Source organism: Lucilia sericata, unplaced genomic scaffold, assembly GCF_015586225.1.
Source record: "Lucilia sericata isolate MDLA Ls3-8-SP2 unplaced genomic scaffold, ASM1558622v1 Contig000190F_arrow, whole genome shotgun sequence".
NCBI lineage: Eukaryota > Metazoa > Arthropoda > Insecta > Diptera > Calliphoridae > Lucilia > Lucilia sericata.
The window spans coordinates 453,729-525,817 of record NW_023994218.1 but is presented as its reverse complement, the minus strand read 5'-3'; the positions used below and the strand labels follow the sequence as shown (position 1 = coordinate 525,817).

At 31.4% G+C, this 72,089-nt stretch overlaps 3 protein-coding genes and 2 pseudogenes across 3 annotated transcripts; 4 read left to right on the top strand and 1 right to left on the bottom strand.

The window, feature by feature from the left end:
• LOC119601786 overlaps positions 1-319 on the top strand; it is a 1,394-nt pseudogene extending 1,075 nt beyond the window's left edge.
• A 24,036-nt stretch (positions 320-24,355) lies between these two features.
• On the top strand, positions 24,356-27,051 carry LOC119601785. The gene is made up of 3 exons (XM_037952926.1): positions 24,356-24,428; positions 26,793-26,923; positions 26,984-27,051. The coding sequence occupies exons 1-3, from the start codon at positions 24,364-24,366 to the stop codon at positions 27,049-27,051; spliced, it is 264 nt and encodes an 87-aa protein (XP_037808854.1). The 5' UTR covers positions 24,356-24,363.
• A 19,811-nt stretch (positions 27,052-46,862) lies between these two features.
• Positions 46,863-49,010, top strand: LOC119601784. Its single transcript, XM_037952925.1, has one exon. The coding sequence runs from the start codon at positions 46,863-46,865 to the stop codon at positions 49,008-49,010; it is 2,148 nt and encodes a 715-aa protein (XP_037808853.1).
• A 3,032-nt stretch (positions 49,011-52,042) lies between these two features.
• LOC119601783 (homeobox protein 3-like) lies at positions 52,043-53,434 on the top strand. The gene has a single exon (XM_037952924.1). The coding sequence runs from the start codon at positions 52,043-52,045 to the stop codon at positions 53,432-53,434; it is 1,392 nt and encodes a 463-aa protein (XP_037808852.1).
• Positions 53,435-69,004: 15,570 nt separating this feature from the next.
• On the bottom strand, positions 69,005-70,343 carry LOC119601782 (annotated as a pseudogene).
• Between the last annotated feature and the right edge of the window lie 1,746 nt (positions 70,344-72,089).

Sequence of the window (72,089 nt, the reverse complement as noted above, 5' to 3'; positions counted from 1 at the left end):
ATTAAAAAGTCAATTTGCTATTATATTTATTGGAGTAAATTTAACATTCTTCCCTCAACATTTCTTAGGATTAGCAGGAATACCACGACGATATTCAGACTACCCAGATGCTTACACAACTTGAAATGTAATTTCTACAATTGGGTCAACAATTTCTTTATTAGGAATTTTATTCTTCTTCTTTATTATTTGAGAAAGTATTGTATCTCAACGTCAAGTTTTATTCCCTGTTCAACTAAATTCATCAATTGAATGATTACAAAATACTCCACCAGCTGAACATAGTTATTCTGAATTACCTTTATTAACTAATTTCTAATATGGCAGATTAGTGTAATGGATTTAAGCTCCATATATAAAGTATTTTACTTTTATTAGAATAACAAATGTCAACATGAGCAAATTTAGGTTTACAAGATAGTTCTTCTCCTTTAATAGAATAATTAGGGGGTTATTTTGTAAATCCCTTCACCTCACTTCATTTTTAATATAAATTGTTTTTGTATTTTCAAAAATTTGTATGAAAATATTTTCAAGGCAAGGTGAAGTGTTTTACAAAATAAGGGGTTAATCTTTTTCCATGATCACGCACTTTTAATTTTAGTAATAATTACTGTACTTGTAGGATACTTAATGTTTATATTATTTTTTAACAAATATGTAAATCGATATTTATTACACGGACAAACTATTGAAATTATTTGAACAATTTTACCTGCAATTATTTTATTATTTATTGCTTTCCCTTCTCTTCGACTTTTATATTTACTTGATGAAATTAATGAACCTTCAATTACTTTAAAGGCAATTGTTCATCAATGATATTGAAGTTATGAATATTCAGATTTTGCAAATATTGAATTTGATTCATATATAATTCCTACTAACGAATTATCAATTGATAGCTTTCGTTTATTAGATGTAGATAATCGAGTAGTTTTACCAATAAATTCTCAAGTTCGAATTTTAGTAACTGCCGCTGATGTAATTCATTCTTGAATTATCCCAGCACTAGGAGTAAAGGTAGATGTAACTCCTGGTCGACTAAATCAAACAAATTTTTTAATTAACCGACTAAGTTTATTTTACGGACAATGTTCAGAAATTTGTGGAGCTAATCATAGTTTTATACCAATTGTAATTGAAAGAATTCCAGTAAATTACTTTATTAAATGAATTTCTAATAATATCAATTCTAAATTAGATGACTGAAAGCAAGTACTGGTCTCTTAAACCATTTTATAGTAAATTATCACTTACTTCTAATGAAAAAATTAGTTAAATATATAACATTAGTTTGTCAAACTAAAATTATCAATTTATTGATATTTTTAATTCCACAAATAGCACCTATTGGTTGATTAAGCTTATTTATTATTTTTTCAATTGCTTTTGTAATTTTTAATGTAATAAATTATTATTCATTTATTCCTTCTATACCTAAATCAAATTTAATTAATAAAACACAATCTACAAATTCATTGACCCTTCTTCTAGTATTTTTAATTTATCATTACATTGATTAAGAACATTTTTAGGAATTTTAATAATTCCTTCTAGATATTGATTAATACCTTATCGTTACCATATTTTTTGAAATAATATTTTATTAACCCTTCATAAGGAATTCAAAACTCTTTTAGGACCTACAGGAGCTAATGGATCAATTTTTATTTTCGTTTCATTATTTTCTATAATTCTTTTTAATAATTTTATAGGATTATTCCCTTACATCTTTACAAGTACAAGTCATTTAACTTTAACTCTTACTTTAGCTCTTCCTTTATGATTATGTTTTATATTATTTGGATGAGTTAATAATACACAACATATATTTTAATACCTTTTATGGTTTGCATTGAAACAATTAGTAATGTAATTCGACCAGGTACTTTAGCTGTTCGACTAACAGCTAATATAATTGCTGGACATTTATTATTAACTCTTTTAGGTAATACAGGTCCTTCTATATCAACAATTTTATTAAGACTTTTAATTATTAAACAAATTGCTTTATTAGTTCTTGAATCAGCTGTTGCTGTAATTCAATCTTATGTATTTGCTGTTCTTAGAACTTTATATTCTAGTGAAGTAAACTAATGTCAACTCACTCAAACCACCCATTTCACTTAGTAGATTATAGTCCGTTGGTGGCCAAACACTACCCCGGGGTAGTTATGTTATTCTCACTAATACATACGCAATACGAATACTGTGAGTAAAAACCAGTGTGACCATTTTGGCATTTTTGCAGCTAGATTTAGCATCTTTTATTTTGATTTAGCTGTAAAATTTTAATTTAGCATTTGGCATTTTATTTAGCATTTTTATAAAATATTTTTAGCATTTTTAGCTTTTTTGCAATTTTAGTATATAAAGAAAAAAGACAAATTTTTGCAAAAAAGATTTATATTGGAAATAGGTTTAACCGTAAAAAATCAGAATTTAATGTCTACCCAAACACAAGCAACAAGAAATATGAGAAATGTAATAATTTACACTCTAATTCAAAATAATGCAGAAAGATTCATATAGATAAATAACTTAAAATTACGCCAATACAAGTGAATGCTTTAAAATGTTGTATTCTAAAATATTTTTCTGGAACCCAATGCTTTTTTAAATTCGAGGTGATAGAAATAATTCAAGAGATTTCATATATTTTTACAAATACGTTCAGTACGCTATTTTACAAACTAATACTTTTTGATTGCTCACGGAATGAAACATATAATTTTGGAAAAGGCTATGTATGACGGTTAATTAACAAATTTTATTTTTTCCTATACGAAATAAAGAGGTTTTAATTTTTATCATCCTTCAGGAGTTCTTGTTAATTTATTGAAAATAAGTATTGAAAAAAATCAATAATATATAATTAAGACTTTCTCATCCTACTTTCTGTTCTTTTTATTTTTACCAAATTTTTAGTAATTTTGTTGTGACGTTTTTTTTTTTTAATTAAAAAAATATACATAAATTTCGAAAATATTATTGACAATTTATTCCAGAATTACAAACTTACGGATTTGAATATATCTCTCAATTCATTTTTCATTCTAATATATATTTTTCCGAAAAAATCTTGGAAGTATGAGTTATAAACCTGATATCTATTCACCGAGATTTAAAATTATTTCAACGGAATTTTCAATATTTTTGTGACATGAAAACCATTTTTAAAGTGTTTTGAGAAAGACAAATAAAATTGTTTATATAAAAAAAAGTAAAACTAGAAATATTATACTTTTCCTTCCGAAAACATATATAGATTTTATACCATGAGCAACTAGTGTAATTAATTGAGTTTTAATGTAATTTTTGCATTCAGAAATATTTTAAAGTTAGAGACATTACATATTGCTAAATTTACAAAAATTTTGAAATAATTTTTAGCATTTCTGTTTATCTTAATACCACGGAACTTAATTTTTTACCCTACTCCACTATACTACGTTTGAGTATACTAATCGGTTAAGAATCATTTTCATGCCATGTAAGTCTGACAGTCTGGTAGAGGTTGAAATTATCAAAACAATAAGCACGTATGCTTTTTGATCCAATGACAAAACCTTTTAATAATGGTTAAAGTCCGTCCTTTATTTTATCTAGCCCCCATACATATACAAATGTATAAAGCCTTTATTACGAAAAATAAATCAAATTTTATACTCATATGGTCAACCACGGCAGAATATACTTTCTTACTTGTTATAAATTACAATGAATTTCAGTTACAAATTAATATGAATTGTTCATAAAAACACTTAAAACATTTTAGCATTTTTTTTTTTTGGCATTTTAAAATCAATTTAGCATTTTTTCTAGCATTATTTTTGATGGGATTTAGCCGCAACATTTTTTGAGACCTGGTCACACTGGTAAAAACACAAAGTAAACACAAAACAAAAACAAGTTTATTCAGTTGCTTATCTGCATTCAACAAAGAAGGTCTATGTCGCTTGATGTTATGATACACGGCGAATATTTTTCAGTAGCCGTTACAAATAAATGTTTATTTCAGGTTTTACTATATTATAAAAAACTAAATATGTGGAATATTGAGTGGGAGAAGGATTTTTTATTCTGTTTAAATATATTTAAAGAAGCTGAGTGTATTGTATGTGGTCGAAAGTTAAAAAAAACCCATCCAAGTACACTTAAGCGTCATTATGACAGTTGTCATTCCAATTTACATGAAGTAGTCGGAATTGCGAGAAATCAATTGAATCTGATTTCGAAGCAAAGTACAATGGAATATTAAGCAATTATTATAATGAACATACATACATACATACATAGATACATACACACATACATACATCAATACATACTTACATGAACACATACCTCAATACATATATACATCAGTACGTACTTACATCAACCAATACATCATTACATACTTAAACACATATGGACATCAATATATTAACACATACATACATAAATACATGAACGCATGCATCAAGACATTCAATAATACTTAAATCATCGCATAAATACATACCTTCCGTTATTCATTAAAATACAAATATGTTATATGAATAACACAAAATAAATACAAACAAATAATTTGTTTCAGTGCATATCACACGTATTTTCATTTGTGTACTCTTTTATTTTTTCACTACAACATATGCGTTTTAAGCACTCTCTCGCTGGCCACCACTGTTATAGTCCATGACCATTAACAGCTTCAATTGGAGCTATAACAACTGTCGCTGGAATAGTAAAGTGATTTCATCAATATGATGTTTCATTATTCTTATTAGGTAATATTATTACTATCTTAACTGTTTACCAATGATGACGAGATGTTTCTCGAGAAGGAACTTTTCAAGGTCTTCATACTGACGCAGTAACTACAGGTTTACGATGAGGAATAATTTTGTTTATTTTATCAGAAGTTTTATTTTTTGTTTCATTCTTTAGAGCTTTTGTTCATAGTAGTCTTTCTCCATCAATTGAATTAGGAGCTATATGACCTCCTATAGGAATTACTCCATTTAATCCATTCCAAATTCCTTTATTAAATACAGTAATTTTATTAACTTCCGGGGAGCATGAAGCCCCCACATTAATTATAATGTGTACTATTGAAGCTGAATCTTCAAATTTTACATGAAGAACTTTGATATTCATGTGAACATTTAGAGAATAACGGGCGGACTTTCAATGGGGCGATTGGCACCACATATATGAATTAAATACAAATTTTTCATAGATAGATAGAAATTGGCGAACTTGCAATAATTTGCTTGACATCTCTCATATGTAATATATTGTTAATCTGGAAAACTATTGTAGTTAGAATTTTCAAAATCGTTAAGTGGGTTTTTTATTTAATCAGTTTAAACGGCTAAACTGATTTTCTTGAAATTTTGACAATATCTTCCTATATGTCTGGAAGGAGTTATAACTGCTTTTTATGTTGAAATTTCAAATGAGCGAGGTCCCACGTATAGAGTCCCCAAATTTTGTACATGTAACTTTACTTTAAATACAAATATTTTGGACAAAAATAGGTTCAGCAAAAGCGGGCGTGGCACCTCCCATATGAAGTAAATACAAAAATCTAATTATTAAAATCTGTATATCTAGAAAACTATAACAGCTAGAGTCCCCAATTTTGGTGCCTCTCACGTGAAGTAATTACAAAAAATTTTATATTCTTATTTTCTCTATCTATATATATAAAAATGAATGTGTGTTTGTTTGTATGTTTATATGTTTGTATGTTTGAACGTTATAGACTACTAACCGGCTGAACCGATTTTATTCAAATTCACAGCGTATTCCTGTATGTCTGGAATAGGTAATAGGCTACTTTTTATTTTGAAATTCCAAGTGGGCGAGGAGCCACGCCTATATTAAGAAAATATTAAATCCGTATATTTTAGATAATATAACAGTTAGAGTCCTCAAATTTTCGGAGCAACTTTAGTGTCAATATATTTATTTAGGACAAAAAGCAGGCGGACTATCATTAGGGGGCGTGGCACCTCCCATATAATTAAATACAAAAATACGTTTATCTGGGAAACTATTACAATTAGAATCTTCAAATTTTGCACGAAAAACTTTAACATCCATCTAAACATTTTGGGTAATACATTGGCAAACTACCCATGAGGGGAGCGGCACATCCCATATTAATTAAAGACAAAAATTTGTTTATCTGGAAAACTAAAGGAACTAAATTCTTCAAATTTCGCACGAAGAACTTAAATATTAATCTGAACATTTTGGAGGAAAAAAAAGCGGACTTTCATCTGGGGGGTCTTGAAGCACCCACATGAATCAAATAGAAAAATTCGTATATCTGAGAAACTTTTAGAGCTAGAATCTTCAAATTTTACATGGAGAACTTTGAAATTCATGTGAACATTTAGAGCATAACGGGCGGACTTTCAATGGGTGGCTTGGCACAACATGAATTAAATACAAAATTTCGTGCATCTTGGAAACTCTTATATTATTCAAATTTTTTATAGATAGATAGAAATTGGCGATAGATAGAAACTGGCGAACTTGCAATAATTTGCTTGACATCTTTCATATGTAACATATAATAAATCTGGTATTTATTTATACATATTCCTTTTAGGGTAGCAAAGCACACTGGGTATAGCTAGTTGATTTATAAATTTTGAAGTTAAATTAAATTATATTCTGTTGGCTTATTCTATTTTCTATTCTGCTGTTTTGTGAATCAATGTGTTTACATTCGGCCAAGAAACATCAAATATTGTATATATTATGTAGATTTTCATCCATACGCAGCATTCGTATTTTGTTCTAGGTAAGTTTTTTAATTGGTTCCAAATTGTGTAGAATACAAATTCAAAATCTTACATCTATTTTAGAAGAATTGTATTGGCAAACTTCTTACATTCAATATTGCTACAAACGAATACGTACGTTATTTTCCTACATTGCCGTAAGTGTAATTGTAAATATTGAGTTTCTTTATGTTAACTTATATTTATGAAATATTTTAGAAATATGTCGTCTTCTGATTCATCTTCTGATGATGCTCTCACCCTTAAAAGTAAATACAGAAAACAGCGTTTTTGTCCAATTTGGTTAAAAGATGAACGATTCAATGGGTGGTTGGAAGAGGTCAAAGATGACGGTTATAAATGTAAATGTACAGCTTGTGGTAAATATTTAAATTGTGGAAAATCCGATTTGATTAAACAAGCGGAAACAAAACAGCATAAGAAAAATGTTTTAAAAGTAAAAAAACACAAAGCCAATGCAGTCGTTTTTTGAAAAGCGAAAAACTCCCGATGTAGACAATAGTGTAACAAATGTTGAAATTAAATTAAGCCTTCTTTTTGCAGAGCACAATGTTGCTCTTCAAGTTATAGACCATTTGGTACCACTTTTGAAACAAATTGCAACAAATTGAAATATTATCCAAAATTGCCAGTTAGGAAGAATCAAGTGTACTCAAATAATAAGAAATGTTTTGGCTAAGCAAGAAAAAGATAATTTAATAACTAATCTTAAAACAAACAAATTCTCTGTTCTTATCGACGAAAGTACTGATGTTGCTTTAAAAAAATCTATGTGTGTTTTGGTTCGCTACTTTGACGATAAAGAGGAAAAAAACTTTTGTAAAATTATTGGACTTAATTCCTATGGTTATTGATTGCACCGCTGAAGCCATTTATAGCAAATTTAAAGAATGCATATTAAAAACAATATTCCCTTCGAAAACATTATTGGACTTTGTTGCGATGGTGCTCACGTAATGGTAGGCCGCAACAATTCATTCACCTCAAGACTTTTGAAAGACAACGAAAACATAATAACGGTGAAATGTATTTGCCATTCAGCAGCTATAATAGCCAACAAAGCTTGTCTTATACTACCAAGAGTTCCAGAAAATTTAAAAAGCAAATTGGAACTTATGTATCTGGAAGTTCGAGAAGGTGTGCCCAACTGGAGGAATTTCAGGAAATAATGGCAGCAGAGAAAAGAAAAATTCTAAGAAAGTCTGCTACAAGATGGCTGTCTCATCAAAAATGTATAGAGAGGATTCTGGAAAATTGGGAAGTTTTAATTGAATATTTTAAGTTTACTTCGAGCCAGGACAAATTAAAATCTGCTGACAACATATTAATTGAATTGAATAATGAAGTCAATAAGGCATATTTACTTTTTCTTAAATACGTTCTAAATTATTTCAATACATTAAATGCTCTTTTTCAATCAAAAAAAGTGTTAATCCATGTTCTTCATTCAGAATCACAAAATTTTTTTTTAAAAATTGGACAAAACTTTATGAAAAATGATGATTTGAAAACAGATTGTAATTTAAACACGACGGATATTTGCCTATCAACTGAAGACATATACGTCGATCATGAATGCAAACTTTTTCGAAATCCTCTGTCCGAGGGATAAAATTAAATTGTGTGACATTTTATAAAGTAGCTCTTGAAGAAATTCAACATAGACTACCATTAAAAGAAAATTCAATTTTTAAAGAAATGGAGTTTTTATATCCCCTACTGGCCATTGGAGGTGGCAATAAAAACAATTTTAAATTTAATTTACTATGCCAAAAGTTCAACATTGATATTAACTCCCTGAATGAAGAATGGATATCTTTAGAACACAAGTGGGGAGAGAGAAAAGCTAAATTTACGTTCTTTAGACATAGAATCATTTTGGTCAAATATTTGCAAATCTAGGGATTTTAATAATCAACTATTATTCCCAAACTAATAAAAATTATTCTAAGCCTGCCACATGCAAATGCAGATGCGGAAAGAATTTTTTCATTGGTTACAGATATACGCACCAAAAAGCGTAATAAGTTAAGCAATGCAAATTTAAATTCGATGTGCATCTTAAGATCGCACTTACAGTCAAGTGATGTAAACTGTATTAATTTTAACTGCTGTCCTTGTCATTTTAGTAAAATGAAATCAGAAAATCTCTACAATTAAATATGTATTTATTGTATGTTCTATAAAGTCTGTTAATTTTAATTTTCCATTTTTTTATAATGTACAAATTTATTTTTTGTATGAAAACTCTGTTAATTTTTATTTTTTTATGTTATTTATTCTATTTTATAAATGTACCTAATGGAATTAATGTGCACATTAATTTTAATTAATAAAAATCCTATTTTAGAAAAAATAAACTGATATATATATATTGAGAATTCCATTATTTTTTAGTGTAGGGAAAAAATGTAGGGACAATTTTTTCTGGCGTAGGGAAAAAATGATTTTTTGTACTTGGTGTAGGGATTTTCCAAAATGTCATCTAGCAACACTGAGTGGGGGGCAATTTCTTATTATGAAACATGTGAGCTTAAATTTCTTTCACCTAGTAAGAATTGTAATAATTGTAATGCCATACTGGAAACAGCTTTTTCACATTTTCGGATACCTTTGAACCATTGCCGTGGATATTTCAAAAATATAGTGCCCCCATCCATACCGCCAGGGCTGTAAAAGGATGGATTCGAAGCCAGAAAGTAAAAATTTTGGAGTGGCCTCCATAATCTTCTCACCTATTTATTATCGAAAAGATTTCAGATATTCTTTCTCGTAATGTGTATAGGTAGGGCAGACAGTATGACACAAAAGAAGCCTAAATTGAAGGAACTAAAAATACTTGGACCGAAATTTCCTTGTCATAACTTAAGAATCTTTATAACTCTTTATCACCTCGAATTTTCGAAGTTATATCAAATAACGGCGGATATGTTCCTTAGTAAATCTTTTCTAAAACCTTGTAAAAATGTTTATAAAAATAAAAATGTTTCATGAAAAATGCAATTTATTGTTGTTTTGTCAATTAAAGACGACGAACCTATTCAAATAAGCCAAAAAATATTGTTCAAAAACGTAGTATTTTAGATTAGAAATTAGTTGTTTTATTTTTCCCATGTGCAGTTGATTTAAAGGACTGTTTAGTTTAAATTCGGTCACACTGTACTTTGAATTGTAGTGCTCCTGGTGTATAGAGACAAAAGGCTTCGGGCCATTTTATTAACTACAAAAATACGTACCATTAACCGTACAAAATTTCAAGCGATTTTCTTTCTATTTGAAAAAGTACAGGCAATTGAAGAAACTCTGAAACGATTATGAAACATTCTGCACAAAATTATGAAAAATTTGTAAGATTTCAAATTTCTTTAAAAATAATAAAATTAAGTTTTTTTCTGTTCTAAAAAATATGAAGAATATCGTTAGATATACAAAATAATAAATAATTTTACTTATTAAAATATCCACGTCTTCCTCTAATTAAAAAAAATTCGGAATTTGTAAATGGAAAATGTGTGCTGGAGTTATTCAAAATTATTATTTAGAGTGTGTGCCAATCGGTAACAATTTGCTTGAAAATGTAAATTTTTGATAGATATGAGGTGAATAAAATTTTACTAGCTCATAGGGCTACATAAATTTTTGACAAATTAAAAGAAAAATTTTAAAATCAAAAAAAAAAAAAAAAAAAAATATTTTATAATTTTAGTTTATAATACATTTGTGATTGTAGAAATTTATTTTAATAATAAACAAATCAATAAAAGTGTTTCTTTTATTAAAATAAATACAGATTTTCATGTGAAAGTAGTGACAATTGCCAAAATTTCATGTAATCAAAAAAGATTTCGTTTGGCACTGCAAAAGTGATAATATTTTCCACCATAAGAAAATTTTATTTTACCATAGTACTTTGCTACCGTTTGGCACACAGCCTTAATTTGAAAAGCTTAGAATAAATACGGCGCTACATACAGAAAAAGTTGTGCTAAATTTTTGGTTGATAACTTTCTAAAAGTATAAAAAGATATCAAAAGATCAATTTGTCCAAATTTTATATGAACAATGCTTTCTATTCATCGTTTGAGAGGTCTACCTATATAAGATTTGCAAAAGTGCTGTCTTTCGGGTCATTCTAATGAGTAGTCAAATACATATCTTCATGTTTTTTTAGATTTGAGCTGCATTTGAAAAATTTATATCAAGATAATTTTTTGATGGCATATTTACCTGATCACAGATTTTTATTGTTATCTCGATTAACAATAAATTTAAACTTTCTATATATAAAACTCGATTTGTATGGAAAATATGAGTGATTACGGATCTTTATTGTTTTTTCAAATTGAGAGTTATTTAAAGTAATTTTTTAAAGAGTTATATAGAAATTTTAAGGGGAGATATGAATGATTAGATAGATTTAGGTGTTAAAGGACTAGATAGATTTAGGTGTTAAAGGAAGGAACCACAGCCGATTTAAAATACGAATTTAAGTGAAAATGTAATATGAATATATTATTTTTCCTATTTTAGAAGCGGTTTTTGTTCAGTAGTTTTTATTGTGCATCCAAATGTGGCATCGTAGACTTTCGTTTAAGATCTAATAAAGATTCTGTTTTAAAATAGTTATTTTCTGAGAATATACAGCAGATTACAGGTTTTTAAATAAAAACAGTTTTCCGGTGGAAAACGCTTTAGATAAAAATCGATTTTTGATAATAAATTAAATTGAATACAGATTTTTATTTTACCTAATCGTAAAGTTAGTTAAGGATCTACAAACATTTTAGAGTTTTCATATAAAAATAAATTTTTGATTAAAAATTTAACTAAATAATAATTCTCATATACTATGAAAATTATATATCATGATCTTTAGCATTATAAATGTAACAAAAAGTGGACGGAAAAAGGTCATTGCATTTCATTAAGATCACAACAGGCCCGAAATTAGTGCTATAGGTGTATTTATTCGGATTTGGTGTATTAAACATTCTCTTCCTCAAACACTGTATGTTGCCAAATTTCTTGAAAATCGGTTCATGTTTTTTTATATTTAGCTTAGAAATTTGGTGTTATAGCAGTTATTCAAAAAGTGAACATAAAAATTTGCGTATCATCCAATCAATATCATATAGAGTTTTTTTATACCCTCCACCATCATCAGTGGTGATAGATGGTATATATACCCTGCCAGCAACTCAACTAACTTTAAATGCATTAAAAGCCGACTTTTTCATCAACTAGTTATGGTTGATTCTTGGATTATTTTTAATGGAGCCAACTGACTATTTTAACATGGCGATGTCCTACGCAGTAGTCAATTGTCCGACTCTGCATGACTTTTCAACTAGCTTAAAGTTAGTTACTAAAAAATTAGCTTAAAGGTAACTCTTTATTAACTAACTTAAAGTTAGTTGCAGAAAAGTCAAGTAATAGTTTTCTTTTGTATTCCCTACTGTATTAATTAATTACATTTTAATTAAATATATTTAAAATTTAACTTCTAGTTATCTAAATTGCATTTCGCTTTAATACAAGTTATGATATTAGTTCGTTAAAATTAATAGACATCAGTTTTCTGCAGGGGATACTAATAACAACACCGGTATCCATAAAATTATGAATGATTTGTTCATTATTTCCATGATTCCCATTGATCCAAATCTAAAATAATTATTAAAATGTTAACTGTTAATGTATTATATTTACAGTATTAATCAGCAGAATTTAGGGACCGAGTTTTGAAATATTTAACCTTTCATAATTAATTTTTCCAATTTACTGACTCTAATTTCACAACGTATACAAGAAAATGACAAAAATGTAAAACAAAATTCCAAATAATAAAGAAACATGAGAAAACATGTCGAAACAAAAAGCTCTCCAGATAATTTTGGGGTACTCCCGCACTATATGATAGTTAGCTTGTAGCTAGTCTTTAAAAGTCGGTTGTTTACGTTAATAAATACCAAATTTTGGAACATTTCTGCATTACATTGTTGTTCCACTAAAGTTAATAAATAAAATCATAATAATAGAGAAACAAGAGAAAACATGTTGAAATACAATTAATTCTCTCCAGATAATTTTGAGGCACTTCTGCATTACATTATAGTTAGCTTGTAGTTAGTATTTAAAAGTCGGTTCTTTACGTTGCCAAATACAAAATTTTGGGACAGCTCTGCATTACATTGTAGTTAGCTTATAGTCAGTCTGTAAAAGTAAACTAGAAGTGAATTTTTCTCGTAGTCGACTACAAAATTGCTGGCAGGGTTACTTTGTCATTCCGTGTGTAACACCAAGAAATATTCATCTGAGACCCAACAAAGTATATATATTCTTGATCCTTATGAAATTCTATTTATATACGATTTAGCTATGTCCGTCTGTCTGTCTGTGTAAAACACGCTCACGTTAAAACGAAGCAATAAAAATTCACGAAACTCACCCAAAACCGGTCCAGTTTGGTATTGAAAATCAGTAAAATCGGTTCACGACTACCTCGAAAAATAACGTTTTTTCCCAATTCTTAAGTAGTTTTCTCAGAAACTACCAAAGATATTTCGATGAATTTTGTTACACATTATTTTTTTGTGCCAGGGATCAAGTATGTTCAAACTCATAACAATTGATCCAATATTTCCCAAAGCCCCCATACAAAGGTGTATATTCCCGGATATAAGTTTGTCGTTAATAACTCCCTCAAATATATTGGTATTAAAACAAAATTTTGAATAGAAATCATACTACCAACGTAGATCTCAGTCGGTCTACAATTGGTCATAGCTCCCATGTAATGTCCACTTCCAAAAATCACCTAAACACACGTATTTCATTGACAAATAAAGCTTTTGTGATAAAATTCGAGCTGACTATGTTTTATGTACATACAAATCATTCTACAAAATTTTTTTTCGGATCGGTCCATTATTAGTCATAGCTCTCATATAAGGCCCACTTTCGGAAATCACTTAAACGCACTTATTTAATTGTCAAATAAAGGTATCTTGATAAAATTCGACACAAATATGTTTCGTCTGTATATGAATCACTTTACGAAATTTTTTTCGGATAAGACCATAATTGGTCATAGCTCGCATATAGGGTCCACTTCCGAAAAACATTTAAACGCATATGTTTCATTGATAAATAAAGCTATCGGTATAAAATTCAACTTGTATATTTTGTATACGTATAAATCATTCTAACAATTTTTCCCGGATCGGTCCATTATTGGTCATAGCTCCCATATAAGGCTCCCTTCCGAAAATCATTTAAACTCACATATTTTATTGTTAAATAAAGCTATATTGATAAAATTCGACACAAATATGTTTTGTGTACATACATATGAATCACTCTACGAAATTTTTCTGGAGAGGCCCGTAATTGGTCTTAACCCCTATTTGAAGTCAAGTTATCTAAAAATTAGATAGTTAAATGGTTTTTAATAAAAAGTAGCTTGCTGGTGGAGGGTATTTAAGATTCGGTATAGAATATAGCACTCTACTTCTGAGGTTAAACCTATTAAATGCCAAATTTTATGTAAATAAGTTTATTAGTTATGTAGTGAAAGAGTAAAAAAAGAGTTTCATATATATTTATTATTATATATTATAGGTTTTGAAGATGTAATGTGTCGTACTGTTCATACCACAACATACATTATAAGATTTCGTGAAAATCGGATCAGTAGTTTTTTGTATGACTGAACGTAAATTTGCTTTAATAATTGTTTTACAAAAAGTTGGTGTAAAAAGGGGCGTGGCTTTCGATCCTGATACTGAGATAAGACCTATCCGTTCAGTAGTTTTCTGTAAGTCTCGAATGAAAATTTTGTATAACAAATATATATAAAAAAAAGAGTGAGCATAAGAAGAATCGTGACGTCAAATCATTATTTTATATAGGCTCTTGTTCTACTTTAGAATAGAACTATTAGTGGGCGTAGAAAGGGCGTGGCATCGAATCAAGTTCTTATATATAGCCTATAGTTCTTTCCAAGCTTATACCTATCGGTATGCAAAATTGGTGTAATAATAGTTTTACAAAAAGTGGGCGTAAAAAGGGGCGGGGAATCCGATCTATATCATATATATATATCCATTTGGGGTTAGACCTATTAGCTGTCCAAATTTCATGTAAATCGGTTCAGTAGTTTTGCCGTGAAAGCGTAACAAACAAACACACAAACAAACAGTCTGTTTTATATATATATAGGATTGCACTAATGTTTGTCTATCTAGTGATATATAAGACGTCATGGTATTAATCAAAATTTGAATATAACCAAATAGTCCATTATTTTTTGCAAAAAATTAATTTGAATGTAAACAAAACAGTGAATCTATTTAAGTGAGCGGAAGTGTACCATGTTTCCACGAACAGTTGAATTACTTAATTCGGCCTCTGAATGACAATAGCCAATCAACCCGTTTCCACGACACTTTCGTTATTCAGTTTGACATTTATTTGTTATTTTTTCTTGTTTTGTTTTTTGTGTTTGATGTTTTTTTTTTTTTTTTTTGTTTAGTGCAAGTTTTAAATTTATAATTTTACAATGGATCAAAAAGGTAGGTAAAACTATAAAATTGTAGCATTAATAAACAAATATAATTTATTATTTTCATTTTTGGAAAAAAGAAAAGGTGCAAGCAATTGGGACCAGGGCAGCGAGCGGGCTTTGTTAGATATGGGCTGAAAGCAGTGTTGCCAGATGACATTATGGAAAATCCCTACACCAAGTACAAAAAATCATTTTTTCCCTACGCCAGAAAAAATTGTCCCTACATTTTTTCCCTACACAAAAAAATAATGGAATTCTCAATATATATCAGTTTATTTTTTTTAAAATAGGATTTTTATTAATTAAAATTAATGTGTACATTAATTCCATCAGGTACATTTATAAAATAGAATAAATAACATAAAAAAATAAAAATTAACAAAGTTTTCATACAAAAAATAAATTTGTACATTATAAAAAAAATGGAAAATTAAAATTAACAGAAAATACAATAAATACATATTTAATTGTAGAGATCTTCTGACTTCATTTTACTAAAATGACAAGGAGAGCAGTTAAAACTAATACAGTTTAAATCACATGACTGTAAGTGCGATCTTAAGCTGCACAAATTTGCATTGCTTAACTTATTACGCTTTTTGGTGCGTATATCTGTAACCAATGAAAAAATTCTTTCGGCATCTGCATTTGCATGTGGGAGGCTTAGAATAATTTTTATTAGTTTGGGAATAATAGTTGATTATTAAAATCCTTAGATTTGCAAATATTTGACTAAAATGATTCTATGTCTCAAGAATGTAAATTTTGCTTTTCTCTCTCCGAAATTGTATTCTAAAGATATCCATTCTTCATTCAGGGAGATAATATCAATGTTGAACTTTTGGCATAGTAAATTAAATTTAAAATTGTTTTTATTGCCACCTCCAATGGCCAGTAGGGGATTTAAAAACTCAATTTCTTTAAAAATTGAATTTTCTTTTAATGGTAGTCTATGTTGAATTTCTTCAAGAGCTACTTTATAAAATTTCAGACAATTTAATTTTATCTCACGGACAGAGGATTTCCAAAAATATCCGTCGTGTTTAAATTACAATCTGTTTCCAAATCATCCTTTTTCATAAAGTTTTGTCCAATTTTTTAAAAAAAAATTTTGTGATTCTGAATGAAGAACATGGATTAACACTTTTTTTGATTGAAAAAGAGCATTTAATTTATTGAAATAATTTAGAACGTATTTAAGAAAAAGTAAATATGCCTTATTGACTTCATTATTCAATTCAATTAATATGTTGTCAGCAGATTTTAATTTGTCCTGGCTCGAAGTAAACTTAAAATATTCAATTAAAACTTCCCAATTTTCCAGAATCCTCTCTATACATTTTTGATGAGACAGACGTTCTTTGAATTTTTCTTTTCTCTGCTGCCATTATTTCCTGAAATTCCTCTAGTTGGGCACACCTTCTCGAACTTCCAGATACATAAGTTCCAATTCGCCTTATTAAATCTTATGGAGCTCTTGGCAGCATAGGTTAGGTTAGGTTGATAGGAGGATGTATACTACATCAAATCCGAAGAAATACACCTAGGCCACTATGGGGCCTGTTGTGGACTCCTTATCATGAAAAAAAAAATTTCACTGAATGAATTATTTTTAAGTGTTCAGAAACTCAGTTTCCTGAACGTAATTCCTAAGAATCTTCCAATCAGTGTTAGTCAGGAATGTTATTTCCGGAATAACATCACTTCCAAGATACTTGGATCTAACTTCGACGAATGCCTGGCAGTGGCAAAGAAAGTGCTCCAAAGTTTCACTGTCCTCACCACATGCTCTACATTCGTCTGAATCCGCACGTCCAATTTTGCATAGATGTGCTCGTAATCCTGTGTGTCCACTCAGAATACGTACCATCATACTAACTTCATACTTGCTCATTTTGAGGATATTTTTCGTCTTGCTCTCATCAGGGTCACCCCATAGGATCTTCGTGGTTCTACCCACGTTTTCATTATTCCAAGAGGCCTTATGGGATTCTCTCACCCATATTTTTAGTTCAGCTTTTGTTACGTCGAATGGTTTTGCGTTTATCAGGTTAACTGCCTCGAGCTCCCTTCCCTTTAAAGCTATTACATTTGCCCTTTCGTTGCCGATTACTCCCGAGTGGCCTGGTACCCATATGATGTAAACCTTACCTCTGGGAGAGTATTCAGTTAAAGCTTTCTTACAGTCCAATACGGTATTAGATTTAGTTCTATCACCTGATATCGCCCTAATTGCCTTCTGGCTGTCGGTAAATATATTAAGCGCTGTGGGCGCCATATATATTCTAATTAGGCTTGCCAGATTTGAAATCAACAAAAAACGTACATCGTAGTTAAAAAAGCAGTACAATTGAATAAAAAAAGTGCAATAGTTTATTTGCAAAAAAATTAAATTAAATTGTTCTAAAAACGCTATATTTACATTGGTTGTTACGATTTTTCACAAAAAAAACTTATATAAAACTAATTTATGACAATAAAATTAATCCAATTACAAATCATTTTTTTAATATTAATGTGCTATTAATTTATATATTTTCTTTAAAAAGTGTAAAATTCCCTAAATTTTAGTTTCGTTTGGTTTGTTTACATTTTCAAATATCAACCATTTGTTGTGAACATATGTTTGATATCTTTTTATGGAGAAAAAATGTCCAGTAAAATATAAAAATTCTCTATCTCTAACTGTTACAAAAACGTTACAACTTTTACTCTGTTATTCAAATTTGTCATTCTTCAAACATCCTCAGATACCTAATTTTCGAAAAATTAGCCACCCTGCTACGAAAAATAAGAATGGCAGTATAGTTTTTTAAAAATCGTTCCACAGCGGGACTGGATAAAGCTATCGAATAGGTACCTACACGACGGAGCATTATGCATTACATTTTAACATTCAAACATGTCCTTCACATTTGCAGTCTTTTTTATGCCGAAAATTCATTAAAAACTTTCATTACAGTGATATCTTAATCAAAATTTAACAACTTTAAAGCATTTTGAATAAACGCACTATTTCATGCATGACAAATGCATCGAAACCTCTTATAGTTGAATTTGCCTTTCTGAGCTTAGTAAATCCACTTTCAAACTATGTATCTCTGAAGTCCCTAAATAGCGATTCTATAGAATATTTGTATATGGTCATGATTACATCTATAAAATTATGGTAAAATTCAAAAAAGAAGTACAAAAAGAAGTACAAATACTAAAAAGAAGTACATTTGCGTACTATGCAGTTAAAAGTACAATTACAAAAAAGAAGTACGCGTACTGCTGAAAACAGTACGTCTGGCAAGCCTAATAATACTAATCCAATTTACGCATTCCGTTATTGCCCGTACTTCTGCCTGGAAGCTTGTGTTATGATTTGGTAAACGGTGGTATATTTCTGTTTCAGGGTTTTCAATATAGAATCCCAGCCCCACTTTGTCCCCCAATTTAGAGCCATCCGTGTAACAAACGGGTTCCTACTGGTATGTGCTCCAATGTTCCGCTTGACCAAGATACTCTATCTGGGATCAGCGCTTCAAAGTTTCCGACATATTCTGTGTCTGGTATACGATCTGGCACGTCCGATGATTGTGTATAACCTTCCAATGTGTCCAGTATACAATGATGACGTGTCCTATAACCGCTTTTGGCCAGTTCGCTTAAGTAAAGAGCAGTTCGGCTGTAAGCGCCGCTTCATATCTGAAATATGTTTCAATGGGTGGAATATCAAGCAACGTTTCCAGAGCCTTGGTTGAAGTAGTACACATGGCACCACTTATACCCAAGCAGCATGTACGCTGAACACCCTGTAGTAGTTTGATATTGCACTTTTTGTCTAAAGCAGTCCACCAGATTATTGAAGCATAAGCTAGAATTGGTCTAATTACACTTTTATAAAGCCAATTTATCATAGTAGGACTAAGACCCCATTTCATGCCTATAGTTCTCCTACATATCGCCCAGCACCGATGTGCCTTGTTGATCCTATCCTCTATGTGGTGTCTCCATTTACTTAACTTTGTCTGTCACTGGTATCTTCTTGCCCAGGAAGCAAGGTTCAATATACGTAGAAATTTTTGTTTTTCTTGTGAAAAGACAGATTTCCGCTTTTGCCGGGTTAACATTGAGGCCTCTCGGTTGAGCCCAGCTCAAGGCCGTATTCAGATCCTCCTCAGCTCTTCTACACAAGTAATTTGGATCCTTTCCCTTTAAAAGTATTACGACATTGTCTGCATAGCAGACAGGTCTAAGTCCTTTCTCGGTTAGAGTCCTTAGGAGGCTATTAATCGTGGTAACCCACAGTAAAGGTGACAAAATGCCACCCTGTGGTATACCGCGGAATACCTTTTTCCTGATAGTTATATCGTACATCTCGCAGCTTATCCATCTGTTCCTTAGCATGTGGTTGATCCAGTTACGGAGCACCCGGTCAACATAAAACTGGTCTAGGGATTGGATAAGAGTATCAGTGTGCACGTTATTGAAGGCGCCTTCGATGTCAATGCATACTGCCAGTGTATACAGTTTGCTATCAAAGGATGCACCTATGTGGACAACTTCGTTTAAAGCGGTTTCCACCGATCGTCCCTTTACATAAGCATGCTGCTTCTATTTAAGGTCTTTGTCTGGTATACAGCTTTTAACCATACTATCAACTATCCGTTCCAAGGTTTTAAGAAGGAAGGACGTAAGACTTATCGGTCGATAGGACTTAGGTGTCGCATAGCTAGGTTTTCCTGGTTTGGGTATAAATACCCCAGTGCCATTTAACTGGGGTATATGTTAATTTCAAGCATGCAGTGAATATTTGTGACAGATGTACGGAAACCAGTTCCGCCTCCATCTGCAAAAGTGCCGGGAAAATACCATCCAACCCTGCAGCTTTCCAAGGTTCCGGATCTCCCCGGTTACCCAGGGTTTCTCCTGGGCAGATCTCCGCTCTCGCAGAGGACAGCTGTCCTCGAACGATTCAACAAGGGCATTTGTGAACGTTTCTACTTTGGAGTCCATATCCTCCTTATTTCGACATTGAAAAGTGTCCTGACATAAACGGTTCTTTAGTAAGGTCACGAACATTGTCCAATTAGTTTTAGACTTATTCCGAAACTTTATCGGCTTTGGTGGTGGTCTTAGTATTTTGAATCTTATGTATCGATGGTCAGAAAAGGAGTGCTCGTCCGAACTCTCCAATCCTGAATTTCGGTTATAAGCTCTTCTGAACATAAAGTTATATCTAATACTTCTTCTCTGATTCTATTGACAAAGGTAGCTTTATTAACTAAGTTCAATGTGATCAAGTCCTTAGTATTAAGGAAATCCGTAAGGGCTTGTCCCCTGCGATTGGTGTTTGTACTACCCCAAGCTACATGGTGGGAATTTGCATCACAACCTATTACAATTTTCTTATTTTTCCTTTGTGCCTCTTCAACCAGTTTCATCAGATCCGACGTTGGTGGTAGTGTCGGAGAATCGAAGTGCTTAAGTACGGTTGCATCGATGTGGATAATCCTGTTGAGAGGAGGAAACATAAGTTCTTGTGACATAAGATACATGTTCTCGGGCGAGACCCTGTATCAGCGTAAAAAAGTTGGAAATTTACGTGATTTAATCCAGAAACCTTGTTGCGAATCGTCCAAGGTTCCTGGATTAAAGCTATATGTATTTTACCCGTGTTAATTTTAGCCATCTGAGCGTTGGTAGTCGTCTCGCTCCGATGGAGGTTTATTTGGATAACCTCAATCATGGTCATCCATTAAACTGTCTTCCAGCGAGTTAGTTTTCACCTCCTCGCTCTTTGGACTTGACTCCTCCTGGTAGACAGAAGTGGCTATTGATGCAGTGGGTACTATTGGCATTGGAATATGAGACTGTTTAATCGACACGTTCCCAATTTCCTCGATTTTAGGATTTGGCTCCTCAACATTACCAGTACTTGCTAATGATGCTTTGGGTACAGTCGTAAGTGTTTTAGTGTCCTTGTCGGGCCGGTTTTTACAGCCCTTTCAATCGGCGCCTTCCCAATTTTGGAAAGGGCAGCTGCACTTTCTTCTGGCGAGTTAGTGGTAACTTCCTCGATTTTAGGATTTGACTCCTCAACCTTATCAGTAGTGGCTACTGATGGTGTGTTCTTAGGTTTTTTAGTGTCCTTTTCGGGGCTTGTTGTAACAGCCCTTCCAATTGGCACCTTCCCAATTTTGAATATGACAGATTTAGAGGCGAAGTAAGCCCTACCTTTATTCTTGGCAAGACTAGCCATGGAATTATTGTCGATACCTATTACAAATAAAGTTCCCTCATGTTCTTCTTTAAGCAGCATAAGACAAGCTTTGTTGGCTATTATAGCTGCTGAATGGCAAATACATTTCACCGTTATTATGCTTTCGTTGTCTTTCAAAAGTCTTGAGGTGAATGAATTGTTGCGGCCTACCATTACGTGAGCACCATCGCAACAAAGTCCAATAATGTTTTCGAAGGGAATATTGTTTTTAATATGCATTCTTTAAATTTGCTATAAATGGCTTCAGCGGTGCAATCAATAACCACAGGAATTAAGTCCAATAATTTTACAAACGTTTTTTCCTCTTCATCGTCAAAGTAGCGAACCAAAACACACATAGATTTTTTTAAAGCAACATCAGTACTTTCGTCGATAAGAACAGAGAATTTGTTTGTTTTAAGATTAGTTATTAAATTATCTTTTTCTTGCTTAGCCAAAACATTTCTTATTATTTGAGTACACTTGGTTCTTCCTAACTGGCAATTTTGGATAATATTTGAATCTGGTGCAATTTGTTTCAAAAGTGGTACCAAATGGTCTATAACTTGAAGATCAACATTGTGCTCTGCAAAAAAGGCTTAATTTAATTTCAAAATTTGTTACACTATTGTCTATATCGGGAGTTTTTCGCTTTTCAAAAAACGACTGCATTGGCTTTGTGTTTTTTACTTTTAAAACATTTTTCTTATGCTGTTTTGTTTCCGCATGTTTAATAAAATCGGATTTTCCACAATATAAATATTTACCACAAGCTGTACATTTACATTTATAACCGTCATCTTTGACCTCTTCCAACCACCCATTGAATCGTTCATCTTTTAACCAAATTTGACAAAAACGCTGTTTTCTGTATTTACTTTTAAGGGTGAGAGCATCATCAGAAGATGAATCAGAAGACGACATATTTCTGAAATATTTCATAAATATAAGTTAACATAAAGAAACTGCATCACAACCTATTACAATTTTCTTATTTTTCCTTTGTGCCTCTTCAACCAGTTTCATCAGATCCGACGTTGGTGGTAGTGTCGGAGAATCGAAGGGCAGGTAAACGGAAGACGACATATTTCTGAAATATTTCATAAATATAAGTTAACATAAAGAAACTCAATATTTACAATTACACTTATGGCAATGTAGGAAAATAACGTACGTGTTCGTTTGTAGCAATATTGAATGTAAGAAGTTTGTCAATACAATTCTTCTAAAATAGATGTAAGATTTTGAATTTGTATTCTTCACAATTTGAAACCAATTAAAAAACTTACCTAGAAAACAACAACAAAATACGAATGCTGAATATAAACAATGTTTGATGTTTCTTGGCCGAATGTAAACACATTGATTCACAAAATAGCAGAATATAGAATAGGACACAGATAACCAGATAAGAAACCATTGACAGCTGTCAAAAAAGTAAATTCGAGCCGTATGGTTTTGTTCATATTTTTTTACCATTTTTTGAATTCCGCCATTAGGTAAAATATTAGAGCAAAAGAAAAAATAAAAATGTATTAAAAATCGATTAGTGTGTGAGATGAGCTGTATGATTGTTTTCATCGCTCGTTTGAAAAAAAAACAGCAAAATATGTAAACATTGAAGAAATTGTATGTGAAGAAGAATTGCAAAAAATGAAGATAAAAAGGAAAACAACCTTATTTTATAAAATATTTGCTTAGATTCTAATTAAAAGTGTATTGGCTTTGTTTTTTAATAATTCCTTAATGTTTTTTTCATTATAAAACACTTTGCAATACACTATTAACACCAGAAACAACTTTTTTGACTTTGCATGTACAGTAAACCCCGTTTATATGTTCTCAACACATATTTTTTGAAGTTCGATATGAAAATGGATAGTTGTATGAAATTTTATTCATGGGACTAAATAGTAATTCTTTTTAACCAAGAATTCTTTATAAAATATGTTTTTGTATCAAAATAGTTATCAAAATTCCGCTAATTAAGATAAGTTCGTAAAAAGCAAGAAATAGTTATAAAGGGGTTTGCCTGTAATGCAATTTGTTTTTTACAATTTGAAAAAAATTAAGTATGAGGTGAAAAGAGATGGAAATATGTCTTTATATATTTGTCCCTCTTTTAAATCTCCCGTGGTTCATTATACATTTTCTTTTGCTAATTTTTCGTAAATTTTTTTTGTTTGCCTCCGCCATATTGCTAAAATCAGCTGATTCCAGTCTATGAGAAGTCTATGAAATAGGCCAACAGAATATAATTTAATTTAACTTCAAAATTTATAAATCAATTATAACTTTTAATTTTTCAAAACTTTTTTTCACTCGTTAATTTAAAATTTGCAAAACAAATAAAAGTACAAATTTCAAGAGAGCACCTGTAAAACTTTGGATTAGTGATGCCATATGTGTGTTATTTCTACAGTATTTCCACCTCAATTACATAAATAATTATGAAAATACACTAAGAAAAACAATGCATAAATTTAAAAAAATTAATGATAAGAAAATACGAAATATTCTTAGAGAATAATTTTATTTTAAACAAATTTTTGTTTCCATAGTATAAAAGGTAAAAAATAAAAAATCCCTACAAATGAGCATAAAATAAAAAATCTGTCGCTTTTTCCCTACAACATAAATTTTTGCAAAAAATCCCTACAGAAAGGAAATTTTTCCTACAATTGGCATCACTGGCTGAAAGAATGATAGAGCTGCGTGGCGTCCGTAAAAATAGCCATATAATGTTAGAAATGGTGGCGGAACCAGAACTCAAAACGAAGATGCATAACATAACCGCACGGTATCGGTAAGTATGTATTCTGGGCAAACATTGGTTGTGGAATCAATCTAGATCCCTAAAATAGTTTGTGTGGTGATAATATTGTTATTATATATATTTTGAATTTCTGCATTGCCGGTCTTTGGCCGCGGCAGACACTTTGAACAACCATTGGAAATGGAATCAATCTAAATCCCTAAAATTGTTTGTGTGGTGACAATATTGTTATTATTTATATTTAGAAATTTTGTATTGCTGGTCTTTGGCCGCCGCAGACACTATGAAATGTTGAGTTGTATTGCGAGGGAACATTTCAGAAGGCGTGCATTCATGGTCTACTTTCAACCAAAAACAAACAAGAGTTCATTCTTTGGGGATAATATGATCTGTACAAAATTTATTAAGTAGTGCTACACGCAAACTGGGCCATCTAAAGATGGCCAAATTAATGATCTTTATCATCTCTGCAGTTGGTTGTATAATCATCTTTTATGCCAATTCCAGCGTAATTGGTAGACGGTCACTGTTTGTACTGTTTCTTAGCAATCGTAATTCAGCAGCAGCTATGGCTTAGGCAGGCACCACATACGGTGGCGATTAATTAACAAGTCCTGAAAAGGCCACAACACTGCCGCAAGACCCACAACGACCACAAAATGAATAAGTACAACAGAAAGCTGATTTTGAAAACACTCTTAGATATAGATCTCAAGACTTTGCATCGACGACAACCCGAAAGAGATGTTGCAAGTCGTTGATTATGAAAACTTTGCACGTTAAGCCACCATCCACCAGAAATGCTTCGGTGCTAATTTTCAACTTAAGCTCAACAGTATTAGGAACGGGAATAGGTACCGCCAGCTCAGCTTTTAATTATTCATGAAACGCCTTTTGAAATTCGCCAACTCGGCAGTCTTGCTGCATTTGCATGTACTTACGGATGAAACAAGTGGACATTCAATGGATCAGATTTTAGAAATTGAAGTGCGTCGTTATAGACGTTCTATTATTTATAGTTTATATGTATAATATGCGTTTGTGTGCCGAGGAAGTAGTGGACATTTCAAATACACAGAAAAAACTAAAAATATGTTTCAATTATCAAAATAATTGTATCAAGCAAGTTTTGCACCTATCACCAAAATGATGATATCAATTATCAAATTTGTAAAAAAAATAAAAGAATACTTTTTTTTCCAAATAACGAATTAATCAGAACAATTAATATCAATAATTGAGACAAAATTTAAAATTGATTAATTCATTAATTGTATAAATTAAATATTTAATAAAAATAAAATCTAATTTTTATTAATTTATTAATCAAATGAATTAGTTTGTTTGGTAGAAAATGTATTAAAAACCAATTAAGTTGATTATTAAAACAATGAAATTATTAACTGATTACTCACAATGTTAAAGGAATGCTTGACCTTTAACAATGCTTTGAGCATTTACAAAAAATATCACTTTATTATTAAATTTGAACATATTAAGTGTTTTATAAAATGTCAGGAAACTTGAATATTATATGCCTAAAATCGTATTGACTATTTAAGAATTATAAACATTGTTAGCATAAGAAATCAAAATAAAATATTTAAAAAAAGTTAAAATAGAAAAGTTGGCCAGAAAATTTTTTTCAATCAATTAAAAAACTAATTGAATCAATTAAATATTTAATCAAATTTGTAAACTTAGGTTTTAAACAACGAGATAATTAAGACAAATAAAAAATTGCTTAAATTAAAACTAAAGAAAGAGAAAAACATGTTAATTGAAAATAAACTACTGATAATTTTTTCTGTGTACAATGACACCGTACTTTAGCTCGGCTATGCTTGCATTGCATAGCCGACAAGAATATGGAACGTGCAATATTGCTAGATTGTGACATAGTTTTCCGTACCGATGTCCGTCTATTGTTCAATGAATTCGATAGATTTTCTCCCGATCATCTATATGGATTGGCGCCAGAATTGACGCCTGTCTATCCCCACATACTCTATAGATATCGGATACCTACTACCACTACTACACACCTTTTAAAAATTTTTTTTCGAAAAACAAATAAAAAAACATTATATGGGACTAAGGGCAAATATGGACCGATCCATAAAGAACTTGTTTGATGAATTTATGTTTGCATACAATTCATTTATACTGAAAAAAGTGTTTATTAGTTAATTGAGGACATTCGGGCGCTAGGGTCAATTCAAGCCATTAAGAAATCTGCACAAACTTAATAACCTTTCCGAATCCGGTAGTGTAGGGTATAAAATAAATCGTATTTTTAAAATCGTTGGGGGTATCATATGGTCGGCCATGCCTGCCTATACGTTTTTACTTATTTTATATTGAAAGCAAAATTAAAAACTATTTTTCTTTTAGAAAAGAAAAACAGAAAATTGGAACAGCTGGTGGTTCACTCTCGGATTGGGATCTCTACAAGGAAGTAGAATCGTTGTTAGCCCCATCTAAAACCTACAACTCCGAAGGACTTGTAGTTGATAGTGTAAATAGTAAGAAAAACACAAAAAATTTAATGTTATTAATGTGTAATAAAATTTATTTTGTTTAAGATATAAATACATCTGAATCCCAAACATCACTAGAAGCAGTGTCACCATTAACAACTACTACTAATTAGTAGTATGTTTATACGGATTGCAAGTTGATTTTTATGGGACGAATATTTTTTTGTGGGATGATATTTTTTTTAAGAATTTGTGTGAGAAAATTTATTTGGTTTGTTTTCAGTGAAGAAGAAAATATTTTTTTGAAATTGTGGGGAAGAAAATATTTTTTGTAAAATTGCAAACTTGCAGAATGGGAAGAAATTATTTTTAGTGAAAAGTGACACCAATATATTTATTTTGTATAATACATACATATGTATGTAGTTATGTTAAAAGTCCATACAAAAAATGTTTAACAGGTAGACAATTATTTGCGATTTTAATTTTTAGCATGGAGACAATGTTTACATATGTAACCTAAATTAAGATTTTCTCAATTTGAAATATTAAGGAGAAATTACTCATTCTGTGTAGATCAATTGGATTAGATATAAATATAAATGATGGAAGTTAAATTATTTTAATTGACTAATAAGACTTTTAAATGTGGAACAAAAATGGAATCTAGTAAAATTACAAATTCTTATATTGTTGCGGCTTTCAATAAATTAAAAGCAAGACCATATCTATCATCAAAAGATTTACTAACATCAAAGCCATATAAGGTATTAAATATTTTCCGCCATAAGAATAAATATGGAAATGTGGTGATGGCAGAGCTTGATGAGGGGATGTTTTATCTTCCCAAACGATATAATAATTTGGAAGATAAAGTAATAGATGAATTTATTTTAACGAGAAAGTTAGAAAATGGTTTATATGTTTTGGAATTGGAAGAGCTAATCAGTGAAAATCCCACTGGAGAAGACGAACTGGGAGAATTTTTCATACCAAATTCTCAATCATTTTTCGGTTGGGAAAATAGAAAAATTTCAAGAAATTCTTAATAAGGATAATTGGTTTATTAGTATCATCGTTTCTTAAAAATAAATTAATTCTAAAAATAAAGCTTTATAATAAACATGTCCATCTAAATATGGATTACACTTCAAAATTTGTTCATGGTAGAATGATAACACAAACGTTGGTCCTGACACTTGCAGTTGTAGAAAACATATTATAAGAAGATATTATTTATTATCTAAACGTCTAAAATAAGTTAATGTAGAAAATATTTTTAATATCAAATAAGTTAATTTTAAAGCAAAAATATATTAAAAAATTATAAATAATGCAACATAAACAATTTTTTGTTTTTTGTTAATAATAATTTCCTGCAATTTTAAATTTGGATAGGATCTTGTTTGAATTTAAGAAAATTATACTTCAAACAAGGACCAAATTGATATTCCAGAAATCTTAATACTGCCACCTATAGACATTCCACTATTCCTTGCATTGCATGACGGCCAGGATAAAATTTTATTTGTGGAAAAAGAACTTGAAATAAAAACAAAATAATATATATTTTTCTTTCTTTTTATTTTCTATAAAACAAATAAAAATATTTATATAAATTTAAAACTAACATATCATTTTCATTTAAATTAAAATAATTAAAAATATTTATAATTTTATTAAAAGTTAAATTTTTACATCTTAAATAAATAAAAATACAACAATAAACACCACAAAACATTGAAGTTTCACTTTGAATTCGCATATTATTGTAGACAAATGTTTTAGAATTTCGATTTAAAAGTGAAATAAATGGTTTAATTGGAGGTTGGCCTGCAGAACAAAAAAATTCTGCTGGTTTATTTTCAGGAAAGTAAAAAGCGACCCAATGCTGTCCAGGTTTATAAGATGGATCAGTGTTGGCTATGTAAAATGAAGGTTTTTTGGTGTTTTGGGTAATTTATTACTGGGGAAAACTCCTTTAAATTTATATTTTGTACAATTATTTGAATTTAATGTATTTATAATATTTATTGAGTTCATAGCGTTTGAATTATAGAGCGAGACTTATCAATTTCCAGTATACTATCAAATTCGCAATATACTAAACAGGTAATTGCCTCCGTAATCGGTTTTCCAAAACGTCTTTCTATTCCTTGATTTATTAATATTTCCACAATTAGAGTTATTATTATGATCTGGTGTTAAATCGAAAGATAGTAAAAATATCCGTTATCAAATAGTTCTTTTGTTATTTGATGACCTTTATCGAAATGATGAATTCTAGTTCCTTTAAATAGTGTTCGATAACCTCGAGTGCTTATTATTCCACCATTATTATAATTAAATTTAATAAGCTGTGCTGGAAATTGTACTCCATTAACAACCTAATTAAATCTTTGTAAATTAAAATGTTGAAAGTTATATGGATTTTCTTTTCTATCTCCAGTATATGCTTTGTTAGATACCATTCCAAAATTGAATTGGAGGAGATTCAAATAAATCCAATTCACTTTTCATACATTCTATAAATCCAGACATTTTAAGTTTCCAAAAATATCTTTTAACTTCTTTCCTCTACAACGTTTGAATTTATTATGTGGGTTTTGTTTTAAACGTTTAAGTTTTATAGGATTTCCTTTGCCTTTCTGCATTGTTTTTATTTTTTCAATATTAGCATCTTTAATATTATTTATCACTTTTCTCCCTTGATTAAATATAATATCTATCACTGGTGTTGTTCCGATTTCCTCCAAAATTTCTTTTCCAATATCTAATGACTTATTTTTTAAATAATTTAATCCTGTCCTCAAGAATGGTTTCAGGTGTGAGAAGAGATATGAAAACATTGATCCAATACCATGCCCATATTGTACAATTCTTGGTGTATGATATATTTCACCAATATTTTGTATATAATTTCCAGATTGATTAATGTAGTAATTTGTATACAACACATCCATGGTTATATTAAAAATGTTTTATCTGTTAAGTATATAGTCATTATATAAATTTTTTGAAGTGTAAAGTACAATAGACTGCAATATATTTCTCTAAAGCAATATCTTTTCCTTCATCATTTCGAATCATTATGGATATATCATTAATATTGAAAGTTTCAATAGGATAATAATCTATTCTATTAAAATGAATATAATTTTTTAATGATGATGTTGAAAATATTTTCAAACATTTAGTTTTTTTGCTCCCCACATGCCGAGGTTTAATAATATCTGTATAAATAAATACAATTTCGTTTACATCAGTTGAATCAACTTTATTAAAATAATGCGAAATGTTACTGGAAAATTTGTTTAAAGAGTTTTCCAAAATATTATGCGTGGACGATAAAATAGAATCGTTCCTATCATTCTCTAATTCTTGATATAAATCTTTTTTATCACTTCCTGATTCTTTGGTGATGGTTGGTTGGTTTACGTGGTAGTTCACTACACGCGAACTGTCAAGTAGAATCGAAGAGACTCCGTTTTGACCGGACCTCTCCACTCGTCAGATGTTGTATTTGTAGTATTAGATCCAGCCCGTAGCTGTGAGAAATCTGAGGATATCATTAAGCCTAAACTCAGATATCTCGCCAAGGTTAGATATGAAGTAATTGCCAAGGAAGTGGTTTCTCTTTACGGCCAGAGCAGGGCATTCACATTCTTTGCAACTGCGACAGTGATCATTGAAAGGGAGCCCAAGCCGACTTGCGTGTCTGCCTATTACCCAGTGTCCTGTTATTACTGCTATCAGCCTCGATATGTCCCGCCTACTTCGGTTTATAAGGTGTCTTGTACGTTTCTCATTGAAGGAAGGCCACAATAACTTGGCCCCTTTACATGTGTCTAGGTTATTCCACCTATTTTCAGCTTTTTGAAGAAAGAATCTGAGGATATTGCTCTTGATGTGACTTAACGGAGTTGCTACTGAAACGGCGTCGGAAATATCAAGAGCAGATCCCGTTCTTGCAAGCTCATCTGCCTGTTCATTACCGTAGTAGTCCCTATGCGCAGGGACCCAAACAAGGGTAATGTCAGACAGCCGACCCAGCATTGACAGATCCTTCTTGCATTGTCTAACTAATAAGGAAGTAGTAGTATAAGAGTTTAGTGAGAGAAGTGCCGCTTGACTATCGACAAAGATTCCTATGTTGCCGCGAATATTGAGGTCATGTAATAACCTACAGGCTGACATAATCGCAAATATTTCAGCCTGAAAGACACTACAGTTGTTGAGAAGACGGTGGGATATACTTACCCCAGCTTCTGCACAGAAGACACCAGAACCAACGCCGCAGTTCATTTTAGAATCATCTGTAAAGATTCTGGTGGTATATTCGCTCGGTAGATTACCTCTACACCACTCGCTCCTGGAAGGAACTCTGACTTTGAAGACTCTGTCAAAGTCCGTGTGTGGGGTAATATAGTTGGATGGTTGGTTCAAGATTGGAGGTAACAAGCTTAAAATCTTAGCGTGTCCATATGTTCTTGATCTCCAAGTTCCGGATGAGTTAAGCCTTACTGCGCTGCAAGCAGATATGGCCATTATGTGCAGATCTATGGGTAGGATGTGCAATATAAATAGTGTTCAGAGCTTCTGAAGGACTAGTTCTAATAGAACCTGTTATCCCAATGCATGCTGATCTCTGAACTTTGTATAGTTGATCCACAACAAACTTCTTCTTAGTTGAAGTCCACCATACAAGAGATCCGTATGTAAGAATAGGACGTACTATAGCCGTGTACATCCATTTAACTTTGTTGGGACTAAGTCCCCATTTCATTCCAGGTATAGTAGGCGACCGTTGCCTTCTTGACTCTGTGCTGGATGTTGAGTTTTCATGATAATTTGAGTCTAGAATAGTTCCTAGATATTTGGCATTGTTTGATAAGGGGATTTCGCGGTTTTGTTTGGATTTACTCCTAGACCACTGTCTGTGGCCCAGTTACTGAGTAGCACCAGAGCACCAGACATAATATCGCTAATCACGTCTGAGAACATTCCTGATACCAGTATCACAACGTCGTCCGCATAAGCAACGACCTTTATCCCTCTGTTGTCCAGTTCCATAAGAATCGAATTAACAACGATAAGCCAAAGTAGTGAAGAGATTACACCGCCCTGAGGTGTGCCTCGTTCCACTTGTTTGGACTTAACGCTAGTACCAAGACTTGCAGTAATTATTCTAGATTTCAACATAGTTACCAACCAGTTGTTGATATATTCTTCAACATCCAGATTAGCGAGAGCTTGTTGAATTGCAGAAGTATTTACGTTATTGAAGGCACCTTCTATGTCTAAGAAGGCTCTCATAGTGTATTTTTTGAATTCGAGGGATCTTTCTATAACTCTTACAACCTCATGTAGAGCTGTCTCAGTAGATCGTCCTTTAAGGTAGGCATGTTGACTGGTTGAAAGCCGTGATGAGCTCTAGCCGTTGCCTAATATGTGAGTCGATGAGTCTTACCAGCGTTTTGAGCTGAAAAGATGAAAGACTAATTGGGCGAAAGTCCTTCGCATTTTCATGACTCCTTTTGCCAGCTTTGGGAATAAAAACGACCGTAACCTTTCTCCAGTTTACCGGAACATGGTTGAGAGAGAGGCTGAGCGTGTATATTCTATGAAGCCAGGGGATGATATATTCTTTTGCACTTTGTAGCATCCTTGGCAAAATGCCATCAGGCCCTGGTGATTTGAAAGGGGAAAAACTATCAATCGCCCATGAGATTCTATCATAGGAGATTATATTTTTATTGATTCCCATTAGAGTCCTACTGTCAGTGAAGATTTCCTTGACAGCATCTTTGCAGCCAGGGAAGTGAGTATTCAGTAGGATGTCAAGAGATTCTGCCGAGGATTCTGACCAAGTGTCATCCTTCCTCTTAATATAGGTTGGATTAGATTGGCCTTTAGCAAGAATTTTGCTAAGCCTAGCAGAGTCCTTTGTGTTATCTATAGATTCGCAGAAACTTCTCCATGAGGTTCTTTTTGCGAGTGCTATAGCTTTCTTATAAACTTTTAGTTTGTGGCTGCCACGATTTATTGTTGTAGCATGTGTTAAAGACCCTACGTTTTTCCTTACGTAGTCTAGATAGCTCCGAACTCCACCATGGAGGGAAGCTTTTCTTTGCCCTTGTGATTGGACAGGAGACTTCGAAAGCCTTACCTAAGACTTTGCTAAAGTTTTCTTCTATCTTTTCAAGACCAGCGATTGAATCATCGAGTTTCGTAGTATGATATCGAAGGGGATCCAATTGTGATCTGAAAAAGATTTTTTATTGGATACCCTCCACCTATCAACTGATATTTTAGATCTGTCGCTAATGAGTGTAATGTCCAGTACTTCCTCCCACCCATTGAAATTATCCGTACTTGGAAAAATGAATGTAGGTTTGTTGCCAGAGTTACATATGTTTAGGTTGTTAGTATTAATGAAATTAAAGATTGACTCACCCCTTTCATTAGTTTCGCTGCTATCCCAGATTGTATGCCTTGCATTGGCATCACAGCCTAGGATTATGTCGTCAGATGTCTCAATTACGGCCAGGAGATCGCTCACTTCGTCTGGTGGTGCTGTCTTCTCGTGTGCCATATAGCATGAGGCAATTGTGAAGCTTCTGTTGTGCGGTAGCTCGACCCTTGCTACTGTTAGGGTTTCTGAGCTAAGCTGTGTACAAAGAAAAATGTTAATCGATTTTTTAGCAATTAGACATGATCGTGGCCTACCATTACTTCTTGCATATAGTATGTTGTATGTAGATGCTGGGAAACCTTTAACTTCTGAGTCCGTGACCCAGGATTCTTGAACCAGGCAAATGTCCACATGAAGCACACTTTGAGTGCTTCAAATTAATTTGCATCTTCAGTGCCATTGTCAGGTTTATCTGGTGGCTCGGAGAGTTTCATGCCAGTGAGCAGAGAGTTGGCATCTTCCATCTCATCCGTCTCTTCACTCCCCGATTTTGTCGGCCGGAACACCTTTACTTTGGCGCCCCTCACCCCAAAGAACAGCCAAAAGCCCACCTTCTCTAGCTCAACAGAGCCAGCTTCTGTGATGGCGAGAATTAGACATGTGTGCCCTTCGCCTTGTTCTGTGTGGATGATAGCCCAGTCATTCATGTGTATGTTGGGATTCTGCCGTTTAAGACATTCCAACATCTTGGGTGCTTCGGCGCTCATCTTTGGTAACCACACTCTTGCACGAGGTCTCTTTGGAATTTTCTCAGCAGGGATAAGTTTAAGGCTTAAACCTACCCATGCATCTCTAATCTTAGTGATGCACTTGCTGAGGAACTCCTTTGAGAATTCATCCAGGCATTTGATCACCCTGTATCCCCGGTGAATCTCACTGGAGTCAAAACGGGGTACCTTGTCGTCTTTGTTAGTGAGCAAGTGTTCCATAACGAGCTCAGTTAATTTAGAGTCAATGGCACCCCTATTCTGTTACTACAGGGTTGATGGCCCCGTCTTTTTCAGTAACCAGAGTCATTAGGAGGTGGTCCTTCACCACTTCATTAAATGGTCTTCTGGCAGTTGTCGTGGTGGCTACAGGTCCCGGAGTGGTTTTGCCTTATATTACCTTCCTCCTTTTCGGCGATTTACCATCCTCAACCTGTGAGCGGTTTCGCTTGGACCTTTCGATTTCAGCAGCCATTTTGGATGTGCTGGGTGCGGTCTCCAAAGACTTTTGGTACTCATCCACCACAGCTTGATATTTGACGCGATCATATTCATCGCGTTCATGAGGAGTACCATTAGCAGCATTCTTGGCAATCTTCTCATCCACCACAGCTTGATATTTGACGCGATCATATTCATCGCGTTCATGAGGAGTACCATTAGCAGCATTCTTGGCAATCTTGTCGAGAATGAAAACAGCCTTGGTATATCTGGCTTTGAGGATGTCTTTCTGACTTTTCCTTTTTGGCCTTTTTTTCCTCGAATTGTCGCCAGCCTTGGCGTCGGATTGAGGAGTATTTGTCGAGGTTTTTGAGGGTAGGAGAGTGCTATGTCTTTCACTCCCACTACCTGAAGGACTCACTACCGTCTCTTGACTAGAGGCGAGAAGTTCATCTTCGGATGAGGATCCAATCTCATCCTTTCCGCGTTGTTTTTGTTTTTTTTTCTGTATTTGTTTCCATATGTTGGTCCCACGAGTAGGCACGTAAGGGTAGAAACGGTCCATGCAGTGACGGCGTACATGGACTAGACTAGGAGTTACAACCGGCCCGTGTCGTGGCACCGGAGGGGAGCTGTTAGCGACTAATCTTCTTTAACCACTGATTAGCTATTCAGATTCTCGCCACTGCTACCAACCACCTTAACCTTACAAGTGGGGGATTGAGATGGGGATGGGGGGAGACGGGATTATTTATAGGAAAAATTGGGAATTGAGGATAGGAGGGATAACTTTGGTGATAACTTGAGCATTACGTTCTACGTTCACTTTATTTAAGCTTTTGTTGACTTTTTCTTTTAATGATACGTTAGTTTGTGGAGTTTTTTTTTTTGTTGTATTATTAATACTTAAATTTGTTTCCTTCTCATTTGATGAATCCATAAGTTCCTTAAATTTTGATTTAATGTTATCATGTTCAGTAGTACTCAACTTTGATATTGTCGTTACTTCATGTTTTGAAGACTTATCCAAATTTGAAATATTTCGCTTTTTACGTTTTATAATATTTTTATCAATTATATCATGTTTATTAATTAATGTAAATGAAATATCTGATAATCCTACAATCCATTCACCATTTAAGTTTAACGATTGTTTTAACAAGTTTGTAAACAAACGTACTTGGAGAGTTGTTATAAATATGCACTGAATCATTACTTAATAAAGTAACATAAATATTATTTTCTTCTATACTTGAAGCCATCTTTAGATTAAATGATTGAAAAATTTGTTGACTGCAATACATATATGTTTAAGTTATGCACTAATATCATTTCGATAAATCCATGAATTGTACTCCTTTCCAAATCCTAACCATTTTACAAATAATTTTTCCCCACGACGCTTTAACACCTTTTCGATCAAAAAAATGTTTGGAACTTTAGTTTTTAATAATTCTTCCTCATAAAATCCGCCTTTTATTATATTTCCATTTAGATCAACAAGCTGGTAGGTTATAGGATTTATAACATAAATTTTGTTTACTTTAAAAATCTCTGAAGACCAATTTGGCGTATAACCTTTTTCAAAAAACATTTTTATATTTGCTTATTCGAACAAAATCATTTATATTATATTTTGCTTTTTTGAAAATTAAGTTGTTGTACACACTTCTTAAAAGCTTTTCTTCATTTATGTTATTAACTGAATTGGGTGTTGTTTTTATAGAACGATTATAAGAGGAGTTATATACTTTCAATAATTTATCTAATATATCTATCCATTTATAATTTCCTTGCATACTAAATTGTTTCCACATTTTATTTTTTAATGTTCTATTAAATCGCTCTACTATTGATGCCTTCATATTGGAATAAGTATGATAATGATTAATTTTAAGTTCTTTCATAAGAGCTTTAAAGTGTTTATTATAAAATTCTTTTCCTTGGTCTGAATGTATATTTTTGGGAGATTTTCCTTTATTTAATTTTACAATATGTTTTAATGCTTTCGATATTTCTATTCCAGTTTTAGTTTTTAATGGTAATTCATATGCATACTTTGAAAATACATCAATTACAGTAAGCATATATTTGAAACCTTTATTATATTTTGCAAATGGTATCATCTCCACCAAGTCTATTTGCTATGTATCTAAAATGCCCCTTTGTATAAATCGACGTTGTTTAAAGTTTTTTCTTGCTTGATGATGAAGCTCATTGACGAGAATTCGTTTACTCATATTTATAATAAGAATGTATTGATTTGATTCATTTCAATGTTATTTATGAAAGTGTAAACACGTTTCATCAGTTTATATATCCATTCACAATGATGGTTTGTGGTCCCTCAGGATGTGGAAAATCTTCATTTATTTTAAATTTGTTAAAAAATCATATGGTGTTTTACTGAAAAAAAATCACTACCCAAAATTGAAAATGTAGAGTTTATCGAAGGAATTCCCGAAAATTTTGTTACTAATGATAAAGAATCAACTTTAATAATATTGGATGATTTAATGCTTGAATGGTTTGTTTGATGGTTTGTGGTCCCTCAGGATGTGGAAAATCTTCATTTATTTTAAATTTGTTAAAAAATCAACACTTAATATCTAAAGATATAGATCGAATCATATGGTGTTTTACTGAAAAAAATTCACTACCCAAAATTGAAAATGTAGAGTTTATCGAAGGAATTCCCGAAAATTTTGTTACTAATGATAAAGAATCAACTTTAATAATATTGGATGATTTAATGCTTGAAACATCTAATAAAAAAATTTGTGAACTCTTTACTAAGGGATCTCATCATAGAAACTTATCTGTAATATTAGTAACACAAAACATTTTCCATAAAGGTGCTTATTCCAGAGATATTTCGTTAATTTCAAAATATGTAGTAATGTTTAAAAATCCGAGAGACAAGTTACAGTTTCAACATTTAGCTCGTCAAGTATATCCTGAAAATTCAGCTTTGGTTGATGTATATAATAAATGTACAAACATGCTCATGGTTATTTATTACTAGACCTTACTCAACAAATACACAACGCCTTAAGATTTAGATCAATATTTGCAAATATAAATAATGACCTCTTATCTAAAATTATTAAAGGAGAACAAACATATTCTTTATGTTCTTAAAAATGCAGAGCCTAAACTAAGAAATGCGATAGTAAAACATGTTGATGATGTGGTCATAAAAACTATATATGAAATTCATTCAGTTTTTGATAAAATAAAACCATATAAGAATACGATTAGAAATGTTTGTTCCTCATAAACCTCTTTGAAACAAAAGAGGAAACATCTTATTCAAAAAGGTGGATTTTTACCAGTCATAATTTCTTCAGTATTAACTGAAGTCATTGGAAAAATTTTAGAAAATGTCAAATAATTTATCAAAACTTATTGTCCTCAATCCACGTATGATAAATTTAAAATAAAAACTATGGATTCTGATTTTCTACATCGAAAGCTTTTACCAATATATGGACCGCATGGACTCAAAGATATCAACAAATGGTACTATATTAAACAAGAACTGTCTAAATATCAGTATCAGAATCAAGCAGTATTGGAATACAAATGTAATGATAGCTTTTGATGGTCGTATGGGTGGTAGCTTAGACAAAACGCGTGATGAGCGCAAACCATTAGTCCCTGTTAGAAACATCGCACACGTGCTTGATAGACTAGCTAGTTCGGGAATATGGGCGGGGATCTTGTTTCTCAGTGGACCTAAGCCTTACAAAAAAAATCACGTGTGCTAAAGAAAGCCCTTTCAAAGTATAGATATACACAAATTTCCCTGGGAAAGACCTGTCGGGACAAGATGAAATAGTCCGGACCTCAATACCCTCCCAACCTATGGATTTCCTGGTGGTCACTTATAAGTTGATATGGAAATCCCCTAATACACTAATCCAGTTTCTTCAGACTTCGAAGTTTTACCTCAAATAACACACTATTTCATGTCCAGAATATAATCTACTTTATTACAAAACAAAATTCAGAACTCGATGTAACTAAATTTAAATACATTTAATGTGGCTTGAAAAGGAGCTCATTACAACTAGATATACATTATAATAATAATAAAGAAAAGTTAATTTATGGTTATAATCAAAAGTTCTTTCTTATAGTACTAAGCATAGAAAAATAAATAGAACTGAAACTGAGAATAAGAAATATTACTCTCTCACATGTACAGGTTCTGTGTGAATTTCATACAATTGTATGAGTATTTTTATGTTTGTTTACATAAAATAACAAAAATATGAAAGTACAAAATGTATCCGAATACACCATACCCTACCACATTGCGAGTAAGTAGCAATAAGTTATTTAGTATTTTTTAATGTAGAAGTTATATTAAAGAGATTGATGTTTGCTTAATTAATGAATGTACTACTCATTATAACAATATATAGTCAAAATTTCGTATATATAAAATTTGTTGAGTCGAATTTTATAAATACTCTATTCTTGTATAGCATGTACCGCTTACAAAAAAGTTCAATAGGCTAATTTATGGGCGGATTACATCATTACATCGACGCAGGTGTTTCAAACTTTAAGACGTAAACAAAATACCGTTCCCATTAGTGTGGTGTAGGGTGTATTTTGACTGCATTTGGGCTGCTTTGAAATTAACAATAATCGTTCATATCAAGCGTTAATTTTAGCATTAGCACAATTCCTTTGGCAAAATAGCCCCTGCTGCTGCAATAAACACTGCTAAAAGTTATGTTTTCCCATAAAATTATTGAAAACATTTTCAGAAAAAAAAAACAAATTTTTCAATCGTTTTTATTTTTTAATATTATTTTCAAGTGTCAATATTGACTCAACCCAGCAACCACAAAGAGTTTATTTAAAATTAAAAATAATTTTTAATGAAGATCTTTCTTACATTGGTCAACTGATATTGAATAAAAATGGCTAATTCAAACCATTATTTCATAAAATATCGAAATATAATATCAAACAAAAATATAAAAACTTTTTAAACGAAAGAGTTTGTGTTTGTTGGGTTACATATTTTTCAACTAATACATTCTCACGACTTAGGTTTTTGACAGCAGACTTAGGTTTTGTCATACTCAGTTTCAGTTCTATGTATACCTTTTCTATGGTACTAAGTGTAAAGAATGAAGTATTGATTATGATTCTCATTAATTGAGAATCATAATCAATAATTTCTTTACGCACTTATTAGATGTCTTTGCAATTATACGAATCAAAATACAGTGTTAAAGTAAGAGAAAGAAAAAAAATTAAGTATAACAGATAAAAAAAAACAAAAGTAAAGAGAATCACTTACAATCTTTTCTGAATCCAACGTTGCTTGAAGTCCTCCAGCATGTTGATGAGCTTTGTGATGATCAGTTAATTGGTTTTGTTTTGTTTCTGTTTTTTTTTTTAATTTGTTAAGTGTTATACTTTCTTTTTTTTTCAATTTTTCTTTGACAAATTATTAGGGTTTCAGTTAAAAATAAATGGTTAGACTTATATATATGGGGAAATTCTTTAGGATATTACATAGGATATTAGGATATTACCACTAGGAAATTAACTTTATTGCCGACGATGATTTTTTTGTATAAAAATTCTTTATAATAAGATAGGGCAAATAATTAATTAGGAAAGTATTATCAAACTATTGGTTTAGTAAGTTTCATTATGTTCAAACAGCGAATAAGTCGAAAATTAATTATTATGTTAAAATTTAAGTTTTAAGAGTTTTAATTAAGGATTTGAAAAGAATAATGTTTTTTTTTTAATTTTTAGCAAGGTAGTAGTGGTTTTACTTAGTATAGGTATAAGTAAAAGTAAGTTTAGGATTTGGATGATTAATATAGTGTTGACTGGATTACAGATCAAGATTAAGCAAATTTGACAAATTCGAGGAATTATGACTCGGTGGTGTGTTTTGGATGTTTTAAAGTTGGTAAATCATTTTCCATGTGGATGTGATACAGAAATTAATCTCCGTCCCCTTGGGGAAATAAATAACGCTTTGGGAGGCTTATTTCGTTTGCCCCAGTGGAGTCACGGGCTGTGGCTTAAAAATAACTCTTGGCCACCTACCCGTTTGCCTACACGGAATAATATTTCAGTAAATAATAAGCACACTTCTAATTCACAATAATTATATTACCTGATTTGGACAAAAACCATGCGCCAGTAAAATAAGTTTTCATTAAAGGTTTTTATATTACAAAAATGTTGTGGACACTCTAGAGGAATTAGGGAATCCTAAATTCCTTATATATTCAATAATTGATTTTTTTCTTATGTATATAACAATTTTTTTATTATAAAAAACTGCTCTTTTCAATTATCTAAATTTGATAATACCGCTCGATGTAACTTGTTACCACTCAAAAAATAGAAAAGAACGTCTTTGCCAAAACCAGAATAATATATTCATAATTTTTACCGCTTATTACATTCTATTTTACATTTTTTTTTTTCGTTTTCGAATATTAAAAGCTTTCTCATAAGAGAGACAGAATGATATTTACATCTTTCTTGTCATGTATATCATATACATGAAATATACATGTTTAATCGAAAATAGAATAATTAAAGCAACAAATAAATGATTGCCAATATATTAATTTACAAGACAGTGATGAACTTACTATTATGTTAAGTACTGTCAATATAGGGAATTTTGTTCTTTTCATTTTGACAAAAGGGAATTTACCAAGGAAAAGTACTTTTTAGGACATTATAAAAAAAAGATACAAGAGTTTGAAATAAATGTTGAATTTAAGATATTCGAAATAAAACGAATGAATTTAATTGTATTATTATAGTATGATATTAATAATATGGAATAGTTAGGATTTTTCACATTACACAAACTAATATAAATTTACCAGAGGATGTTTATACTAATAATGATATTGATGATCAAGTTGATATGGATACAACAATACAAAAATACAACCCAACTTCTGCATGTTCAATAGCTAAACGACTTAAAAATTTTTCCAATAAAGGTTTAGCAAAAATAAGAATACTATCAAAAGATGAAAATCATAAAAATTTGAAGCAATCAACTTTACCATATCAGTATTCTCCTAGTGTAACTAGAAATAGGAAAAAACTAGATTATGAAGTTAATGATGTACAATGGCAAAACGTTTAAAATAAAACACATTTAATAATATTAAAAAATATATAAAAATTGTTTTATTATTATTACTTACATACTAATTATAATTTAATTTTTAAAATCAAACATCTATGTTAATTAAATAATCATCATCAGATGAATATTTTAAAAATTCTGTATGCTCACTATCCTTATTTATAAATATATCGTTGTCTTCCGTAAAAAAGGTGTCAAAATTATACTGAAGTTTATAATGTCCACGCGCATATGTATTTATTTGATTTGAAGCAACAAATCGTTTGTCATCCGCATAACTCAAAACTACTTTATTCAATTTTTGTGTATACAATTGATGAAACTTCGATCCAAATGTAAACATTGAATCAGAAATAATCTTCTTTTCAAATAATGATTTTTTATAATCGATAATTGAAAGTTTTTTTATACATGATTTTTTAACGCCTTTTGATTTTTTTACTTCATCCATTTGTTCTGTTTTGAATGAATACATTTTTGATCGAAGTCCCACAAACTCCTTCATAATTTTTCCATTATTTACGTCCTTCATCATTCCAAGAACTTTTTTGTTTACTAATGGGAGGTTAAACTTATTATTCTGTTGATACTCAGATGTATCAAACCTTATTAAAATATCTTCACGGATATCATTATAAAAATCCTCCGTCTTTATTGTATAAATAAAAGAGTCCGTGTCCATATAATTCAAAGCTAATTTTTTTGGAATTTTAGTATCATATCATACATTTTCTAATTTGAGAGTTCCAGCACTGCAAAGCCTAAATAAATTCGTTTATTATATGTTATTCTCATAATTTTCAGTTGTACTCAGTGTTGCCACTTTGGTTATTATTAACCAAAATTGGTTATTTTTATTTTGCATGTGTACTGTGAATTATTTTTTCGTTTTGGTTACTTTTTGCAAACAATTGAACTAAATGCAGTTTGCTTTTATTCTAAAAATAAAATTAAGAAAAAACTTCTTTTATGTCCAGTTTTAAATCAACTATGTAAATATACATATCGTCCTGTTTTGAATTTTGGTAATATATGGAATTTTTTTTTTTACTACAAGGGTATTTTTCGATATCTTAATTGGTTAGGATTTAGCAAAAGTACCTATGAGCTTTCCACATATTAAATGAGTTGATTTAAATCATAACAACACCGTAATATTATTTTATTTAAACTAGTCAATCTAACACCGTGAATAATTAATCCTCTCTCTCCTTTTGGTGCATCCATGAACTTAAAATCACTTTTTGGGTCGATTCAAACTCGTCCGTCCTTCCTTTAATATTTCTTTTGAAACTTTTTATGTAAAGTACTCGCGATACTTATATGAAAAAACGAAGTAGGCTGTATTTCGCATTTCGATTTTTATGGAATTTGGTGGGAATAGTCTACGTACTTAGTAGATTATGTCCTCCAAATTAAATTTAAAATTTGAAGTATAATTGCAACTTCTATACCTATTTGAAATTTTGCATAAACAGATACTGTGCCAATTTGCCGAAATTCTAAGATAAATGATTTAATAAGAATTAATAAGGTATTTTCTGCTAATTGATGCAAGAATAGTATCACAATATCTTTAAAGTATTAATCAACTGATATTTTTAAGTAACACAGCTAAGGAAAATGAAATTGTATTGTATACAAAAGTTGCAATAACATCTAAACTCGTATGACGAACAATAATCGCGATATATGCAAAGATTTGATACTCATGACCTTTGACTTCTACTATGTCACCATGAGTTTTAGTTCTTTATTTACATTTTCTAGATGATGTTGTATACTAGTTTTTATTTTACCGTCTTGAATTCTAAATTTTGGTCAGTTTGTCGGATAATTTGGATACAAATATTGCTGAAGTTATGAATGTAATGCTAATATCCGCTACAAGGTATTATAATTTAAATCCAAATTTCGAACGAAATCTCCAAATCTGTACATAAAATGGGAAGAATTTTATAATTTAAAATTGTTTTCCAAAAAGTCATATGTAGAGTATTTTTGAATTGCGCTAAAACGCGGTAAAAACTCTGTTGTTTTGCAATATAGCAACAAAATTCAACATAATCAAGTTTTAAAGGATCTAAAATATCTCTGTCAGATTTTATGAGAATTGGTCCATAATTGACCATACGTCTCATATAAGATCCCGTACAGAAAATTACATTAATGCTCATAACTGTCTTCATAATACCAGTTTAGCGACGAAATTTAATATAGTTCGACTTCAGAAAATGAATTTGTTATTTTAATGTCCAAATGAAACAAATAAAAATAATTTTGTTTACTTTTTTCTAAATTTGGTTATTTTTTATTCGAATGTTGGTTAGAAAAAAATTTTGTTGTGGCAACACTGGTTGTACTGCAAACATATTGTTGGGCCACAATGGGTTTTTTTTAATATTTATTTTTGTTACCCTTTTTCTCATTTTAATTATAATAATGAATTGAATTTAATAATAATAACAATAATAATATAATAAATGAATTTAATAATACTTACCTTTACTTACTTACCTTTACTTACTTACCTTTACTTACTTATCTTTACTTACTTACCTTAGTTTTAAGTTATGTAGTAAACCCTTACAGCTTACATGTTAACTGTAACGGGTTTGCTGAAAACAATGTATATAGAGAAAAGTAGGCTTTTTATTTTTACATAAAAAGCAAAAATAAATACTTACTTGCGAAGTAAACTTAAAACCTTACGGTCGTTTTTATTTAGACAATTTTCACTTTTTATTTATTTACTTCTTGTTTTCTTTTATTCTTTCATTTGTTGATCAATTTGTTAAGATCATATATCAATTCCACGCGTTCCTATACCACTCACATTGAATTGTTTACATCAGCTGTAACAGTGTAGTGCGTTTACACTAGCATCGAAAAGTTAAATTTCATACAAATTAAAAATATCAACTTGTTTGTTTGTTCACACTAGCTTCGAAAATTTTTATTGAATATTATTATAATATTAATATTGATTAGTGTGTTCAAACAACTAGTTATTAGTAAAAACAATATTTTGTGAAATTTAACTTAACTTAATAACGATTTTTCTTGGTAAAAGAAAATAAATTTATTATTTATTTTTACCAAAGGCTGAAAAAAGTGGTATTACGGAAAATTAAATAAATTAATTTTAATTTGGAATAAAGTGATCGGTACAAAATTGCGAATAAAAGAATAATTCGAGAAGAAATAGTCCGAATATTGTGTAACCGGCGAGAGATTTCATTTAAATTCGAAAATAAATATTTTTGTTATACAATTCTGAGATCCAAAGCAAGAATTTAAATTCTTTTTGGAAAATTTTGATTTGTCAATAAATTATTTTGATAATTTTTTATAGTTTTTCTGCTTTGAGGAATTAAATTAAATATTTATTTTTATAATGGTTGGTAAAAAACGCCAAGATTCACCTTCCAAATCGGAAGCTTTGACAAAAGCATTAGAAAAGAAAGCAAAGGTTGTACAAAATATAGAGAGAATCCGTCAATCTATTAGGGAAAAGACTATTTCTTTTAATCCTATTGAGCTAGAATGTAGATTGGACATATTGACAAGTTATATAGACCAAGCAATGAAGCTTCAGTCTGAGGTTGATAATTTAGATCCCAATAATGATGACAGAGCTGAGCTTGAGGATATTTGTGTAACAACAAAATCATTGTTTTTAAGTATCTTGGCTAAAACTAGAAAATCGAGTGTGCCTGAAACATCGTTTAGTGTACAGTCACACCAGTCGAGATTACCAAATATGAAGCTCCCTAAATTCAGCGGAAAATATTCCGATTATAAAAACTTTATGAGCCTATTTGAGAACTTGGTCCACAATGATCCGATGTTGACAGACATAGAAAAATTTAACCATTTAATATCATGCTTGTCCGAAGAAGCTTTAGGAACAGTAAAAGCTTTTCAGATTTCTGAAGAAAATTATCCCAAAGCTTTAGCTAGTTTAAAGAAGGTTTACGACAATGAATGTTTGATATTTTTCGATAATATCTCTAAACTTTTTGATCTTCCAGAGATCACTAAACCTTCGGCTTCTGCTTTGCGAAGCAAAGCTGCAATTTATGATTCTCTTTTATCTATAGGAGATGATAAAAAGATTACAAATGCTATTTTAATCCATTTAGTGATGTCAAAAGTAGATCCAGTGACCAAATCTAAGTGGGAAGAACAGCTAGATTTCGAAAAGCTGCCACTATGGTCAGACTGTGAAGCCGCCTTGAACAAACGGTATCAGCATATTGCTGCTGATGAATCTTCAAGTTCAAGGCCGAGGTTTAATAAGAACAAAACTGACAATTCTACAAAGAAAAATAATAAAACATCACTAAATTGTACGAAATCAAGACAATCTACTGACAAATGCTTATTTTGCAAATCAAATCAGCATATAGTTGTTAATTGCCCTTCATTTGCAGCTGAGCCTGTACTTCAAAGATTTGATTTTATAAAATCTGTGCCAGCTTGCATCAATTGTTTGAAAAAAGGACATACAGTAGCTAGATGTTCAGCACCTAAGTGTAGAATTTGCAGTGCGTCTAATAGCAACTTTGAACAGCAGTCAACTTCTAACGCGTCAGTAAATTACTCATCTTCTGTTAACTCTACTCAATTTACTTCAAAGTTTTGGGTATTGAGTTCTATAACTAATTTACAGCCTGATCATTCAATTAGTACAACTAGCTTAGAAATTCCTAAAAATATAGAATTAGCTGATCCTTGCTTTCACAAACCCCAAAGGATTGACTTATTAATTGGCGCAGAGATATTCTTTGACTTAATTTGTGTCGGACAAATTAAATCTGGTCCTAGTCTTCCAATTTTACAGAAGACTTCTCTTGGTTGGATTGTTACTGGAAAGTATAATCAATCAAAGGGATCTAACGCCAATAATAAAGTTTTTCATATAAATTCTTCTATTGAAAACGAGAGCAATATAGATTCTATCGTTAAAAAATTCTGGGAATTAGAAGAAATTCCGAAAGAATCGACAAAAATATATTCTGAAGAGCAGCAGGAATGCGAGGAAATTCGAAAATAAATATTTTTGTTATACAATTCTGAGATCCAAAGCAAGAATTTAAATTCTTTTTGGAAAATTTTGATTTGTCAATAAATTATTTTGATAATTTTTTATAGTTTTTCTGCTTTGAGGAATTAAATTAAATATTTATTTTTATAATGGTTGGTAAAAAACGCCAAGATTCACCTTCCAAATCGGAAGCTTTGACAAAAGCATTAGAAAAGAAAGCAAAGGTTGTACAAAATATAGAGAGAATCCGTCAATCTATTAGGGAAAAGACTATTTCTTTTAATCCTATTGAGCTAGAATGTAGATTGGACATATTGACAAGTTATATAGACCAAGCAATGAAGCTTCAGTCTGAGGTTGATAATTTAGATCCCAATAATGATGACAGAGCTGAGCTTGAGGATATTTGTGTAACAACAAAATCATTGTTTTTAAGTATCTTGGCTAAAACTAGAAAATCGAGTGTGCCTGAAACATCGTTTAGTGTACAGTCACACCAGTCGAGATTACCAAATATGAAGCTCCCTAAATTCAGCGGAAAATATTCCGATTATAAAAACTTTATGAGCCTATTTGAGAACTTGGTCCACAATGATCCGATGTTGACAGACATAGAAAAATTTAACCATTTAAAATCATGCTTGTCCGAAGAAGCTTTAGGAACAGTAAAAGCTTTTCAGATTTCTGAAGAAAATTATCCCAAAGCTTTAGCTAGTTTAAAGAAGGTTTACGACAATGAATGTTTGATATTTTTCGATAATATCTCTAAACTTTTTGATCTTCCAGAGATCACTAAACCTTCGGCTTCTGCTTTGCGAAGCAAAGCTGCAATTTATGATTCTCTTTTATCTATAGGAGATGATAAAAAGATTACAAATGCTATTTTAATCCATTTAGTGATGTCAAAAGTAGATCCAGTGACCAAATCTAAGTGGGAAGAACAGCTAGATTTCGAAAAGCTGCCACTATGGTCAGACTGTGAAGCCGCCTTGAACAAACGGTATCAGCATATTGCTGCTGATGAATCTTCAAGTTCAAGGCCGAGGTTTAATAAGAACAAAACTGACAATTCTACAAAGAAAAATAATAAAACATCACTAAATTGTACGAAATCAAGACAATCTACTGACAAATGCTTATTTTGCAAATCAAATCAGCATATAGTTGTTAATTGCCCTTCATTTGCAGCTGAGCCTGTACTTCAAAGATTTGATTTTATAAAATCTGTGCCAGCTTGCATCAATTGTTTGAAAAAAGGACATACAGTAGCTAGATGTTCAGCACCTAAGTGTAGAATTTGCAGTGCGTCTAATAGCAACTTTGAACAGCAGTCAACTTCTAACGCGTCAGTAAATTACTCATCTTCTGATGATAGAATTATTCTAGCGACAGCTGTAGTAAAAGTTAGAAATTGTTCTGGCAATTTTATATTAGCCAGAGCTCTTTTAGATTCCGGTTCTCAACCAAACTTGATAACTGAGGAACTTGCACAGCTACTACGATTAAAAAGAGAAGGAGGTAGATTGAAGTTGAATGGCATTTGCGAAACAAATTCATATTCAAAATCTTGTGTTAATTTAACTGTCACGTCGAGGGTTAACTCTACTCAATTTACTTCAAAGTTTTGGGTATTGAGTTCTATAACTAATTTACAGCCTGATCATTCAATTAGTACAACTAGCTTAGAAATTCCTAAAAATATAGAATTAGCTGATCCTTGCTTTCACAAACCCCAAAGGATTGACTTATTAATTGGCGCAGAGATATTCTTTGACTTAATTTGTGTCGGACAAATTAAATCTGGTCCTAGTCTTCCAATTTTACAGAAGACTTCTCTTGGTTGGATTGTTACTGGAAAGTATAATCAATCAAAGGGATCTAACGCCAATAATAAAGTTTTTCATATAAATTCTTCTATTGAAAACGAGAGCAATATAGATTCTATCGTTAAAAAATTCTGGGAATTAGAAGAAATTCCGAAAGAATCGACAAAAATATATTCTGAAGAGCAGCAGGAATGCGAGGAAATCTTTAGAAATTCAGTACGACGTTTATCGTCAGGACGATTTGAAGTCTCATTGCCTTTCAAATCTGATACAAAATTGCTAGGTTCATCTTTCGAAACCGCTAAAAGAAGATTTCTTTCATTAGAACGAAAACTTTCTAAAAATAATGAAATCAAGCAAATGTATCATGATTTTATGAAAGAGTATTTCGACTTAGGTCATATGTCAATTGTAGACAAAATACCAGATTTTCCTTATTATTTCATTTGTGACAAATTTTGCTTTAAATGATAATTTTGATTGTAGTTAGAGAAAATGTTGAAAATTTTTTTTTAGACAAAACAATTTGGAATTTATTTTATTATTTAAGAAAAATTTTAGTAGCAAATTATATAAGAATTAAAAACACTCAGAACATTTCATAATAAATCAAAACTAATTAGAAATTTAAACATTATTTACATATGCAAAATATTTTATGTTAATATAAACATTATTATTTTTATTGAGAGTAACATAAATATAACTAAATTATGCTAATATACATATGTGGATCATAAATAATGTTACCTCATAGTACATTAACGATCAATTGAATAGCATAACAAAACATAAATATTTTATTATGTCTTATAAATAATCGCTAACTTGGCTACATTGTTTATATATATCGATAACCAATATGATTATCGAGTAATTGAATATATATAATGTTCTCTGATCTCTAAGCTTAAGCGAGATTAAAAGCTTAATCTCAATCTTCCGCTCTTCCTTTTTTCTAAAAATTCCAAAGAGATAAGTTGTTTTACGGAAAATAATTTCTTAAACCATAAATTGAATCCACGTTGGACAAATTATAATTGATAAAACGATTTAAATTTTTTGATATAATTGAATTTAAACTAAATTATCGGTTTAAAAATGTTTTGCCTAAAACCCAATTTAATTTGGTAAGATATTGTAAAAAAAAATAATATATAATTCTTTCAAATAATATCAGAAATAATTATAGGGTTTTAATATAATAATACTTTTATGGAAAAGTTTTAATATGACATAGTTGCCAGTCAATCCAAGTAAAGCGAAATCTTTATATTTTATATTGCGAGCAAAAATTGTGGAAAATATATCTAAAAATTATCATCAATCCAACACGTTACTTGAATGATCGCCAAGGTCCAAAGTCCAATATTGATATGATTATCTCTCAATTCTTGTCTACTCATCCAACATCAATGTGAAATAATTTAAAGCCAATAAAATAAATCATTCAACATTTCTCATTCACTATTTTGCACCAAATCTGTATATCATTTGATTCAACACCTAACCTCAAACACCACAGAAGACCAGTATTCATTCACCATAACCTACATAACATAAAATTATTACACAACAATTTTCCAACCATAATTTTCAATATTAAATATCCTAATCTTCGAAATAATCCATTACAATAATCATACAAAACAATAGTTATCTACTGCTTTCCATAATTTTGAATGTGCTAAATAGTTACCCACAACTGTATCATTTTATTTAATGAAGGAATAAGTACCAAAAAGAAGACAACAAATCTCCCAAAGTTTTTGCATGACGTCATTAATGTAAGATTATACTGTACAAGTAAGCTTAAAATGTAAGTTACATGTAAGTAAGCTAACATAAAACTTTAGATATCAGAGTTTCTCTGAAAGCTTTGATTTAAAACCTTTTGTTTATTTTTACATTTGTAAAGATCAATATTTTATCCATACATTTAACATTTGTTTAATTCTGTAAAAGAATTGTTAACAGATTCAAATTGACAGTGTTAAATGTATTAATGAAATAATTTTCTGTTAACAATTTTAATTTTTTTTGAATTACACATAACTATAATGTTAATTTAATTATTAATTTATAAGTTTTTGCGTGTTATATTCAATTTTGTATATTATATCTCCTGATTTGATTAATATTCGCTAATGCTAATTTTTCTAAGTTACAGTAGTTACACTGGATATTTTGAGCTCAAACTATCAGCCGAGTAACAGGAAAAGGGTATCAAATGGTAACATTCTCACAACATCATCATTAATCAATCTTTAAAAAAAAAATCGTAAGTTATAATATACAAAAGTAAATAACATGCGCTCGTTTAAATTTATATTTGAATTTTGGAATTTTTACATAAAATTATATATTTAACATTTTTAGGTATATACTTAAAAAGAACATTTTGAATTTTAAAATTTTGAAATATATATAAGATATAGAATAGTTTTAAGTCTGATAACGCTGTTAGATGAATATTTCTGATAATAATAAACAAATTTGAATTGTAAATATGAAATGTTTTGAGTGAGAATAATTTAATTGGGAATGCTGAGAACTAACGTTGTAATACGGATGATGTAGTAGATTATAGCTTTACGCGATTTTAGGGTAGATACTTAACATTTTATCTAGAACACTGGTGTATCTTAGAAGCATGAGGGTGGGATAATTATTTAATAGTGTTCAATGTGATAACAACATCTATCACTTTTCTATACAAGTTTTATCAAATATCCATTATAGTTTTTATTCAATAGCCAGGTTTGTCTTGTTAAATTTAGATTTCATTTTGTTTAGTAAAGTCTTGGAAAGATTTATTTCTTCTTTTGTTTGTGTAGTGTGTAAAGGTAAAGTGTGATCAAGAATCCTCCCCAATCCGGCGAGCTAAGCCTAATCCAGCTTTCCAAGCATCGATCACCTTTGTCACAAAAACTAAAATATATTTCAAAACACAAAACATTCGCTACATAAATAGATGGCGCCCAACGAGTTCGGCTCAAATGTCGATTTCGATTTTATTTTCAATTTATAAGTAAATGTGTCTCAACTGATTGATTTTGATTTCAGTTTCGATTTGCAATTTACTATTCCATTTGTTTTCTTTACTTATACACAAGTCATATGTGGTATCCTTACCAGTATTGCTATGATAAGTCATTTTAATTACACTCTTATTTATCAGTTTTTTAAAAGTAAGTCTTTCAATATTTGGTTGAAATCGAATATTGTTTTGCTAATTTTGACTGATATGATTTTTACTATGATTCATTTAATTTCAATAGTCTGATTGATATTATTGTGTAAGTCATGGATTATTTTATTAAAATAGAAAATCTCATTTGCGACACAATAATTTAATCAAGTAGTATACCAGATAATTGGAGGGGGATATTTTGTAAAATATTTGTATAATTTCATCCGTATTTAAAACTTTTATTCAGCATTCCCAAAGATTTTTGAAATACGTTTTTTAGCAAGAATAGTTTTTATAATTTTTATGAGTAATGTCAAAAAGAAGAGGAAAGTCAAAGGACAGTGAAGAAACTACTAGTGACAGCCAAATTGATTATACGTTTGATGAAAATTCCGAAAATCCATTCATTCCTAGACCTAGAATAAGCGAAAGCCCAATACTAACAAGATCTAAAGCACGACAACTTAATTTCTCTACTGAAAACTCCGATAGTCCATTTGTGTCAAGACCTAAGATTGTAAAAAGTCCTATAGTATCGCAGGTTAGAGATAACTTACCACCTTCTTTGCAACCGGCAGAATCTGCTGTAGATATGGGTAACGAAAACGAGGGTAATAGTTTGCCAAGTGGTTCCCAACAGGCTCCAACTGGTGGTAATGTAAATGATTTAAGTGTTTTAACTTCAAGACTAGAACGCGTCCTCACGTTAAACCATAATGCCTTTATGGGTGAAATTTCGAACTTAAGACAGTCTCTAGTCGAAGGTTTTAACCGTCAAACAAATACTTACAATCCACCACCAGTAAACCACAACAATTCAGGCATCAACACTAACAGTGGAAATAATAATAATAATAACTCTTTTCATAACCAAAGTTTAACTTCCGATTCAGGCAGAAGTACATCCTCTAATGATTATGTTCGATTAGACAAATGGAACATCATGTATGATGGTTCAGACGATGTTAATGATTTTCTCTTCAAAATTGACACACTTAAGAATAGATTTAATTGCTCGGACAAGTATATAAGTTCCAATTTTCACACTCTTCTAAGGGGCAAAGCAGACACATGGTTCTGGTCCTTTTTAAAGCAACACCCTAATTCAAAATATGAAGAAATTAAATTTGCTTTAACAAAACAGTTCGGAAAGATAGAAAATGACTGCGACAAAATCGTCAGAATGATTGAACGTCGACAAATGCCGAAAGAATCTTTTGACGACTACTTCTCAGAAATGGTAGCATTAAATAATCGTCTTTCCCAGCCAATGAATGAGAGCAAAATGATAGATTTGATTAAAAACAATCTTAAGGAATCTTTAGGTTCTCTGTTGTTTACCTCAGAATTATTCAGCTTAGACCATTTGAGAGACTGTGCAAGAAAGGCCGAGAAGTATGTTATAAGACAGCAGTTCATTAGATTTCAGAAAAAGCATGTATCAGAATTAGAAGTGAGAGAAAGCGTAGATGAATTAGAAGAAGAGGAAGAGGAACTAGCAGCATTTAGGTATCAGGGCAATAGGGAGCGAAAAGAATTAGACACACGTCATTACAAATGTTGGAATTGTGACCAAATTGGTCACTCATTCTACGATTGTCCGTCCGAAAAACGAACGCTATTTTGCTTTAGGTGTGGCGAGAAAAATATCACCACTCCACAGTGCAAAAAGCACTCGAAAAACAGGAATTTGAACGAGTAGAAGAGGGTCCCTCGTTCTCTCATAAAAATCCCTCAGATTTAGATTCGGATAAAACAGATGACGACACAGGAAATGAAACGGCTAAAGATAATAAAATAATAACAATTTTGTCTAGACAAAGTGATGAAAATGAACATGACAATATAATTTTGAATAATTTTGAGCCAAATGGAACTTTTCATCAGAGAAAACTTAAGTATGAGCAGGCAAGAGAACGCATTTTTAATGAAAATTTAATACCAAAGAAAGTTATGAAATGTAGAGAAAGATATAGAAAAAGGAAAAAGTTTGCAAGAATAGTCGAGTCTACTGTTATAGATGAAGTGATCGATACGAGGCCATACGCAAAAGTTTGTTTACATTCTGTAGAACTGTATGGTTTACTAGATTCCGGTGCCTCGATCAGTGTTTTGGGAAAAGGTTGTTTGAATCTTTTAGACAGTATCCAATTAGACTACACACGAACATTTACTTCACTGAAAACTGCTGACGGTGGAAAACAGAGTGTTATTGGCTTTGTAGATATTCCAACGACTTACAACAGTGTTACGAAAAATGTACTTTTTTATTTATGTCCTAATCTGAAACAATCTCTCTACTTAGGAATAAACTTTTGGAAATGTTTTAGTATAGCACCTCAATTATTTCTTTCTGAAATTTCGTTACACAGTGAAGCCTTTTGTGCAGACGTTAAAACCAATGTTCATAACCTTTCAGACTTAGATCTATATGAACTTAAGCAAGTAGTGGAGGAATTTCCTTAATTTAGTAAACTTGGCTTAGGCCGCACTTCATTAGAAACTCACTCAATTGATACTGGCGATTCGTTACCTTTCAAGATTAAACATTATCCCTTATCACCACCAAGACAGGCAGAGGCGTATACCGAGTTGGACCGAATGTTACAATTGGGAGTTATAGAGGAAAGCAACAGTCCATACTGTAGCCCCATTGTATTGGTTAGAAAACCGGGCAAGATTCGACTTTGCCTCGATTCTCGTAAATTAAACACTTTAACGAAAAAAGACGCGTATCCTTTGCCGGATATCAATGGGCTTTTGAGTCGTTTACAGGATACTCACTTTATTACAGGTATTGACCTAAAAGACGCCTTTTGGCAAATACCTTTAGATGAGTGTTCTAAAGAAAAAACGGCATTCGCAGTACCTGGTCGGCCACTGTATCACTTTACAGTTATGCCTTTCGGGCTGTGTAACGCCGCACAAAGAATGAGTCGTTTGATGGACAAGACTATACCTAGTCGACTCCGTGAGAACGTCTTCATATATCTTGACGATTTGTTAGTTTGTACAAAAGATTTCAAAACACACATTGATATACTGCGTGAGGTGGCAAAGTGTTTAAAAAGTGCAAATTTAACAATAAATGTTGAGAAAAGTCGTTTCTGCCAAAAAGAGATAAAATACCTCGGGTACATAGTAGGGCAAGGGTGTTTACGAACTGACAAAACGAAGGTAGCAGCAATATTGGATTTTCCATTACCAAAAAGCCAGAGACAGATCCGTAGGTACATAGGCATGACGGGGTGGTATAGACAGTACATCCCCAACTTTGCCGACTTGGCAGCACCACTTACAGACTGTTTAAAAAAGGGAAAAGAGTTTCGAATAACACCGGAAGCGGAAATTTCGTTTAACAAGTTGAAGGAAGCATTAACATCCGCGCCAGTGCTTGTACAGCCTAATTTCGGTCGACCATTTTGTATTCAATGTGATGCGTCTCGTGTAGGTGTGGGTGGTGTACTCACACAGACAGATGACGAAGGCAGAGAACATCCGGTTGCGTACGTATCACAGAAATTGAACAAAAACCAGAAAAATTACACTGTTACGGAACTTGAGTGCCTCGCGGCGATTGTATGCCTTAAAAGATTTCGTCCCTATGTGGAAGGCCTCCCGTTTAAAATAGTGACCGATCATTCCAGTCTCCGCTGGTTGATGTCTCAGAAAGACTTATCTGGTAGACTTGGCCGTTGGAGTTTAAAGCTTCAAAGCTTTGATTTTGAAGTTGAGTATAGAAAAGGGTCAGCAAACGTTGTACCAGATACCCTGTCTAGATTAGACGTTGATGAGATTTCCTTTCCTTCGTTTCCAACTGAAATTGACCTTAGTTCTCCATTTTTTAAGTCGGACGATTATAAAAAGTTAATTGCACAAATATCAGAAAGTCCCGAAAGTTTTCCAGATACTGTTATATCTGAAGGTTTTATATACCAAAGGGTTAAGTTTCGTAAGGGTGAATTTGTCGAGGAAATGTCATTGTGGAGATTGTGGTTACCTAAAGAGCTTTGCGAGCAGGTTATTGAGTTAAACCATATTTCATTGTCTTGTCATGGCGGTTTCGCGAAAACCTTAAACAGAGTCAGGGAAAAATACTTCTGGCCAAAAATGTCTTGTGACATAAAAAGATTTGTTTCCAACTGCGAAGTATGTAAACTTATGAAACCATCAAATCAGATTCGAAGACCTCCTATGGGCCAACAAATCGTAACTGAACGTCCTTTTCAAAGAATATATATGGATTTGTTGGGACCATATCCACGTACTAAAATGGGCAATTCAACTGTGTTCGTTGCAATCGACCATTTCACAAAATACATATTTTTAAAACCGCTTAAAAAGGCTACGAGTTCAGCCATTATAAAATTTTTAGAGGAAACAATATTCCACCAATTTGGTGTACCTCAATTCATTCACTCGGATAATGGCAAACAATTTGTTTCATTACAAATGTCCGAATTTTTAAAAGCTTTTGGTATAACACACATTAAAACAGCCTTATACTCCCCACAGGCAAATGTTTCCGAAAGGACAAATCGTGAATTTCTCATAAAACTTCGTGTATTAATAAAGGAAAAGCAAGATAGATGGGATATGTATGTTTCGAAAATAGCTAATATATTGAGAAGTGATTACCATGATGCAATCAAGTGTTCCCCGTATTTTTGTGTCTTTGGCTACAATATGGTAACTCACGGATCTGCCTATGAGGTTTTAAAAAAACTGAATAGCTTAGATGATCCACAGTGCAATTTCATACCAAATGACTGCAGAATGTCTAATCTTCACGAGAAAGTAAAAGAAAATTTACTCATAGCTCATGAGAAAGCTACTAGAAGATACAACTTAAGATCTAGAGATATTTCGTATAAGCCTGGACAAGTAGTTTTGCGTAAAAGCTTTCAACAGTCTGATATGAAAAAGGGTATTAATGCGAAATTGTTGCCACCTTATGTTAAATGCAAAGTTAGAAAAAGGGTCGGAACATCTTATTATGAGCTTGAGACTACTTCCGGTAAATATATTGGTATGTACCATGCAAAGGATCTCAAGTCTGTAGACTAATCGTACAATATGAATGATTACCCGGCAAATCATATACTCAGGGTGTGGTCGTGCCCCACGAAAATTTTTCAAAATTTGTTTTTCCTTATTTCCGTTTAAAATAGTGACCGATCATTCCAGTCTCCGCTGGTTGATGTCTCAGAAAGACTTATCTGGTAGACTTGGCCGTTGGAGTTTAAAGCTTCAAAGCTTTGATTTTGAAGTTGAGTATAGAAAAGGGTCAGCAAACGTTGTACCAGATACCCTGTCTAGATTAGACGTTGATGAGATTTCCTTTCCTTCGTTTCCAACTGAAATTGACCTTAGTTCTCCATTTTTTAAGTCGGACGATTATAAAAAGTTAATTGCACAAATATCAGAAAGTCCCGAAAGTTTTCCAGATACTGTTATATCTGAAGGTTTTATATACCAAAGGGTTAAGTTTCGTAAGGGTGAATTTGTCGAGGAAATGTCATTGTGGAGATTGTGGTTACCTAAAGAGCTTTGCGAGCAGGTTATTGAGTTAAACCATATTTCATTGTCTTGTCATGGCGGTTTCGCGAAAACCTTAAACAGAGTCAGGGAAAAATACTTCTGGCCAAAAATGTCTTGTGACATAAAAAGATTTGTTTCCAACTGCGAAGTATGTAAACTTATGAAACCATCAAATCAGATTCGAAGACCTCCTATGGGCCAACAAATCGTAACTGAACGTCCTTTTCAAAGAATATATATGGATTTGTTGGGACCATATCCACGTACTAAAATGGGCAATTCAACTGTGTTCGTTGCAATCGACCATTTCACAAAATACATATTTTTAAAACCGCTTAAAAAGGCTACGAGTTCAGCCATTATAAAATTTTTAGAGGAAACAATATTCCACCAATTTGGTGTACCTCAATTCATTCACTCGGATAATGGCAAACAATTTGTTTCATTACAAATGTCCGAATTTTTAAAAGCTTTTGGTATAACACACATTAAAACAGCCTTATACTCCCCACAGGCAAATGTTTCCGAAAGGACAAATCGTGAATTTCTCATAAAACTTCGTGTATTAATAAAGGAAAAGCAAGATAGATGGGATATGTATGTTTCGAAAATAGCTAATATATTGAGAAGTGATTACCATGATGCAATCAAGTGTTCCCCGTATTTTTGTGTCTTTGGCTACAATATGGTAACTCACGGATCTGCCTATGAGGTTTTAAAAAAACTGAATAGCTTAGATGATCCACAGTGCAATTTCATACCAAATGACTGCAGAATGTCTAATCTTCACGAGAAAGTAAAAGAAAATTTACTCATAGCTCATGAGAAAGCTACTAGAAGATACAACTTAAGATCTAGAGATATTTCGTATAAGCCTGGACAAGTAGTTTTGCGTAAAAGCTTTCAACAGTCTGATATGAAAAAGGGTATTAATGCGAAATTGTTGCCACCTTATGTTAAATGCAAAGTTAGAAAAAGGGTCGGAACATCTTATTATGAGCTTGAGACTACTTCCGGTAAATATATTGGTATGTACCATGCAAAGGATCTCAAGTCTGTAGACTAATCGTACAATATGAATGATTACCCGGCAAATCATATACTCAGGGTGTGGTCGTGCCCCACGAAAATTTTTCAAAATTTGTTTTTCCTTATTTTCGTCCTAGGTATGTATACTAGTACTACGAAGAAGGTTTTGTGACAAATTTTGCTTTAAATGATAATTTTGATTGTAGTTAGAGAAAATGTTGAAAATTTTTTTTTAGACAAAACAATTTGGAATTTATTTTATTATTTAAGAAAAATTTTAGTAGCAAATTATATAAAAATTAAAAACACTCAGAACATTTCATAATAAATCAAAACTAATTAGAAATTTAAACATTATTTACATATGCAAAATATTTTATGTTAATATAAACATTATTATTTTTATTGAGAGTAACATAAATATAACTAAATTATGCTAATATACATATGTGGATCATAAATAATGTTACCTCATAGTACATTAACGATCAATTGAATAGCATAACAAAACATAAATATTTTATTATGTCTTATAAATAATCGCTAACTTGGCTACATTGTTTATATATATCGATAACCAATATGATTATCGAGTAATTGAATATATATAATGTTCTCTGATCTCTAAGCTTAAGCGAGATTAAAAGCTTAATCTCAATCTTCCGCTCTTCCTTTTTTCTAAAAATTCCAAAGAGATAAGTTGTTTTACGGAAAATAATTTCTTAAACCATAAATTGAATCCACGTTGGACAAATTATAATTGATAAAACGATTTAAATTTTTTGATATAATTGAATTAAAACCAAATTATCGGTTTAAAAATGTTTTGCCTAAAACCCAATTTAATTTGGTAAGATATTGTAAAAAAAAATAATATATAATTCTTTCAAATAATATCAGAAATAATTATAGGGTTTTAATATAATAATACTTTTATGGAAAAGTTTTAATATGACATAGTTGCCAGTCAATCCAAGTAAAGCGAAATCTTTATATTTTATATTGCGAGCAAAAATTGTGGAAAATATATCTAAAAATTATCATCAATCCAACACGTTACTTGAATGATCGCCAAGGTCCAAAGTCCAATATTGATATGATTATCTCTCAATTCTTGTCTACTCATCCAACATCAATGTGAAATAATTTAAAGCCAATAAAATAAATCATTCAACATTTCTCATTCACTATTTTGCACCAAAACTGTATATCATTTGATTCAACACCTAACCTCAAACACCACAGAAGACCAGTATTCATTCACCATAACCTACATAACATAAAATTATTACACGACAATTTTCCAACCATAATTTTCAATATTAAATATCCTAATCTTCGAAATAATCCATTACAATAATCATACAAAACAATAGTTATCTACTGCTTTCCATAATTTTGAATGTGCTAAATAGTTACCCACAACTGTATCATTTTATTTAATGAAGGAATAAGTACCAAAAAGAAGACAACAAATCTCCCAAAGTTTTTGCATGACGTCATTAATGTAAGATTATACTGTACAAGTAAGCTTAAAATGTAAGTTACATGTAAGTAAGCTAACATAAAACTTTAGATATCAGAGTTTCTCTGAAAGCTTTGATTTAAAACCTTTTGTTTATTTTTACATTTGTAAAGATCAATATTTTATCCATACATTTAACATTTGTTTAATTCTGTAAAAGAATTGTTAACAGATTCAAATTGACAGTGTTAAATTATTAATTTATAAGTTTTTGCGTGTTATATTCAATTTTGTATATTATATCTCCTGATTTGATTAATATTCGCTAATGCTAATTTTTCTAAGTTACAGTAGTTACACTGGATATTTTGAGCTCAAACTATCAGCCGAGTAACAGGAAAAGGGTATCAAATGGTAACATTCTCACAACATCATCATTAATCAATCTTTAAAAAAAAAAATCGTAAGTTATAATATACAAAAGTAAATAACATGCGCTCGTTTAAATTTATATTTGAATTTTGGAATTTTTACATAAAATTATATATTTAACATTTTTAGGTATATACTTAAAAAGAACATTTTGAATTTTAAAATTTTGAAATATATATAAGATATAGAATAGTTTTAAGTCTGATAACGCTGTTAGATGAATATTTCTGATAATAATAAACAAATTTGAATTGTAAATATGAAATGTTTTGAGTGAGAATAATTTAATTGGGAATGCTGAGAACTAACGTTGTAATACGGATGATGTAGTAGATTATAGCTTTACGCGATTTTAGGGTAGATACTTAACATTTTATCTAGAACACTGGTGTATCTTAGAAGCATGAGGGTGGGATAATTATTTAATAGTGTTCAATGTGATAACAACATCTATCACTTTTCTATACAAGTTTTATCAAATATCCATTATAGTTTTCATTCAATAGCCAGGTTTGTCTTGTTAAATTTAGATTTCATTTTGTTTAGTAAAGTCTTGGAAAGATTTATTTCTTCTTTTGTTTGTGTAGTGTGTAAAGGTAAAGTGTGATCAAGAATCCTCCCCAATCCGGCGAGCTAAGCCTAATCCAGCTTTCCAAGCATCGATCACCTTTGTCACAAAAACTAAAATATATTTCAAAACACAAAACATTCGCTACACATTCCACATCAATGTGTATTGCGACCTCAGAGTAGTACTACTAAACTTCGAGTAGTTTTTGATGCTTCATGTCGAACTTCTACACATGTATCACTTAACGATCTGTTAATGGTTGGTCCCACAGTGCAAGAAGAATTATATTCGACATTGATCCGTTTTCGTTTTCATAAATATGCAATCACTGCAGATATTGAAAAAATGTATCGTCAAGTTTTAGTTGGCGAAAACGATAGAAATTATCAATTGATCCTTTGGAGGCAGAATCCATCTGATAGTTTGAATGTGTTTTGCTTAAATACTGTGACTTATGGCACAGCGTCTGCACCATTTTTAGCTATCAGATGTTTGATTCAATTAAGCGATTTATACAAAGAGACTTTGCCTATTGGTTCAAAAGTAGTTCGCAGTGATTTTTATGTTGATGATTTGTTAACTGGAGCTGAAAGCTACCAAGACCTTAAAATAATTCAAAACCAGGTTTCTGAAATTTTAAGTTAAGCTGGTTTTAAACTTACAAAATGGTTTTCAAATCATCCAAATTTTATTAGTTCTTTGGGGAATGATAAACTATTACACAGTGATTCCGATTTAGCTAAAGCTCTAGGCATACACTGGGTTCCGAAGAATGATTCTTTTAAGTTTCATTTGGAAGACAATTTTCATGATTTAAAAGCCACAAAAAGAAACATTTTATCAGTTTCTTCTCGATTGTTCGATCCTCTCGGACTCCTATGCCCAATTGTAACAAAATCCAAAATGTTGTTACAAGAACTTTGGATACAAAAACTTGACTGGGATGAATCAATTCCCATGAGACTAAATACTTCATGGGAAAATTTCAAATCTAATTTAATGGAAATTGATTCAATAACTATACCAAGATTCGTCCACACGACTTCGACAGCAAAAATCCAAATACATGGATTTGCTGATGCTTCTATTAGAGCATATGGGTGTTGCTTGTACATTAGAAGTTCTGATGCAAATAATACTGTATCAAGGCTGCTTACAGCTAAATCTAAAGTTGCTCCGCTCAAGACTAAATCTCTTCCGAGACTTGAGTTATGTGCTGCGCACCTATTGTCTAAATTGTGGTCTCGAATTAAGTTATTGTTGAACTTTGAAATCGAGAGTGTTAATTTCTGGACAGATTCAGAAATTACACTTCACTGGATAAAAACACATCCTTCATCACTTGCAACTTTTGTTTCAAACCGAGTTGCTGAGATTCAAGAATGGTCAGATCAAGTTTCATGGCGCCATGTGCCAACTAAAGAAAATCCGGCTGACATTGTTTCTAGAGGATGTGATGTAAACGAATTGAAAAATTCCATCTGGTTTGAAGGACCTTCGTTTTTGCTAAGCGATAGTTCACAATGGCCTGTTAACGAACATTTCGAATTAACGGAGAACCAAAAATTACTAGAAAAAAGAAAAACGAATGTATTTGTTGCAGTAGAGGATTCACAAAATTGCTTGTTGAATCTGACAGGAAAATATTCTTCTTACAAAAAGTTACTACATGTAACTTCTTTTGTACTTCGATTTGTCGACGTTTTGAAGAAACGTAAGATAAGTAAATCATCTGTACCTACTGCAAAAGAGTTAAAGTGGTCATTCTTACGACTTGTAGAGACAATCCAGAGAATTAACTTTTCTGAGGAGATATTAAAAATGCAAAAATCTCTTGTATTGCCGTCTAATATACAAAGATTGACGCCATTTATACATACATTTGAAGAAGAAAAGAGAAAGTTTTCACTATTAAGAGTAGGTGGGAGATTGCTTAACGCAAATTTGGATTACAATACCAAATTCCCACTTTTATTGCCGAAAAGAAATAATTTTGTCACGCTTTATTTGCGAAACCTTCATTTCGAAAATTGTCATGCTGGCACAAAAGCTCTTATTGCTCTTTCGAGAGAAAATATTTGGCTAATAAATGCCAAAGAAGAGTGCAGCAGAATAGTTCGCAAGTGTGTACATTGCTTCCGCTATAAACCTAAACTTATGTCACAAATAATGGGAAATTTACCCACTAATAGAGTGAGAGCTACTCGACCATTTTTAACTGTCGGAGTAGACTTTTGTGGTCCCATAAACGTTTCATTAAGAATTCGTGGTAGACCCCCATTAAAAATGTATATAGCGGTTTTCGTGTGTTTCACTTCTAAGGCGGTACATCTAGAATTAGTATCTGATCTTTCGACTGATGCTTTTCTTCTTTCTTTTAAAAGGTTCGCTGCCAGGAGAGGACTTCCACAAGTGGTGCTGTGCGACAACGGGACTAACTTCGTCGGAGCCAGCCGTGTTCTCAAGGAACTTCATCAAGCGTTCGACAAGAGCCGGCAAGCAGTCGAATTGTTCGCAGCGTCGTCCGGGGTGAAGTTCAGCTTCATACCACCCCGGACTCCTCACTTCGGCGGGCTGTGGGAAGCCGCCGTCAAGCAAGCGAAGTTCCTACTTCTGCGAGCCGTGGGCAACGCGTTGCTAACGCAAGAAGAAATGGCGACAATGCTCGCAGAGGTAGAGGCGGTGCTCAACAGTCGTCCAATAGCACCGCTGTCTCCAGACCCCAACGACGGAGAAGCGCTGACACCAGCACACCTACTAATCGGCGGGGGTCTGCGTTCGCTGCCGCCCGAATCCGCAGAAGGCGTGACAGGCAAAGGGGCGAAGTTATGGAAGCGTTGGCGTCTGCTTTGCGGTCTCAAGCAGACGTTTTGGCAAGCCTGGTCTCGAGACTACATCCTGGGGCTTCAGGGCAAAGCGAAGTGGACCAAGGAAATGCCCAACCTCCAGGAAGGCCAAGTGGTCATAGTCCACGAGGACAATTGCCCGCCACAGCAATGGTTGACCGGGAGAGTCGTTCGCGCCGTCAAAGGCGAAGACGGCAAGGTCAGAGTGGCGGAGGTCAAGACCAGAAGCGGCGTATTTAGACGTCCTGTTCACAAACTGGCTCCACTGCCAAACATTTGAAGACCTTCGGTCCTTCAATGGGGCCGGAATGTTGGGCCACAATGGGTTTTTTTTAATATTTATTTTTTTACCCTTTTTCTCATTTTAATTATAATAATGAATTGAATTTAATAATAATAACAATAATAATATAATAAATGAATTTAATAATACTTACCTTTACTTACTTACCTTTACTTACTTACCTTTACTTACTTATCTTTACTTACTTACCTTAGTTTTAAGTTATGTAGTAAACCCTTACAGCTTACATGTTAACTGTAACGGGTTTGCTGAAAATAATGTATAGAGAAAAGTAGGCTTTTTATTTTTACATAAAAAGCAAAAATAAATACTTACTTGCGAAGTAAACTTAAAACCTTACGGTCGTTTTTATTTAGACAATTTTCACCAGTGCCCAAATTTTTAAATTATAATTTATTTAATTTAATTTTGTTTTTTTTAATTTCTTAAAAAATATTAAGAAAGAACACATATTATCGAAAAATTGAGATATGCTTGCAAAATTAGGCTTTGCAATAAGTGCTCTAGCTCCTAAATGGTTCCGCCTGGTTGTTTCCCAGTCGGTTACAATTTTTCCATAAACCGAATTATTTAATAATTTGAAAAAGCTTTTTCGAAGGAATGAATAATATATTTAAATATTGACTAAATGTATAAAATTTGTATATATTTAAACATATATACAGTGTCTCACATAAATATTCGAATTTACTATTTTTTATGAATTACTGTGTTATTTTATGATGCTACATTAAAAATAATAATAGTATTTAAAATTTTTTAATGAAATTTTATTAATTTTTATTGGAAAAAAACCCAAAAAGGGTCATTTCAGGTACTGCGCAAAAATGTTGGATTTTTTTCTAAGAACTCTTTTAGAATCCTTGAACACGTGTTTTATTGCCCATTAATTAGCCCATTGTGCAGGTAGTGGTTATATGGAATATTTAACATTATATTTTTTGGAAAATTGCATAATTATCATATAATCATATAATTAATCAAGGCCGATCAATTAAATACATATAGGAAATGTTTAATAGATTCCCATCGACAATATATTTTGTAATTCCACGCACGGAACAAAGAATTCCATCAAGTATTTACCATTATCAAGTCGTCCAAAACTGCTGTCAATACATGACGACATAGAAATACTGAGGAAATACCGAAGGAACCTTCATCTATCAGCTCCAAAATTAACAACGAACTCAGGACAGTCCTGTGAATAAAAATTAGTGTCGAAATTGTGCGCAATAATATGAGCAATAATATGCATGGTCAAGTACCAAGGTGGAAACCGCTCATATCGAAGTTAATCGATGTTAAGTGTCTTGACTACGCAAATAGACTCATAAGTAAGAATATTGGATTTAAAAACAAAGGTTACTATACAAAATATTAATTTCATTTTAATCATTAATTTTTACTTCATAATACTAATCTAAATGTGATGTATACAAAAAATTCGAATACTGTGAAGCTATTTTTTGCACTTTTTTTAAAAAAAGCTAAATTAGTTTAAGTAAATTATTATATATATATATATATATATATATATATATATATATATATATATATATATATATATATATATATATATATATATATATATATATATATTTATTTATTTTTTTGTTTAAATTACATTAAATTATTACGAGACAAACAACATTTGAAATGAAGAATCGCTTTTCATATTTACATAAAAAGTTTAACTTCCGTTCTCATAGTTCCTTTTTCAAAATATTAAACAATTTTGAGGTATCATTATTAGTATTTTACAAATTAATTTTTAATATAAAAATGAATTCAAACATGTTCATTTGCGAATTTTGCCCTAATATTAGCTTTACTAATAAAGCAAATAGAAAAAGTCATTTTTTGAATAAACACAATTTTGAGTATAGAAAATCAAAATCCTACAACGAGGTGAAATCTGCTTCAACAGTCCTCCAATTGTGTTCAGGTAACTTTGGTATTAATAGGAATAATTTATATTTTCTACGAGCAGCTTTGATATAAACATGACATTTTAAGGTGAAAATGGCCGATGAATTAATACAGGCGTATACAAAGTAAGAAAATCGTATTTTTGGGAAACTAAACTAAAACAGTTATGAGTGTTAAAAGTTAGTGCTTTCAATAAAAAATATACCGAACTATTAAATAAAGGACCAAAGTTTGAAATATTAAATTAAATACTTTACATTAAATACTTACACACATATCTTGAAATTGCATGTTTTATTACTCAGACAACAGCAACACGAGTTAATGACGACATAATGAAGATGTTTATGGAGGAGGAGGATCAATTTGCCACAACAGATACAACAACAGCAACACGAGTCAATGATGACATAATACAGATGTTTATGGAGGAGGAGGATAAATTCCTGCTGGAATTATCTTTTTATTTTTTTTTTGTAATATAAATATATTTATGAATAAAACTATTTTCTTAAAGTGATTAAATAAGTTTTTTATTTAATTTTTAAAAAAAGTTTTCTATAATATAAATCAAATATTGCAGGACCATTTGTTGATTCACTTCCTTTATAAGTAATTGTCCACTTTTTATCGCTCATTTTGCTTAAATATGGATCCTCTTTATTTAAAAATTTGGTAATTCTTCGTGGAAGATAAAACCACTTATTGTTTTCTAAGTATACAATTACTTTTGATCCATATTAAGTTTCTTTCCATTCAAAACTCAATACTTTATAAGGCTGTTCTATCGGAATGTCATCAATTCTTATATATTCTGCCTTAATACCCAGAGCTAATTTTATAATTTGTTCATATATCTGAAAAGTAAAAAATTAAAAAAATATATTGATAGCTTACCATTCTGTTAACTATACTTTGAAGTTATCCTCAAACCAATGATAACAAATTTTCTCTGATACCTCTTTTTATACAAATTAAAAATAAAAAATGCTTTGTCTTTCCAATTCATCTCCAAAGAATGAGTAATTTCTCTTTAATATTTCAAATTGAGAAAATCTTAATTTAGGTTACATATGTAACCATTGTCTCCATGCTAAAAATTAAAATCGCAAAAATAATTGTCTACCTGTTAAACATTTTTTGTATGGACTTTTAACATAACTACATACATATGTATGTATTATACAAAATAAATATATTAGTGTCACTTTTCACTAAAAATAATTTCTTCCCATTCTGCAAGTTTGCAATTTTACAAAAAATATTTTCTTCCCCACAATTTCAAAAAAATATTTTCTTCTTCCACAAAAAAAATATTCGTCCCATAAAAATCAACTTGTCTGTCATTAAAAAGTGTGCCAGAATCCGTATAAACATACTACTCAAATTTCTTATTACTAAAACTTTTATTTTTAAAAATTAATTAGTAGTCTGTGGAATAGTTATGGATTAGCCAATATATAGAATACATTAACATTAAAAATTAACATTACGTTTTCGTTTTATGTCAATTGAATTCATAGATTTATTTTTTTATAGCGTATCAAAAGTGTGTGTGAAGTTAATTTATATTTTGATCTCATTTACTAGTATATTTAATTTATAAAGATTATTTAGTTATAAAATAAATGTTATTTTTTATCGATATCTATATATGTACATATGTTAAAGCGTATGTATTAGGGTGATCGACTCGATTTTTCAACCGGTTTTAAAACCGGTTTTTTCTGCTTTACCGGTGTCGGTTTTTTCTAAATGTTGATTTTTCGAATATCGAATAACACGGTTTTTTCACTTTTTAAAAACCGGTTTCGAATACTTTTATTTGCTTTGTATTCAAAGATTATTTAAATTAAATTTTGAAGTAAATAATAATACAGCCCGTTTAAATTTTAAAAATATTCGAGTCCAGGAACTAGGTTATATTTTTCTAAAGCACCATTGGTTAAACTTTTTTGATTTTCCTAATTAATTAAAAAATTTCATTTGTAAAATTGATAACTGTTTAATAAAATTTTATTAATCTTAAGATTATATTCCAATTACAATAATTAATTTACCGCTGAAATATTATGGAAGTGATGGAATGCCTATGAAAATTTCCTAAAAGGGCTTTAGAATAAGCTAGGATTACATAGTACCTTATGTTTAACAGAAGTGTCCACTTTTTTCCTAATTTTTTTTTATATTAAAGAAATAATGTAAATCAGACGACTAGATCTAAAGTTATAATCTGTTAAACTGTTCAAAATCATTTCGGGCCATGTTTTATTAATCAAATTGAAACATAAACATTAATTTCTTCAAATTAACATATTTTTTTTTATTTATTATGAAAAACCGGTTAACCGGTTTTTTCTGAATTTGAAAAATATCAACCGGTTTTTTTGAAATGTCAACTATTCGAACTATTCGAAAACCGGTTTTTGGAAAATATCGAATAATCGATCACCCTAGTATGTATATTTCTTTCAAGTCTATAGACGAGTAAGCGGTTGCACCGATTTTCTTAAAGAGTTTACAGCACCTTTGTTTATGTCTGGAAGGAACTATGGCTATTTTTTATTTTGAAATTTTATGTGGGTAAGTTGCCCAGCCCACGTTAGTATTAAAAGTCGTATTCATATGTATGTGGGAAACTTCAAGTTTTCCAAACAACTTTGACATTTACATTTGGGTCAGACTAAAAATAGGCGCGTGTCGCATATCACTCCAATTATTGCTTGTCAATAGAACAAATTTTATTTTTGGAAAACTAACAGAGTCCACAATTTTTTTACAAGTAATTTTTTTTCAATGCGAATATTTTTAATAAAAAATGGGTGTTCCTGAAATTTGTATATGTCGAAATCTATAACTCCTACAGTCCTCCAATTGTGTTCAGGTAACTTTGGTATTAATAGGAATAATTTATATTTTCTACGAGCAGCTTTGATATCAACATGACATTTTAAGGTGAAAATGGCCGATGAATTAATACGGGCGTATACAAAGTAAGAAAATCGTATTTTTGGGAAACTAAACTAAAACAGTTATGAGTGTTAAAAGTTAGTGCTTTCAATAAAAAATATACCGAACTATTAAATAAAGGACCAAAGTTTGAAATATTATCATTAAATACTTACACACATATCTTGAAATTGCATGTCTTATTACTCAGGCTTGAAATCTTCACTGCTGTAGTCCGTAAGCAGTACAGTATAATCTGGATACGATCGATTTAATTCAACAGCTTGCAAAGCTGTTCATTAATAACGTCATTATTTTCGTTGAGAAAATTGTGGAGTACAAAGCAAGATAAGATAACAACGTTGGCATTTCTTATGGCATTATCGACGCCTTTTCCAATGCGTCTAAATCGGGCTTTCAATTGTCCAAAAGCATTTTCCACTACTCTACGAGATTTTGAGAGGGCATAATTAAAATTATTTTGTTGGGTACTTGGTAATACGCTGAAAGGGTATGGTTTCATTAATTTTTCACTTAAGCGAAATGCTGAATCGGCAGTTATTAACACTGGGACATCCACACCGTAAATATTTTTTAAATCAGTTAGATGATAACATTGATTTAATATTCGCTTTAAAGAGGAACCCTCAAATATCTGTGAATCACTGCATCTTCCAGGACTGCCACAACTTACATAAATAAAACGGTATCTGAAAATAGCATAAAAACTAAATGGATCATAGAAAAGAATAAACACTAATACCTAGCGTCCACCAATGCTAAAAGTACAACGGAATACCATCCCTTATAATTGTAGTAATCGGTTGCGTCCTCTTGGGCGGGGTGGATTTCAATGTGACAACCATCTATAAATAATTTAGATAACATGAAATAATAAAATATTTCATTGGTAGCATATACATACCAATTGCTCCCATACATTGAGGAAATTCAAGTGATTCAAATCCATGAACTAAACTTTCAATTTTATTTCTAGTCATCGGGAAGTTATTTAAATATATTGGGGCTAATACTCTCCACACCTCATCACAAAATTTTAAAAGAATTTTGCAGACAGTTGATTTTCCCACACCAAAAATGTTTGCTATTGTGCGGTACTCCGCTGATTAACATAACGCATACAATGCGATTGCAACTCGTTTCTCTAGCGGTATAGCTTCGATCATATTTGTATCTCATTTCCGGAGTCCTTGTAATAACTCACATAGTTTATAAAATAATTTTCGGCTCAACCTAAAGTTACTTTTGAAAATCGAATCATAGGCTTGCTGGCAATCAATCTCCCAGAAAGACTGAGTTCGTTCCTATAAATATATACGTATAACATGGGTACGTATAAATTTTCAAACAACTGACCTTTTTCCATGCTAATTTTTCCGAGGTAAGTGATAGTTTCACAGTATTAAGAAGTTGCAGTTGTTTCAAAAGCTGCAAATGCTTCTTTTGGAGATCGGGTAGTGCCTCGGTGCACAATGTTGTCTCCTCCACAATCTTTATTGTAGCCAATAACCTTCGGGACATTATAATTTTCTTTTTTTCCTCCATTTAAGTTTAAAATACTACCACAAATAAATTTAACTTTATTCAGATTTTTTATTTCTTACTTTTAAATTATTTATTTAATAAAAAAATGTTTTTCCTTACTTTGTTTTCTTTTGACATTTTTGTTTTGACAGCTGCTTTTGATAAATACTCCATAAAAATTAGAGATGACAGTCATTCGTTCGTAATTCGTAAGGTAATTCAAACTGAATTACGTGAAGCTTGTGTAATTCGCAGCTGAAATTTTGTATGGCGAATCATGTCATTCAGTACGTAATTGGAGGTTGAATGATGAATGACAGCGTGAATTACGAATAATTGCACCGTGTGAACGGGGTATAATATACCGTTTAATAAATGCAAATAAACTAAAATTAAATTGTTATTTCTAACAAAAAATATATAAAGATTGGGAATATTGTCATCTATGAAGAGAATTATATATCCTATCATCAACGATGATAGGATATATAAACAGGCCTCAATGATAAGGTTGAAGAATGTCGCTTATATATTCGTCAATGAAAAAGTCGTCAGTGATTTGCTCCGATTGTCGCCAACAAATCATTTATGATTTATCACTGTCCTGTACGCAACATCGATGATGTCTTGAAGACATGGCTAACAGGGTATTTGAGCATTTCAAATTTTCACCACACATACAGAGTTTTATAAAAATTCATATAATTTTATTTATTTGAATTTTCAATAAAAAGAATTTAACTCTGATTGTAAATTAAAATTCTACCACAACAAAAATATATGCCAATAATAAATAAAAAACAAGTAAGAAATTATAGTCGGGCGAGTCCGACCATATAATACCCTACACCTTTGACAAAAATATAATGTGATTTAGTTGCGATAATAAAGCATTTAAGTTGAATTGTACCTTGCCTTAGATATACATACTTAAGCCGTTTATTGTTGAATAAAATTGTGGACATTTAAGTGAAATTTTGATGGGGGCTTTTCATAGGGGCTAGGGTCATATGAGAACCTATTATTATGGAATTCGTGGAGGTCATCAAGTCTTATATACAACTTGGTTAATGCAGCTTTTTGTCGAGATATGAGTATATTAAACATAATTATGAACTTAAAAGCCCTATTCGGCGGGTTCAGTTGTATGGGGGCTAGGTGAAATAATGGACCGATGTAAACCATTTTCAACAGGCTTCATCTACGGTACCATAAAAGATCATGTGCCAAATTTCATTGAATTATCTCCAAAATTGCGACCTGTAGTTTGATTACAAGTTTTAAAATCCCTATTCGGGGGTTCAGTTGTATGGGGGCTAGGTGAAATAATGGACCGATGGCAACCATTTTCAATAAGCTTCGTCTACGGTACCATAAAAGATCATGTGCCAAATTTCATTGAATTATCTCCAAAATTGCTACCTGTAGTTTGATTACAAGTTTTAAAAGCCCTATTCGGGGGTTCAGTTGTATGGGGGCTAGGTGAAATAATGGACCGATGTTAACCATTTTCAATAGGCTTCGTCTACGATACCATAAAAGATCATGTGCCAAATTTAATTTAATTATCTCCAAAATTGCGACCTGTAGTTTGATTACAAGTTTTAAAAGCCCTATTCGAGGGGTTCAGTTGTATTGGGGCTAGGTGAAATAATGGACCGATGTTAACCATTTTCAATAGGCTTCGTCCCTGGGACAATAGAAGATCATGTACCAAATTTCATTGAATTATCTTCAAAATTG

Bases quoted from the DNA above. Each gene is read 5' to 3' on its own strand.
- LOC119601785 (XM_037952926.1), top strand. From the start codon at position 24,364: ATGTTAGAAATGGTGGCGGAACCAGAACTCAAAACGAAGATGCATAAC. The intron at 24,429-26,792 runs GTAAGTATGTAT...TTTTTCTTTTAG, and splicing joins AACATAACCGCACGGTATCG to AAAAGAAAAACAGAAAATTG. The intron at 26,924-26,983 runs GTAAGAAAAACA...ATTTTGTTTAAG, and splicing joins TGTAGTTGATAGTGTAAATA to ATATAAATACATCTGAATCC.
- LOC119601783 (XM_037952924.1), top strand. From the start codon at position 52,043: ATGTCAAAAAGAAGAGGAAAGTCAAAGGACAGTGAAGAAACTACTAGT.
- LOC119601784 (XM_037952925.1), top strand. From the start codon at position 46,863: ATGGTTGGTAAAAAACGCCAAGATTCACCTTCCAAATCGGAAGCTTTG.